Consider the following 72,089-nt stretch of genomic DNA (forward strand, 5'->3'; position numbering starts at 1 on the left):
ATAATAAGTGAATTTAGTAAATTTGCTGGATACAAAACAAATTTAGAAAAATCAACTTTATTTCTACATCCCACCCATAACAATTAGAAAATAAAATTGAAGGAGTGATAACGTTTATAAAACAAATAAAATAAATCCCTAATTTATTAAAATCTCATACAAATATATGATATGTATAAAAATTTAACAAGGCATAATCAATGAAAATTTAAACCAAATATGTCCATGGAATAGAAGATTTACTATTGTAACAACATCCAATATCTTTAGATTGATCTATAGTTTCAATATAATTCCAAAATACCTTATTTTCCTCCTCCTTCTTTCCCTTCCTGATTTCTTCCTTCTTCTGTAGAATTCTGCAACGATACAATTTTTTAAACCATTTATTCTTTTACTTTAGCCTGCCATCCTCAGTTTATTCTGATGTTTTTAATTAGTAGTTTATTAGGGATATTTATATATATTTTTATTTCATTATACTTATGCTTGTGCATGTTATAGGCTAGTCTCATAGTATGTAGTTCTTTGTGGCCTTAATGTGAAGAAAAACTTAAAATATCATTCCAGAATCTATAAACCTGTATCTATATATACATCTATCTATCTATAAGCTTGTCTGCATCATTTACCTTGACAGTAGTCTGTTGAATAATATAGTAAGCATAAGACACATTTTTTTCTTTAAAAAAAATTATCCCTTTATCCAAAGGGAATTTTTATAAAATTTTATTATATAAAACCAATTCCAGTAACCTCGCTTTCTCCCAGTTTGCTCAATCTCCTCATATTTTTCCTAGATTCCTACAATCAATATATGTCTGATGTGTTACAAACAACTTGGTGTATGTCAGTTGTAATGAAAACGCACGTGGGGGGGAGGAAATGTTTTGGTTTTAGGTAAATTTTTATTACATATTGTATGTAAAGTAGAAACAACTTATCCAAAAGAACAGCACAGTGATGGTCCAATCTTAGTCATGGAGTTGGGATGTGACAGGGTGAGGGGACTGGGGACAATTAGCTGGATAACATACTACTTGACTTGATAACAAACTATTCATCATCATAACCCTGAACAGAAGTTAAGCTGCACAAAAATAATTTATATGTGCATGTTTAGAGATAATCTGTTTCAGACAACATACTATCGCCTCTGAAAAAAAAAACACGCGAAAAACCCCACTATGTATATGATATTTGAAAGCATTTCCAGGTACCATAAACACATTGAACCAATTCTCATTTCATTTGTCTTTCCCAGCAGTCTTGCAAAAAAAAAAAAATGATTTTGCTGATATGGAAACAGGGAATAAGATAATTTATATCATTTGCTCAAAGTATTCCTTTGCATAGACCACCATTTTAAGTATAGCAGAGACCCCATCTACTTATGTATATTTCTTGGGATAATTCTCTAAATAAAGTCAAATAATCTCTACTATGATTTGTTAAAGTTTCCTACTTACATACTTCTGTCATACGTCAGTCAAGTGTATTAATTGTTTCATCCTGTACCACATGTAGGCGTAACGGGTCTAACAGAACTATGCTTTACAACAGTGGTTTTAGATGTTTCCATGGATCATTGGCACTGAGGTTTTAAATTTTTTGTACATAACTAATATATTATATCATGTGAATGTAATTTGGTAAATGTAATTATGTAATCATCATTGTATAAACAACAAACAGAAAAATTTGATAACCACCTATACACCTATGGTTTTTACCATTTTTTAAAATGTTTGATGCCTTTATCTATCTATCTATCTATCTTTCTATCCACTTAATCATCTATCTACCTATCATCTATCCATCTATCTATCTGTCTATGCAGTTTTTCAGCCTTGGCCCCATTGGCATTTTGAGTTGTTTAATTCTTTGTCAGGTAGGAGACAGCCCTAATATAGTAGGATTATTAGCAGCATCACTGCACGCTGCCCATAATATGCCAGTAGCATTCCTCCTCAAGTTATGACAACCAAAACACTTCAAAACAGTGTCAACTGTTCTTTGGAAGACAAATATCCCAGTGTAATACTGCTGAAATACTGATCTATCTCTATCTCTGGCCCAATCTTCCATTCTTCCTTACTTTCTTCCTCTCTCTCTCTCTCTCTCTCTCTCTGTGTCTTTATAACAATATAAATTATTATATATGTTTTGTTGTGGGTTGGGGGTTTATTTTAAGATATCCTGAATTTGAAATTTGGATTTATCTTATTTATATTAGTTTTTCTATGCTACAACACTAACACACGGATGATATAACAAGGAAGCTGTTTATTATGCAGATTATCTATTCGGAATAGGTTTTCCAATAAACCTAGATTAAAAAAACATTGGGGTGCCCGGGTGGCTCAGTCGGTTAAGCGTCTGACTCTCGATTTTGGCTCAGGTCACGATCTCCCCATCTGCGAGTTCGAGCCCCAGGTCGGGCTCTGTGCTGACAGCTCAGAGCCTGGAGCCTGCTTAGGATTCTGTGTCTCCTTCTCTCTCTGCATCTCCCCCACTCAAATTTTGTTTCTCTCTGTCTCTCAAAATTAATAAGTAATAAAAACATTTAAAAAAACACAAACAGTGCTGAACAAATTCATTCTCATGGGAATCACAAACCATCCTGAGCTGCAGCCTCCATTGTTTGGGCTCTTCCTCATCTACCCAGTCTCAGTGATGGGCAATTGGGTATGATCATCCTCACAAAGATGGACTCTAGGCTGTAAACACTCATGTACTTCTTCCTCAAACACTTGGCTCTCATTGATCTGAGTTATTCAACAATTTTAGGACCAAAAGTGTTAGTAAGTTTTATCATGGAAGCAAACACAATCTCTGATTATTTGTGCACCACACCGGTAGCTTTCTACATTATCCTCATTGTTAGTGAACTTTTCATTCTATTGGCTACGCCCTATGGTAGCTACATGGCCATGTGGCCATCTGTAACCCTCTGCCCTATCCAGTCCTCATGTCACAAAGGGTGTGTCAGGTCCTGGTGGCCATCCCCTATCTCTACAGCACATTTGTTTCTCTTCTATTTACTATAAACATTTTTAGTTTATCCTTTTGCGACTATAGTATCATCAATCATTTCTACTGTGACAGTCCTTTCTTGTTATCTTTCCTCGCTCAAATAGGCATGATTGAGTTGATGATTTTGATTTTGTCAGTTCTTATTTATTTTTATTTTTTTAAATGTCTACTTAATTATTTTCAGAGAAAGAGCAAGCAAGGGAGGGGCGGAGAGACGGAGAGAGAGAATCCCAAGCAGGCTCTGTGTGAACAACCTGATGCAGGGCTTGATCCCATGAACTGTGAGATCATGACGGCGAGATACCTTGGACCGTGAAATCAAGAGTTGATGCCTAAGCGACTGAGCCACCCCGGCACCTTGATTTTCTCCATTTTTAATTTGATTTTAGTCCTTTTGATAGTTCTCGCATCTTACCTGTTGAGTCTGCTACACATGGTCAGGACGGACTCAGCTGAGGGCAGGCACAAGACTTTTTGCACCGGTGGGTCCCACCTGACAGTGGGCACGGAGTCTTATGGGACTTTAATATTTATGTATGTGGAACCTAAGCCCAGTCATTCCTTTGACACTGATAAAGTGGCGCCTATATTTTACACCTTCGTTATCCCCATGCTGAATCCCTTGATCTATAGCTTGAGGAACAAAGATGTAAACTATGCAGGACAAAGGATGTGGAAAAAAACTATGCATACCTTCCCTTAATTTATTGCACTGTGTGGTTCCTATGAATAAGATTATAAACATTAAACATTGTTATGTGTTCCTTCAGAGGGAAAAGCAAGGATAAATGAGTCAACGTATATTTAGAGATTGACCTCTATGTATAAGTCATACTTCTAAGTGCACTTGCAGAAAAAGACATTCAGTATACAATATAAATTAAATACCTTCAAAATTCTAGTGTTTTGTTAATAAGTACATAAGTATATAGTTAACCAATAACAAGCTACGTATGAATGACCAAGTGCAGATAAGATTTACCTGTGGCAAAGCAGATAACGTGATATGATCAGGGCCAAGATTAATAGAAAAATGAAGGGGTATCAAAGAAGATTCAATTTTATAAGAAAAGGCATTTTTGTGATAAAAGTAAATAAAATGACTGTGACTATGTAAAGTCAACTGTATTCCTATTTAATATTTATTATGAACAGCAAATATGTTTTAATTTAGGAAAACACATAGTTACATTGTTAATATTTTCAGAGCATTTTAAAATTACTCCCCAGAATTAATTAATTTTATTCAAGTTAGGTAATTTGCAAACACAGCTAATGTGACTGCACCAAATTTAAAATGGTATAAAAGATGTCATAAAGAAATTGAAAAGGTATTATTTTATTTCATGTAATAGACAAAATTTATTATCAATAATACATACAAATTAAATTACACGTGTATGTACCAATCACGAGGGAAACATCTTGAATTCACTTCCGTAAATTGTAAAACCACATAGCTGGCGATACTATGTATACTTTATGTATTCAAAACTATAACAGAAAATACATTCTTTATTTTGAAAAAGACAATATAGATGAATCTTGAAGACATTATACTAAGTGAAATAAGCTAGTCACAGTACTGCATGAGGCCATCTATGTGAAGTATAGAAATAATTAAATACATAGAATCAGAGAGTGGAATGGTGGCCGTCAGGGACTGGAGGAAGGGAGAAATAGTTGATAAGCAACAGGTATCAAGTTTCAGTTATGCAAGATGATTAAGTTCTAGAGATTTGTTATAAAACATTGCACCTATGATCACCATGACTGTGTTCTGCACTTAAATATTGGTCAAGAGTGTAGAGCTCCTATGAAGTTTTAAGTTTTCTGATCACAATAAAATATAAATAAAAAGATTTGGAAAAAAGAGAAAAAGGTTGTGTATAGTTACTAACTTTGTCTGTAGATGGGGCGGAGGGAATGTGAATGGGGATAATGGATTAGTGCATATTCAGCTTATATGTAATTAAAGCATTACCTTAAAATAATGAATCATAGAAACGCATGCGTGGATCAGGGTTAAGCGTCTCTGACTTTTGATTTTGGCTCAGGTCACGATTTCCTGGTTTGTGGGATTAAGCCCGGTGCCAGGCTCTGCGCTGACTGTAGGAGTCTGCCTGGGATTCTCTCCCTCTTTCTCTGCCCCTCTCCTGCTTATGCTCTCTCTCTCAAAATAAATAAACTTAATAAAATAAATAATGAATCGTGTATGAGAAAACTATTCTTTAAGGTGAGGGATAGAAGTATGGTGCCTGTACTATAATTTCCTGAACATATAGGTATGTGTATGTATATGTAGATGTGTGCAATGTTTCTTATAAATATGTTGAAAGGTGAAATTTTGTGATTCACAATGGTCCTGTCTTATCCTAGAACTTTATTTGCTTGACCAAAGTAAGTTTATATATGGTACTCACAACTTAGGAAAGGGACAACACCTCCTATGCAACAAACATTTTAAATAAGAGATCAAAGTGTAAAACAAAGCATCAATAACAATGAAAAATGCAAAAGTAACTTTTTTTTTTAATTTTACAACGTTGTGGGAATGCTAATTAGATGGGGGGGGTGTTGGCAGAGCTGATGAGGGAGTGAAAGTACGGTTAATTGAGCGGGGTACCGACTCTCTGTGGTCACATGACAGACAATCGGCAAATGTCATCGGAGAGGAAGCAACAACACAACCCTCTTGTGGGTACTTGGACTCTGGAAAGAACCTCAAGGGTTTAAATTCATTGTCATGAGTAACTTGAGATTTGTAAAAATCTTTATTTCCTCTTTATGGTCTGCAAGTTGTCTGTTACTTCAGTGGTTATGGAGCCTAGAATGGGCCAAGATGAAGAAGAAACAGTGTATCCTGACAGAAGTAGTGAATATTTTAGAGAATGATATGCAAGTTGTCACTGTTTCTTCACCAAAGTGAAAAACATATTAAAGATAGAGTATAAGCACTTAAAAAGCCTTCCTATTTTATTTCAGAATTCTAAGATGGTTATTATATTCACTCATTCACTTTTTATCATTTATCAGTCAGTAGTCAGTAAAAATCTTTTGAACACCTACTCTTTCCTGGGCACTATTTTAGAAGCTATTAATACAAAGGCATTTAGATGTACTATTTTCATTTATAAAGCATACAGACTAGAAAGCCCCAAACAGGAAAGTAAAAATGTTATCAATATTTACTTGTAACATTTTAAATGCTTGATAAGAGATCACAAGGTTTTCAATGCAATTTCCATCGAATAATTTTAATAAAACACCGGCAACAGGATCAGGTATATGATGGGTGCTTTCTGAATTTGAATAGAACAATTCATATTTAGTCTTCTTAGAGTGATGCGCATTTCAAACTCATGCTGTATATCATCTGATTTTTATGGCAAATATATCAGGCTTGTTCCTCACCCCCGAATGGAAGCTTTGCATTCAGTTTTGTCCCCAGTGTTCAGAGTAAAATGGAGCATTGGGGCCAGAATCCTGGGCTTTCCAACTGTTGGATTTGCTTCACCCCAGGACCAGCAGCCACACTGCCCAACCAATACAAGGGACGAATCAAAACAAACACACACACAAAGGGTGAACTCAATGCACGTGATGGTTACTCAGTATGATCGCCCGCCTGTGTCCCTAGGTTAACCCCACATCTTCACTCTGGGGTGCAGTTGTTGTGTGGAGACTTAAGTAACTGGTCTTCCCATCCCCGGGGAATCAGAACTTTACCTGGGAATTCCTGGGTGCACATGTGGGAACTGGAGCCATAAACCAGCTTAGTTCAGTGTGTGGGTCTACAGGGACTTCAGACACTTGTAACACTCTTCAAAAGACCTCCTGCGGAACCTTAGAAGTGGGTCTCAGCAGACCTCTGTGCACAGGTAGGTTCAACCCAATGATTTACGAAGCGCTCATTCTGGGTGTGACGACCGAAGTACTCGGGGAAGTTTACCAATTCAAATCAGACTCAGGACTGAAATATCTGCTCTGTTCTCTTCTCCTGAGGACTCAAATCTCTGCCCCCTGATGGCCAGGTGGAAGGAACAGGGAAACGACTCAAACAAAGGTGTCCAGGCCCCCCACTGATAAATTCAAAAGTGTGAACACTTCTACAGAATAACCAATAGACATTGCAAGGAGTCCATTTCAACTTAGGATGAGGAGGAATTCTTTCTGCCTCAGAGCCAGCAGAAGAGATGTTTTAGAAGGCATTTACACCAGATAGGAAGCTTCCTAAGTGTATTTAAAATATAAGATTTCTTCTCCAAGAAAGACCTACTAGATTGCCTAACATAAAACAAAACAAAAACAAACAAACAAGCAAAAAACCTAGTTTTTCCTCTCCCTGTTTTCCACGTTGACCAGCGTGATAGACCTTATGATGGAAAGACGTGGACCCAATAGTCTATACGTTGCTGGTGGACGCTGAGAATTCAGCAGAAGATGCACTTTGCCCTTAACACAGCCCATGTATAAGTCACTTTCAGACAAATTGGGGAAGAATGGACTGTGCTCTTGAAATCATTTTGGAAGCTATTTAAAAACTAATATCCAATGTTATTTCTCAGCCACATTGTACCATCAAATGATTAACATTAAGTATATTTTCAAAGGGTTTTTGTTTGTTTTTTTTACTGAGAATTCAATATTTTGGTAGAGCTATAAAATATTTCTTTTCAGAAACACACTTGAGAAACACGGCATGTACAAGTCAAAATATCTTTTATTTTGAGATATACTTACCGAAATAAAAAAACAACTTGCCATTAGTAATACTTCATTAAAAATGAATTCAAAAGAGCTAAGAGTATATGCAAATATGTTATTTTCAAAAGATAATCGCATGAATTCATTGTAACCAGTCCACAATTACTGTTGTTGGTGCCTTTTTTTGTTGTTGTTAAATTAAGGATACACTTATTGAATATATGATAACCCAGAGTGAAACATGCACTGAGTTGTTTTTGTTCAGGAAACGCTTTGCCTAAAGTGTTGCCACAGTGACTTTCATCATAAACTTACCTGTGCATTTCTTTTCAGACGCAGTGGTAGGACAAGAGACATGGGATGTTTAGTGCAACACAGTTGTATAAGCTCATCACACATATATTTGATTTATGGAATGAAGTATCTTTTTTTTGTAAAGATCTTATTTTTATGTAATCTCTATACCCAGCATGACGTAGAATTCACAACCCTGACATCAAGGGTCCCATGCTCTACTGACTGAGCAAGCCTGGTGTCCCTAAAGTATCTTTGACTAAACAAACACACACCACACTTTTAATAGACAAGCAAGTTGTGAGAGAACACAAGTAGTGAAACAACACAACTGATTTGTTTGTTAAATGTGTGGCTAGATATCACGTGCCCCAGTTGCTTGGATATGCAAAATTATAATCCACTTCTATTCCTATTTCTTTTAAGTTTATTTTTATTTATTTGGAGAGAGAAATGGAGAGTCAGCGGGGGAGGGGCAGAAAGCGAGGGAGACAGAATCCCAAGCAGTCTCCCTGCTGTCAGCACCAAGCCCAAGCGGGTCTCGAACTCACTAAACATGAGATCTTGACCTGAGCCAAAACCAAGAGTTGGACGCTTAACCGACTGAGCCACTGAGGCATCCGTTGCTATTCCTATTTTAACTAAAAAACTCCTCAGTGAGGTGGAATGGATTACAGGGACACAAGCAGGAAATCACATTAGAAAATCATTCAAAATACGCTAATAACAATAACTGCTGGTACTATTTTTTTTTTTTTGCCTTCATTGTTATCAGGCTCTGTACTAACTTGCATATGTGTATTACCTCATGGCATTCACACAACGCAGGTATGAATACTTGGCAAAAACCACACAGCTAGAAATTGGTGGACTAACATCCAATCAACCAAACACGTAAAACAAAACCACAAAACCAAGCGTTAATCAGTACTCAACACAGTCTCTCTGCGTGACTTAAGCTCATTGAGCCTCAACCGTCTCATCGGACATGGAAATAATTTCATCCACCTCCTAGGACAGTCCTGCCGAATAACGAGAGCATTATTTTGAAATGGCTAGCATAGCTCTGGGCCCATACTACACTACATACTGAATAATGTTAGCATGCTTCTCCAATCATTTCTCTGTACAAGTAAAACAAAGTTATCAAACTTGAGCAAACCAAGCCTACAAATGATACTTTTTCCAAACATCAAAACAGGCTTTGAACGATGTGAAGGAAAGAGGTATGAGCTAGAGAACAAGAAAGGGCTTCCAGAAGACAATAATACAGAAGTGTCATCACAGGTAGAGGTCGGGGTGATACAAAGGACTAGTTTATTTGGCAGAAGAAAGGAAATGTGATTAAACTTAAAAAATTCAGTTTCTGAATGACACGAAGAAAGAACACTACTGAGGTGTAGTCTGTTGGTGGATAACTGAAGCAGTGTGGTAAGATAGAAACTGATAAGGAAAAACCAACGCAGTCAAAATATTTCCTGCAGAAATATTGAAATCCCAAAGATGATGACACATTATGAGCTGAAGAGAAAGACAGTGGCAGGTAAGGAAAAAATAACTGAAAATCACTCTGGGTCATCAACTTCTTATAGGTAGTTATCTTCTATCGTTGGAAACATACACGTATACAGAGGCATATGCGTGTATATGTAAATATATATTTATGCAATGTTATAATTAATATTTTTAAATATGCCTATGAATATTAAGACATGTAATATAGTAGATTAATGTATATTCATCTAATATAAATTATATACAACACAGAACTGAAAAATTAATAGCTTGGTACAACAGTTCTAACAACTTGAAATTGGTCTTTAGAGAGTTTAAATATCTGAATTTTGTTAAAACATTAGGAGAAATAAAATTAAACTCTGACACCTTTCACTGTAAACAAAAAAGAAATTCAACTTAAATGAAACAGTTTACAATCTAGCATCTACCAGAAAACCTGATTTTACCATCTACTAATCTCCTTCCATTTTCTCCTTTAGAAGATGAAAGCCACTGGATACATGGCCCCAGAGAATCTCACCTTGGTGACTGAGTTCATTCTCACGGGAGTCTCAGACCGCCCAGAGCTCCAAATTCCACTCTTCTTTGTTTTCCTGGTGATCTATGGGTTGACCGTGGCAGGGAACCTGGGCATCATCACCCTCACCAGTGTTGACTCTCAGCTTCAAACCCCCATGTACTTCTTCCTCAGGCACTTGGCTATCATCAATCTTGGCGATTCTACTGTCATTGCCCCGAAAATGCTGGTTAACTTCTTGGCTTCAAAGAAGACCATATCCTACTATGGATGTGCAGCCCAACTGGGTGGGTTCTTAGTCTTTATTGTGGCTGAGATTTTCATGCTAGCTGTAATGGCCTACGACCGCTACGTGGCTATTTGCAATCCCCTGCTCTACATGGTTGTGGTATCTCCACAGATCTGTCTGCTGCTGGTATCCCTCACATACCTCTACAGTCTGACCACAGCACTGACCGTCACCTCCTGTGTGTTCTCTGTGTCATACTGCTCTTCTAACATAATCAACCATTTTTACTGTGATAATGTCCCCTTGTTGGCATTGTCCTGTTCCAATACCCATATTCCAGAAACAGTAGTGTTTACCTCTGCAGGGATCAATTTGCTTTTCTCTATGATTATTGTTCTAATATCCTACTTCAACATCATCTTTGCCATTTTGAGGATACGTTCCTCAGAGGGTCGACAAAAAGCCTTTTCCACCTGTGCCTCCCACATGATGGCTGTCACCGTGTTCTACGGGACCCTTCTCTTCATGTATTTGCAACCAAGGGGCAACCACTCATTGGATACTGATAAAATGGCCTCTGTCTTCTACACCCTGGTGATACCCATGCTGAATCCCCTCATTTACAGCCTAAGGAACAAGGATGTGAAGGATGCATTGAAGAGTTTCCTAAATAAGGCATGTCAGTCTTTCAAATTCATGTAAATTTAAAATTACAGGTGTCTTCTTTTAAGGGTTTTTATTTGCTCCTGAAAAGCTAATCTCTGCTAAGTGCAGAGGCAATAAATAGTTAAAAATCCCATGGCTTTCCATGGGACAATCTTAAGCTTTTCTTTTTTTTTTTTTTTTTATTTTTATTTTTATTTTTTTTAATTTTTTTTTTCAACGTTTATTTATTTTTGGGACAGAGAGAGACAGAGCATGAACGGGGGAGGGGCAGAGAGAGAGGGAGACACAGAATGGGAAACAGGCTCCAGGCTCTGAGCCATCAGCCCAGAGCCCGACGCGGGGCTCGAACTCCCGGACCGCGAGATCGTGACCTGGCTGAAGTCGGACGCTTAACCGACTGCGCCACCCAGGCGCCCCAATCTTAAGCTTTTCTATTCCCAACCTCAAATACTGAGCTTTCCCTAATACAAAGATGTGTTAGTTACCACAAAAAAGTACACGTATTTAAGTAGTAAACAGTGATTTAAATATAAACACATTTTACAGTGTAACATAAGTTGACTACTGGGTTTTTGTAATTTCTAATCAAAGAAGAGAAATTCTGGGAGCTGGAGAAGATGTGTGAGAACCATTTCTTAGAATATGGTAAAGAGTCGGGTCCTCTTCGTTGCTATATGTATGCTTTGTTCAACAATTAAAGTTTTATTTTTACTTTTTGCAGTTTTTTGTCTTTCCACTTCTGAAAATTTTTGAATCCATTTGTATCTTGCACTTATGTAAATTTATATCACAGGAAAAAAACCTTTAGGATAAAATAAAAACTAAACAAAAAATGCTTAGATATACGTGGAAATAGGACATGTGGCAAAGCAAAAGAAAATGTATGAAAGGTGATTCCATTTTTTTATCCCTCTCATTTGGTGCATGTACATGAAACAAAATGTTGGTATTTATCTTGGTATGATATAAAATTAATAAAATTAAGGTTCTGCATATCATATTATCTTAGCAAAAACTTGTGTAGAATTACTCATCAGTGTTACAAAATCATAACAACAGGTAGCATTTCTTTGAGGATTATTGTTTAGTGTTTGGGGATAAAATGTTAGTACACCACCAAAAAAAAAAAAAAAAGAAAAAAAGAAAAAGTCACTGTCATTTTTTTGTTGTTTTTTTTTTTAATTTTTAAGGTTTATTTATTTTTGAGAGAGACAGAAAGACAGAGTGCGAGCTGGGGAGGGGCAGAAAGAGAGAGGGGGGAAACACAAAATCTGAAGCAGCATCCAGGCTCTGAGCTGTCAGCACAGAGCCCCATGTGGGGCTCAAACTCACAAACCATGAGATCATGACCTGAGCTGAAGTCGGACACTTAACCAACTGAGCCATCCAGGCCCTCCCAAAAAATCATTGGCCTTAAGTGACACCAAGCCTCAAGGGCACCATGGCCAATAAAGAAAAATAATAATAATAATAATAATAATAATAATTAATAAATAAATAAATACACATTAATAGTCATTCTGTGCCCTATCTCTGCCTTTGCATGCAAAATCTGCTAACAATGTCCTGAGGAAGCAGGGGCATGGGTTGTGAGGTAAGGCAATGCCTGGAAATAAAGTAGATTGATGACATTTTCCAAGAAGTCAGAAATAAGTCAAATACAGGAACTGTGACACTCAGTTTCATAGGCTAATTCCTTACTTTTATTTTAAGTAAGAATAGCTAGCTGAAAACAGAAAAGTCACACCGGTTGGTAGATATTCCTAGTCATTACAGACAAAATTGGCAAGAGCTTGATAGCATTAGGCTTTCAGACTTTAGGCTTTCTTCTTTATAAATATATAAAACTATATAATATACAGAATTGATTTTGTGTTTTTCTGTGCATGTGTGTATATGCGTGTGTGTTTTCCTATGGCCGGATTTGCTGCACCAAGCTACGTACGTACAATGGAGCAGTACCTTTCCCAGCAGAAAGCCATTCTCTTTGAGTCTAGTTAAGTGAACAGAATTGGAACAGAAGGGCTAACCTCAGACTTGCACTTCTACCAATCCTATGCATTTTATTGAGAAATCAAAGTCAAGAATGAAAACTGTAGCGTTTTCTACCCTTTGACTTGGCTTACATACATTTATTTTCTAAAAATAATTGTGCTGTCAGTGGTATTAGTTTCCCAGCGCTACGGTGACAAATCACCACTGACTCCCTGGCTTGAAACAACACATTCACACATACACAGGCACTCACATATCACTTGGACGCAGTTATCAGGAATGGTGAGCCGACGTAATCAACCAACCAGGCAGGCACATCAGCCCAGCACCGGTTTTTCACGGAGTAAGATCGAGAAAATAATTTATGTCAGCTTTGATCTCTAGTCGATCAAGGCTCACTCTGTGAGATGTTAAGTCACCTGTGCTTCCAGCCTCTCCCTACCTAACTGCTCTGGAGTCTCCATGGCCCCTGTGTCCAGAGACAATAAAATCCCCCTAGCGGTGAGGGGGGAGAGAAGATGCAAGACAGTCATAAGACAAGGTCTGACCACCTGTAAACTTAGGACAGACTTCAAATGACACCACAGGGCTCCGCATTCTGCAGCTGCCGCAGAGGCAGTCGACTGACCTGACGCCATAAGTAGGGATGCTCTAGGCAGAGAGCATCTCAAGTGCGTAAATCTTGGGTGGCCCACCCTGAATCTTCTCAAGACCATGAAAATAAGAAAAACCATCAAACTCTCCCAAATTCAGCAGAGCAGGTGCCATTTCAGAGATTCAAACCCAAAAACTTCCTGAAGGACGATTTTCACAGCAGTTCATTTTCTTTTGAAGTACGCGAATCACACACTTTGATGTTTTACTTATGTCCCGAGACATATGTCCAGTGATAAATATTTTCTACTGTATCAAAAATCTAAGATGATTCTGAATTTTTTTAATTCAAAAGTTAAATTGAGGAATTCTAAGTCTTCTCGTGGGGAATTCTTGTCACTTACATCCTAGATAATTTTGGTTTGAGCTGCTAATACCATCTCCCCGGAAGTGCATAAACCTTCATCAAATGTCTACATAAACGTACTTTTGTAAACAACAGCCATTATCCAGGTTGGGGAAATTCTGTTGACAAAACATCTTGGAACACAAACTTATCTCGTCTCACAAAATGTACATGATTTGGGGTTACCTAAAATGTAAATATTATCAAAAACCTACTTCTTAAAAAATCGAGCCACATAACCAATGTGAGCTATAGTTGACAGAAGAGGTAAGTAATGATTTTAGAAAACACTAAAATTAATATTTTAAAGAACTGAAAGACTACTGAATGATAATGATTAGTTTTTATTTTTTATATTTTTTTAATGCTTGTTTATTTTTGTGAGAGAGAGAGAGAGAGAGAGAGAGAGCAGGGGGAGGGGCAGAGAGAGAGAAACACAGAATCTGAAGCAGGATCCAGGCTCTGAGCTGTCAGCACAGAGCCCAAGGTGGGGCTCAAACTCACAAACCACAAGGTCATGACCTGAGCCAAAGCTGGACGCTTAACCAGCTGAGCTATCACCTAGGCACCCCGAATGATAATGATTATTAATGTCAACATCGTTAATTTAAGACATGGACTCAGAAGATTAATATGAATTTAAAACCCTTATGAAATCTATAAGTGAAAACTTCCATATTGGGAGAATTTCCAAGCACTTTTTTTTTTTTTTTTACTTATATGGATGCTTAAAATATTGCCTTTAGATCAATGAATAGTCAATATGAATGCAAACACTTCCTTGATAGCTGCGGCATCTTCTCTTATATTGTAATCACTTTTCTCTTTGTTGGCTTCCTCTCTCACAATTTCCAGGATTTTATCCTCATTTCATGCTCCACCAGAAGGAACTACAATCTCTGAGACAGAAAGGGCTGTGGGAAGCATTCAGGACAAGTGCAATGAGGACAAGTGCACAGTGGTGGAGAGATTGGCTGCAGACGGGGAGATGCTCTGTTACCACAGGTGAGTCAGGCTACAACTCGGCCACTTCTCCACTCCTAACTGCCAGGAGGCTGAGATCCCACCAGCCGGGTGCCCAGGAGGAAAAGCAAGATTTGGAGGTCATCCCCCAACCTCTGCCTCAAGATATGTGTCAAGGATTTGTCACCCCAATAACTACATTATCGGCATTATCACTGTTGTAGACATTCAAATAGTAAGATTAAATTAAAATTAACTTGTCTCTCTCATGGTGATCATTTCTGAATTTCTTTGTTGGTATGGATTATATTTAGTGCACTTTTCTGTCTCAAATCTAGACTACTATCTGGATTTCTTTAAAAAAATAAGGTGTTAAATCAAGGAAAAATAGGCTTAGTTCTAGAAAGTTAAATCTGTTTTAATTGTTTGTTGCAATCTTCATCATTCATACTTCATACACGTGGCCCGTATTGATAAGATGGAGGTCCACAGTCTGAAGTGCAATGTATGATGGCGGAATGTATACAGTAAAAGAAATCTTGAAAAAGATCCATCCTGGTTTAAATAAATTAAACGTGTTCATGTACTCCCCAAAACAGGGCCCAGGAAGATAGTTCAGAATCGTTCATTCTTGGGTCAATGGGGACCACACACACAGCGTTGTTGATTATGGTAATCCATGTAGAAGTCAGAGGTTGGTAACTAACTAAATGACGTCACTATGGGAGCAAACTTCTGGTAAATGAGGGTAGAGACAGATTATAGCAATTTTATTCAACAGAAGCCAGCAAAACATCGGTGTGTATGTAGAAAATGAATGCAATTCAAAAACACACAGTTGAGTGAGAACCTTGAAGTATCAAAAGAAGTTTTATAACATTTTTGTACACTTTAAAACATATGCTATCTTCATTTTATAGAGTTGCATTTCTTTTCCAGAACATACATCAACTTTTGCAGAGGGGATACCTGTGTAGGAAAGGAAACTGACAGAAGGGATGTGGAATTAGGGTATCATTTATTCAATTTAGTCCCTTAGATTAAAAAAATATATATAATAACTTTACCACATATTCATAATTTTTATTCCTTCTGAACTTTTAACACACTTTGGTCATGTGTAAATAGTTTTGCCTTTATCTTCAGGTATTAAACATGGAAGAAGTCTTTGTGGAAAATGCTGAAAGTTTATGTAATCTGTAGATGATTAAAACGTGTATCTAAAAAATAATCTACTTAAATCCAGATATTTGAGCGAACGCAATGAAAATAGCAACTAAAGTAGGCGACTTCTCTATATAAAGAAAAGCCCATTTCTTCAAGAGGGAAATCAAAGTAACTCTGGATAATTAGCAAAGACAGTGGCACCATTTCTCATTTTCAGATGCTTTGGGAATAACCAAGAATGACATTCAAGCTCCCAGGGGATGTCTCAAAGGGAGGGGACACTCATAAATTCTTTTAACAGCAGTTAGATTAGTAATCATATGGGGGAGCAAGAAGTCAGTCCTCATTTAAGAGGAATAGGAGGCACTGATTATAATGATCATGAGATTAGCTGCAGTGATGATTTTTGATGACCGTCTCCGATAAAAATTACCAATAAGAGTCACCAATGCCAAACTCAGTACATTATATGGTGTGTACTCATAATCTTTTTTCATAACTAGGTTCTCCAGAGTAATAGTGTATTTTTACCACTATTATTATTTTCTTTGAACGTGGTAAGGAACCTCATTTATATGTGTCATTATTTCTACATTTATTTTGAGACTATAGATGATAAACATCATGAAGGGGGTGTCAGCATTTTTGCAAGCTCAGTTAGAACTCCCCTCCCTCCTACCTTCCCTCTCTCTTTCCCTCCCCCCTTTACATGGGAGAGCGATGCTCTCAATTTGACCAACCCATTTATTTCAATAGGGGCTATTGGAAAATGTTATAGAATATTGAGTTGAGATGGGGCGCTTACATTTGCATAAGAGGACATCCTGGGACTTCATGCCCGTGCCCCTGGTGCTGGTACAGCTCTGGAGTTTCTGCTTCCATCTGATAAGAGTCAGGTGTAATGCTCAATTTCCTTGTTTCTTTCCAGGCAGTGCTTGGGTAGGGCTGGTGGGAAGGCGGGTCACCTAAATATTCAGGTGATGGGATGAGGAGGTTTGCCAAACTGTACGAACTGCTACGAAATAGTCCTGTCTCTGGGTCCAATTTATGCAGCTTAAGGCTTTAGACTTTGTCATCTGTTTGGTTGCTGCTAATGAGTGATTGTTATTGTTTTGCTGTAAATATTTTGTTAATTTGCATAGATCTTTTAATAGAGCAGATTTTGCAAAGAAATTTTATCTGCCAAATTAAACGTGAATTTCTATTCTATATTTTTGAAATTTCTTTTTAAGGACAAGCAGAGGTTCTAGTTTTTAAGGTCAGAAAATTTTAACATTTTCTTACCACGTTAAGTCCTTGACCAGTCTAGGGTTGATTCTTATAGGATGAACTAAACACCCAGTTTCATCATCTTCTATAAAGATAATCATTTTCCCCAGATCTACGGAGTGGATCATTTATGCATGCTTGTCCTAACATCCTACTGCTATCACACACTTTAGTTCTAGGCATTGGGTCTTTTTCTGAGATCCCTATTCTATCCCATTGTTGTAAGCCATATTGTCTCCGTAACCCTGTTTTATAAGTTTTATTATCTGGTAGCACATGTCTTTTCAAAATGTCTTGATTATTCTTTATACTTTGCATTCTTAAAATATATTTTAAATCCGTGTCAAACGGTACAAATTCCCTTAGAGAGATTTTGATTGTAAAGGCATTGTTCAAATAAGATTAATTTGTACAGAATTGACATTTTTATAACGCTAAGTTGCCCAATCCAGGAATATAGTGTTTATCCGATTTATGTATGATTTCTATACTGTTTCCCAAAGAAGTTTTAACTTTTCACCTTTTAAGGTAGGTTCAGTCTAGTTTTTATAAGATATTCCATCATCATGGAATTTCCCTTTTCTTCTTAATTTTTTTTGCCTTTGTCCATTCTAAATGGTATTAATTCTTCATTTCTTCAAATGCTCAATTTGTTTCTAATTCACTCTGATAATGTGATGAATTCTAATTACAGTTTCCAAAATTAAACCATCCAGCCAAACATGGGATCAGTGCAGTTTGGACAACTGTCCTGTAATTCTTACACATTTTTTATTTTTTTTTTATTTATTTATTTTTTTAAATTTTTTTTTTCAACGTTTATTTATTTTTGGGACAGAGAGAGACAGAGCATGAACGGGGGAGGGGCAGAGAGAGAGGGAGACACAGAATCGGAAGCAGGCTCCAGGCTCTGAGCCAGCAGCCCAGAGCCTGACGCGGGGCTCGAACTCCCGGACCGCGAGATCGTGACCTGGCTGAAGTCGGACGCTTAACCGACTGCGCCACCCAGGCGCCCCCTTACACATTTTTTAAATATATATCAATGACATGTATGTATGTATGTATATATATATATATATATATGAAATTATAATCCTGAATATAATTTTAAATGCTTATTTATTTATTTATTTATTTAGTTATTTTGAGAGAGAGAGAGAGAGAGAGAGAGACCATGAACAGACAGAGGCAGAGAGAGAGAGGAGAGAGAGAATCCCAGGCAGCCTGCACGCTGTCATCACCACAGGGCTCGGGACTTGATCCCACAAACCTTGAGATCATGACTTGAGCTGAGATCAAGAGTCATAAGCTAAACTGATTGAGCCATTCAGGCATCCCATAAGCTTGAATATATTGTGGGTTCCTTTTATTATTATAACTTTATTATTTTTTAATTAAAATTTTTTATATCTTTCTTTTTTTAAATCACAATTTTGTGGGGCTCCTGGGTGGCTCAGTCGGCTAAGCGTTTGACTCCTGGGTTCATCTCAGGTCGTGATCTCACGGTTTGTGGGTTCAAGCCCCTCAATAGGCTCTGCACTGATGGAGCACAGCTTTCTTGGGATTCTCTCTCTTTCCCTCTCTCTCTGCCCCTCCCCTACTTGTGCTCTTTATTCACTCTTTCAAAATAAATGGATGAACTTAAAAAAAAATAACAAAACATAATTTTGTGTCCTAGGATGAATTGCAATGGGGTTCTCATTTTTGCACTTTGGAATTGTAAGAAATACAGATGAGGATTTTTTTTTTCAATAGTTTGGAAACACCTGCCTTAAAAACAATCTGAAGGAGAAAGGAGTTGGAGAAGTAGAGGAAGATGAAGTGTAATCCTTAACTAAAAGGTGTTAACCAAAACCTTCTAGGTATTCTTGTTGGAAGATGACATAAACGTGTAAGAATTGTGTTCAAATTAAAATATAGTAAATGTACTCCATTTCTATTGATATCATGTCCACTTGGCTTTATGTGGATCAAAACACCATTCATCCTGGTTCACGTACATTGAAACAGGTCTCTAAGACATTTGAGATAGCAGCCCCTATTTTGAAGGGGCTTCTCCTTTTTGGGTGGATATTTATAGCAACTTACTGGATGCTTTTAGGTCGTACATTAACAAATACGTTTTAATAATTTTTACTTGTTTTAATATGTGCTAGGAAATACAACTACACCATGAAACCCATCATTTCAGAGATGTTAATGCTAAAGTCAAAGCAAAAGTGGAAATGTTTGCTAATACTTCTTTTTTATATTGAATAACTTATAGATGCAGGCCTTACTTGGTGTGCAACATAGCAAAAATCAGAAACTTAAAAAACCACAGGCAAGTGCTGAATATTCAGACACACTATTCTAGAGAAAATAACATTTATTTATATGCACTACACTGGGTGTGGGGGGGACTTCTGCAAGTTAAATGATTAACTATCATCATAAAAATCATTAAACAATATTTAAAACTCATGAAGTAAAGTGGAATAAGCATACAATTTAAAAAATCAAATGGGTAATGGAACAGGAATATCATTAAATACACAGAATTAAATCAAAGTCTACTAAATGAGTTAATCATGATTTTCCTTGAAAGTTGGGACTAAAGTTGCCAGGTCTGGAAGCAGAGAGCTGTTCCTTTTATTATAATTCCTTCTAAAGTATGATGTGTTTAACAAATTATAAGTATTTTAAGTAAAAAAAAATAGATATTTATTGAAATAAAATTTAAATTAAAAAAAATTGGATTTCAGGGTGCCCGGGTGGCTCAGTTAGTTAAGCGTCTGACTCTTGGTTTCTGCTCCGGTCATGATCTCACAATTCGTGAGTTTGAGCCAGACATTGGGCTTCGCGCTGACAGTGTGGAGCTTGCTTGGGCTTATCTATCCCTCTTTCTCTGCCCGCCCCTGCCCGCTCTGTCTCTCTCTCTCAAAATAAATAAACGTGAAAAAACATTTAAAACTTGGATTTCTCTTAATCACAATGGCTTTGCATACTAAATAAGTTAACAGATGTCATCTTCTGAATGCCAGTGACTCACGTGATGATTCTTCCCACAGCAATTTTTCCTAATGGCCTGGATGAACCAACCAAATCAAACAGTGCTAACAGAATTCATCCTAATGGGAATCACAGACCGGCCGGGGTTGCAGGCTCCCTTCTTTGGACTCTTCCTCATCATCTATGTGATCTCAGTGGTGGGCAACCTGGGCATGATCATCCTCACCAAGGTGGACTCCAGGCTACAAACACCCATGTACTTCTTCCTCAGACACCTGGCTTTCATTGATCTTGGTTATTCAACAGCTGTGGGGCCCAAAATGTTAGTCAATTTCATAGCTAATCAAAACACAATCCCCTTTAACTGGTGCGCCACACAGCTGGCTTTCTTCATCTTGTTCATCATCAGCGAGCTTTTCATTCTGTCACCAATGGCCTATGACCGCTATGTGGCCATCTGTCATCCTCTGCTTTATACGGTTATTATGTCACAAAAGGTGTGCTGGGTGCTGGTGGCTGTCCCCTATGTCTACAGTGCCTTTCTTTCTCTGATAACCACCATAAAGATTTTTATGTCATCCTTTTGTGACCATAACATCATTAAACACTTTTACTGTGACAGTCTTCCCTTGTTAACTTTGCTGTGCTCTAGCACACGTGACATTGAGTTGATAATACTGATCTTTTCAGCATTTAATTTGGTGTCATCTCTTCTGATAGTGCTTGTCTCCTACATCCTGATCCTGATGGCCATCCTCAAGATGAATTCTGCACAGGGCAAGCACAAAGCCTTCTCCACCTGTGGATCCCACCTGGCAGTGGTCGTTGTATTATATGCCACTCTCTTCTTTATGTACATGCAACCCAAATCCAGTCATTCCTTTGATACTGATAAAATTGCGTCTGCATTTTACACGCTGATAATACCTATGTTGAATCCCATGATCTACAGCTTGAGGAACAAAGAGGTAAAAGGTGCCTTGCGTAGGATATGGAAAAATCTGCACAAACTGCCTATGTAGATTATCATGAGTATGCATTATTGCATATATAAAATAATCATAAATATACAATAAATTAGGCTATAGACTACTGTCTTTATATGCCATAGGCCTTAGAAAGGAGTATTGTGTAAAAGTCATGGGAAACTAGAAATGTGTTTCCTGTTTTCAACTTGTAGGTGTTCAAGTAGTGATCATCCTTCTGTTATCAACTTTAATTTGTCCTTAAGTATTACTGTAAAACACTGAGGTCTGATTTCTATTCTCACACTGCCAAGTACTCATGTTTCAACTTAAGAGAAGTCTGTTTTAATACATCTGCCATTAGATAATTTTTAAAAGGCTTTCTTATGTCTTTTATTAAATATTTTGTGTGTGGCCTAGAGCCCACAACATTGGCATATTGACATATAAAAGATGGCCTGTATTGGTTTTTGTTGCTAGGCATATAGATATATCAATGACTAATCAACAATATCTGCCTTAATGACACTTTATTTTCCTGTGGTGGGTGACATTTTAGATTTCTGTTACATAATGATATGTGAACACATATATGCATAGAGAAGCAGAAATAAAAGTTTGACTATTTTCAAGTGACATAATTGTGTATTTTAAAAATCTGTTAGAAACAATAAGTGAATTTTACAAGATCGTTGGATATAGGATCAGCGTATTAAAGAACAATTACTTTGCTATCCACTAACAAAAAAACAGGTAAAATTGAAATTTGAAACTATTGACTACACTAGAAAAAAAATCTAACAATTCAGAAAATCCTAATGAATAATTTGCATAATTTCATTGCTAGACGCTCCAAAAAATATTACAGAGTTATTAAAGGAGAGATAAATGTTAATATATACCACGTCCATTGGTTGGAAGATATAAATGTTTTGATGAAGGCAGTGCTATCTAAATTTTCCTATAGATTTAGAGTGGGAGAGAGCCACAGTATAAGAGACTCTTAAAAACTGAGAACAAACTGAGGGTTGATGGGGGGGTGGGAGGGAGGAAAGGGTAGGTGATGGGCATTGAAGAGGGCATCTTTTGGGATGAGCACTGGGTGTTGCATGGAAACCAATTTGACAATAAATTTCATATATTAAAAAATAAATAAATAAATTTTCCTATAGGTTTAACACAGCTACAATAAAAATTCCAGCCGTAGTTTTTAATGCTTAAGTTGATAAAAAAATTACGTGGAAATACGAAGGATCTAGAATAGCCAGGGCAATATATTAGAAGAAGGAAGAGGTCAAAGGACTTCTAATAACAGATATCAATTCCTTTACTGAAGCTAGATTAGTTTTTTAAATGTGTATTTAGTGCACTTGTTTACAGAGAGATCAATAAAATAAGGTCCAAAAATACTCACATGTAGAGTAGTGTGTTTTCAAACACTTGTTTTAAAACAAAAGCCCTGCTGCAAAATAATGGGGAAAATAGGGCTTCTCAGTAGATTAACCTATTCAATTAGGTTCCTATGTAAAACATGAATTTTGGTCATTTATACACTGCATGTAAAAATTAATTGAGTTCTGTTATGAATGTGAATATGAAAACTGAAACCGAAAAAGGTTCTTAAAGTAAAGTAAAATAATATCTTCATGATGGGATCAGCAAAGATTCCTTAAGCAGGGTACAAAAAAATAATAACACTGATAAATATACTCTATTTAGAATGAAAATTTGTATTAATAAAAATATACCATAAAAAGTGGAAAAAATATCCACAGAGACCTCATTTCAAATATACACACCCTTTTGGGGTGCCTGGGTGGCTCAGTCGTTAAGCATCTGACATGGCTCAGGTCATGATCTCACGGTTCGTGAGTTCAAGCCCCACATCGGGCTCTGTGCTGACAGCTCAGAGCCTGGATAGAGCCTGCTTTGGATTCTGTGTCTCTCTCTCTCTCTCTGCTCCTCCCCCACTCACGTTCTGTCTCTCAAAAATAAATAAACATTAAAAACATCTTTAAAAAAATATACACACCCTTTCAAAGTAACTTGTAAAACAAAACAAAACAAAACAAAACAACAAATTGCCTAACTCCTAGAATGAGGATGATCAACACAGTCAACCTATTGAGAGTGAATAAGACAGGTGGGTTGGCAGGTGCAAGAAACCTGAAGAAACATTTTACAAAAGAGGATATCAAAACAGCCAAAAATATATAAGTGCATTAAAAAAATTCTTCATGGGGCACCTGGGTGGCGCAGTCGGTTAAGCGTCCGACTTCAGCCAGGTCACGATCTCGCGGTCCGTGAGTTCGAGCCCCGCGTCAGGCTCTGGGCTGATGGCTCAGAGCCTGGAGCCTGTTTCTGATTCTGTGTCTCCCTCTTTCTCTGCCCCTCCCCCGTTCATGCTCTGTCTCTCTCTGTCCCAAAAATAAATAAACATTGAAAAAAAATTTTTTTTTAAATTCTTCATTAGATAAATGTAAATAAGGAATATACTCTGTCACTAATTTCAGCTGTGATAGCTAAAATTCAAAAGTTTGTTTGAACAATGTATGTGATATATCACTAAATTCTAATTCATGAAACCATTATTACACTAAATAACGTAATAAAATAAATAAATAATTAAATAAAATTTTTAAAAAAGGAAAAAATATTTCATTCTTTCCATTGCCAAGTAATATTCCATTGTATATATAAGCCACATCTTTTTTTTTTTAATTTTTTTTTCAACGTTTATTTATTTTTGGGACAGAGAGAGACAGAGCATGAAGGGGGGAGGGGCAGAGAGAGAGGGAGACACAGAATCGGAAACAGGCTCCAGGCTCTGAGCCATCAGCCCAGAGCCTGACGCGGGGCTCGAACTCACGGACCGCGAGATCGTGACCTGGCTGAAGTCGGACGCTTAACCGACTGCGCCACCCAGGTGCCCCAAGCCACATCTTCTTTATCCATTCGTCAGTTGATGGACATTTAGCCTCTTTCCATAGTTTGGCTATTGTTGAAAGAGTTGCTATAAACATTGGGGTACATGTGACCCTATGCATCAGCACTCCTGTATCTTTTGTATTCTTTGGGTAGATTCCTAGCAGTGCTATTGCTGGGTCATAGGGTAGTTCTATTTTTAATTTTTTGAGGAACCTCCACACCATTTTCCAGAGTGGCTGCACCAGTTTGCATTCCCACCAACAGTGCAAGAGGGTTCCCGTTTCTCCACATCCTCACCAGCATCTATAGTCTCCTGATTTGTTCATTTTAGCCACTCTGACCGGTGTGGGGTGATATCTCAATGTAGTTTTGATTTGTACTTCCCTGATGAGGAGTGATATGGAGCATCTTTTCATGTTTCTGTGGGACATCTGGATATCTTCTTTGGAAAAGTGTTTATTCATGTCTTCTGCCCATTTCTTCACTGGATTCTTTGTTTTGGGGTGTTGAGTTTGATAAGTTCTCTGTAGATTTTGGATACTAACCCTTTATCTGATACATTATTTGCAAATATCTTCTCCTTTTCTGTCGGTTGCCTTTTAGTTTTGCTGCTTGTTTCCTTCACTGTGCAGAAGCTTTTCATCTTGATGAGATCTCAGTAGTTCATTTTGTATTTTGTTTTCCTTGTCTGCAGAGACAAGTCAAGTCAGAAGTTGCTGCAGCCCAGGTCAAAGAAGTTGTTACCTGTTTTCTCCTCTAGGATTTTGATGGTTTTCTGACTTAGGTTGAGGTCTTTAATCCATTTTATTTTGGTGTATGATACAAGAAAGTGGTCCATGTTCATTCTTCTGCATGCCTCTGTCCAGTTTTCCCAACACCATTTGCTGAACAGACTGATTCAAAAAGGCACATGCATCCAATGTTTACAGCTGCACTATCAACAATAGTCCAACTATAGAAAAAACCCAAATCCCCATCGACTGATAAATGAATAAAGAAGGTGTAGTGTGTGTGTGTGTGTGTATATACATACATATATATATATATACATATATATATATATATGTATGAATATTACTCAGCAATGAAAAGGAATGAAATCTTGCTATTTGCAACAACATGGATAAACTAGAGTGTATTATGTTAAGTGAAATAATGGTCAGTTAGAGAAAGACAAACATCACATAATGTCACTCATATGTGGAAGTTAAGAAACAAAACAGATGAATATAGGGGAAGGGAAGCAAAAATAGGATAAACACAGAGAGGGAGACAAACCATCAGAGACTCTTAAAAACAAAACAAACTGACAGTTGCTGAAGGGGTGTTGGGTAGGGGGATGGCATAAATGGATGATGGGAGTTAAGGAGGGCACTTGCTGGGATGAGCACTGGGTGCTATATGGAAGTGCTGAATCACTAAATTCTTTTCCTGAAATCATTATTACAGTGTAAGTTAACTAATCTGGATTTAAATAATAAGAAGGAAGGAAGGAAGGAAGGAAGGAAGGAAGGAAGGAAGGAAGGAAGGAAAAATAAGAAAGAACAAAAGAACGAAAGAACAAAAGAACAAAAGAAAGAACGAAAGAAAGAAAAGAAAGCACTTAACTAAAAGCAAAAAAATAAATAAATATAAATACATACATACATACATACATACATAAAAATAAAGTGAATTTGCCACTCATTTATTTAGTAGCTCTTTCTAAAACTCCCTTTATTCCCCCTCAAAAGTTATTTTGGTTTTTAAATATATGTATTTAAATGCATATTTTATTTATCTATAATCATAGTATACCTTTATGGTCGTTCTTTTTAATGTTGAATGCTTTACTTGGCAGGGGGATGGGGCAGGGATGGGGTTGGTTTAATTCTCATTTCTATTCATAGAGCAGTTTTATAGTGAAGATTCAATGCTAAATCTCTGCCCATTGTATTGTTTTTACATGTTTGTAGTGTCTTAAGCAGGAAAAAAATAACAATTCCAATGGTCCAAAGTAGATTATTTCCTATAATATAATATAATATAATATAATATAATGTAATATAAATATAAATAAACCACGGGGACAGAGAAGAGTTTAGTGCATTATATAGAAGTATAAAGACAGTGAAAAAAATATCTCATATCTGTCTTCACATATAGGAAGACTCATATTTACTAGCATGGATTCAGAAAAAAAGAACACATTTTTAAAACTCTCATTTATGGGGGACCTGGGTGGCTCGGTCAGTTAAGCGTCCGACTTCGGCTCAGGACATGATCTCAAGGGTCATGGGTTCGAGCCCCGCAACGGGCTCTGTGCTGACAGCTCAGAGCCTGGAGCCTGCTTCGGATTCTGTTGTCTCCCCCTTTCTCTGCCCCTCCCGTGCTCACACTGTGTGTGTGTGTGTGTCTCTCTGTCTCTCAAAAATAAATAAACATTGAAAAACATATTTGCACCTGTTTAAAAAAAATAAAAATAAAACTCTCATTTATTCCAGGAGATGTAGAATGCTTTTTAATACCCACTAAAAATATGTCCCTAAAGGTATTGTGTCTTCAGAACTAATTCTGTGTTCCTGAACAAACAACAACTAATCTGCTGTCTCCATGGATTTACCTATTCTGAATATTTCATGTAATGGAATTGTACAGTATCTACAATATGTGACCTTTTATACTCTTTCACTTAGCATGTTTTAAAGGTTCATACATGCTCTAGCATATATTCATACTTCTTTTCGTTGTACGGCTTACTAATATCCCATTGTATGGATATAGCATATCTGGTATCCATTCACCAGTTGATGGACCCGCTGATGGACATTTAAGATGTTTCTACTTTTTAACTATTGTGAATAAAGCTGCTCTGAGCATTTACCTACACTTTTTGGTATGAGCACCTGTGGTTTTCAAAACCTTGGGATATATATCTAGAAATAGATTTGCTGGGTTATAATGGTAATCCTCTGTTTCACTTATTGAATAACCATCAAATTGTACCATTTCACGTTGCCAAAAACAATGCACAAAGGTCCTAATGTCTCCACACCTTTGTTAGCGTTTGTATTTGTCTTTTTCTTTTTCAATAACCATTCTATGATATCTCATTGTGGTTTTTGTTTGCATTTCTTATGTGTTAAACATTTCTTCATGTGTTTATTGGCCATTTCTATATTTTCCGTGAGAAATGTGTCTTCAAGTCTTTAGCCTGTTTTCTAATTTGGATTATTTGTGTTTTTTTTTCTTGTTGAGTTGAAAAATCCTTTATATATTTTAGATAATAGAGCCTTAGGAGATACATGAATTAAAATTTCCTCCATCATGTGGGTCTTTTCGTTCTTTGATAGTGTCCTTTGATGCACAAAAATTTGCTTTCTAACTTCTGATAAAGTCCATTTATCTGTTTTTACTTTTCTTGTTTGTGTCTTTGGTATTCCATAATAAAAAGCTGTAAAGAGCTCAGCTGAACTGGGAGAAAAAGAATTGAGCTGTTGGGTGTCAGAACAACCAATTAAGGCAACAGGCCATAATGAAAGATTTAGGCCTTTAATCACTTATTACAACAGTCATCTCCATCATATCATGAAAGTTAATGATTATTTTTATATTTATTCCCAGTATAGGTTTCCCGAATGGCCTGCATGGACAAACACAATCTAACACTGTTGAAAGAACTCATTCTAATGGGAATCACAGGACTCCCTGAGCTGCAGGCTCCATTATTTGGACTGTTCCTCACTGTTTACCTGGTCTCAGTCGTGGGTAATCTGGGTTTGATTGTCCTCACCAAGATAGACTCTAGGCTACAAACACCCATGTACTTCTTCCTCAGACACCAGGCTTTCACTGATCTGGATTATTCTACAGCTGCGGGACCCAAAATGTTAGTAAATTCTTCTGTAGCTCAACCTACCATCTTGATTAACTAAGGTGCTACCCAATTCACTTGCTTCAGTATGTTTATTACCGGCGAAGTTTTATTTTGTTGGCAATGGCTTATGACTGCTATGTAGCCATCTGTAACCCTCTGTTCTACATAGTCGTCATGTCACAAAGATTGTCAGTTGCTTGAGACCCTATCTGTACAGCACCATTTTGTCTTTGCTAAATATTATAAGGATTTCCCTTTCATAATTTGGCAGCTGTAATGTCATCAGGCATTTCTGCTATGATAGTCTCCATTGATAACTTTCTTCTGCTCAGGGGCCTACGAAATTAGATTGATAACTCCGATCTTTTCAACTTTTAAATTAGTGTCATCTCTTCTGATAGTCCTTGTGTCCTACATTCTGATCCTTGTTGCCATCCTCAGAATGAACTCTGAAGAAGGCAGGCACAAGGCTTTCTCCACCTGTAGATCCATCTGACGGTGATAGTCATATACTACAGTACTGTATCTTTTATGTATGTGTGGCCCAAATCCAGCCGTTCATTTGACACTGATAAAATAACTTCTTTATTTTACATTACAGTTTACTTATACCCATGCTGAATCCAATGATCCACGCTTGAGGAACAAAGAGGTAAAAACAAAATGCTCTTAATAGGACCTGCAGGATATTTGCAACTGTGGTATTTAAAGTTCATTGTAAGATACACTAACAATAAAGTATGTATTAACCAACGTAAACTATAACTCTGCGGGAGTCTTGTACTGTTGTTTCCAGGAGATGGGCAACAATCAATATGTGATAAGCATGGAAATAAATAAAATTTTTCATTATTTTGAAATTTCAAGTGAGAACAATCCTCTAACAGATTGTTGATTTTTTAAATATTTTTTTTAATTTTTATTTATTTATTTTTGAGACAGAGAGAGAGCAAGAAGGAGAGGGGCAGAGAGAGAGAAAGAGAGAGACATAGAATCCAAAGCAGGTTACGGGTTCTGAGCCGTCAACACAGAGCCCAATGTAGGGCTCAAACCCACGAACTGTGAGATCATGACCTAAGCTGAAGTCAGACGCTCAACTGACTGATCTACCCAGGTACCCCTCTGATTCTTGTTCATACTTCAGATATTAGCCTCAATTAGTCTCAATTCCAGATCAGGTGCCATTCCTACATATTCTTGCACATAGCTTATTTGCCTGTCTCTTCTACTAAACACTTATTTTTATAAACCAGAGACTCTATATATTCCTTTCACAAAATTCAAAAAAAATTTAAAACATGAATAAAAAAAGGCTAAGGGCACACCTTATATACACAATATATTATTACTTGTAACTCACTTAATCATTTTAAACAATACAATAGGACGGTGTTTAAAAATGAGTCCGTGTGTCATCCACCTAAGGACACCATTGTAGAACTGAAGGAATACTGGCAAGCTAGGGGTGTAGATAACATATGTTAATCAATTTCCCTATATGTTTGTTTTGGTAAAAGTACTTCAGAGGAATGAAATCAAAAGAAGGTTTCATACACATATGTACATATACACACATATATGAATATGTCATATTTTATATGTGTAAAATATTTTTATATAACATACAAATACATATATAACTGTATACAATATATGATAATACAGCTTTGAGAGAGAGAGAGAGGAGATTTTGAGAAATTAACACATATGATTGTTGGGATTGGCAAGGCAAAATCTGAGGAGTAGCCCAGCATTGTAAGAGTTGATACTGCAGTCTTGAGTACAAAGAGGGGAAACTGAGGTAGATTTTCTATATTGTTGTCTGGAGTATAATTTCTTTGGGGGACCTCATTTTTTGTTCCTTAAGGCTTTCAACTGATTGGATGAGGTCCACCTACATTCCGGAGGGTACATGACTATATTCAAAGTCTATTAATTTAAATTTTAATCACATGTAAAAACTACCTTTACAATAACATCGAGACTAATATTTGACTAATCAACTGGGCACCACAGCTTAGCCAAGTGGACACATAAAATTAACCATCAAAGCATGGAGGAAAAAGAGCTAATCAGGAGTAAAATGTATGAATGTAATACACAAACTAACAAAAAAAACTAAGTCACTGGTGAATACAAAGTACTCTACACAATTAATAAACATCCCCCCTTGTATTCGGCAAAGCTTTCAAATGCTTCAGGGATGATCAAGAAATTGCTCGGCATATCCTCAGGGAGAGTCTCAGAGGGCGAAAAAGAATCCATAAAACGATCTCACGTATTATGAAGCACATGGGGAAGTCAAGACAGAAGTTAGATCACAGGTAAACAGAATATTTCATGTAATGCTGTATTATACCAATATCCAAATAGTTTTGGTGACATTTGCAAGGTAACAGTTTTATTCCATTGTCAAAGCATAGCAAAACATTAGGATTTCTGGTTCGCTTCTGTGTTCCGCAATTGATAGTGCGTGACAGAATAAGAATGTTCTTCTTTCTCTTCAGATTACTTGTTCAAGTATCTTCACAAAGGCTAATAAGCATTTTTGAAATGTCACTGCCATATTGCTTATGTAAATGTATGTTTCATGTAAATACTTGATCATACAAATAATACAGGTCAAAACTGAGCTACCATAAAGCCCAACTAAAGTGTCAAGAATAAAGAATAGGGGCACCTGGGTGACCCAGTTGGCTAAGCGTTGGACTCTCGGTGTCCGTTTCAGTCATGATCTCACAGTTTGTGAGTTCTAGCTTTGCATCTGTCTCTGTGCTGACAGTGTGCAGACTGCTTGCGATTCCCTCTCTCTCTACACCTTCCGTTTGCTCTCTCTCTTTCTCTCTCTCAAAAATAAATAAATATTTAAAAAATTGTTAAAAAAATAAAGAATAAAATGTATGGCAGAATTATGAAACTGTAGGTGTTCAGGTGTTCACTTGATATCTAAATTATCAGTCATTAGGGACTAGATTCTTCTTATCCCCTTCTCAAAAATATTGTGATAGTTATTTAAATCAATTTATAAATGTGAATTTTTTTCTACTTTTTAATGAGCAATAAGAGAAAGTCCACCATGGGGCGCCTGCGTGGCGCAGGCGGTTAAGCGTCCGACTTCAGCCAGGTCACGATCTCGCAGTCCGTGAGTTCGAGCCCCGCGTCGGGCTCTGGGCTGATGGCTCAGAGCCTGGAGCCTGTTTCCGATTCTGTGTGTCCCTCTCTCTCTGCCCCTCCCCCGTTCATGCTCTGTCTCTCTCTGTCATAAAAATAAAAAACGTTGAAAAAAAATTAAAAAAAAAAAAAAAAGAGAAACTCCACCTCATACTGAGGTGAGAAAACTAATATTTGGAGCCTAGGAGACTTTTAGTATCCAGTTTTTTGGTGATGGTAAATATACAGCATGTTCAGTTACCAGCGGAATCTGACAGAAAGCAAATATAGTTTTCTCAAAGAGTATAACTTCAAAAAACAAGGATCTGATCATCTAAACAGATAGTAAACTGTGAAAAAAAAATTGTATTTTGCTGAACTCAAGAGAGAAAGCCTAGATGTCAAGCTCAAGAGCAAAAGCCCTTCTCCCTTATCTCACAGGAAATCAGCACCAGCAATGTCATTTTTTTCTTTCACCGTTCACCACTGCACCCAAACAACACTATATTGTTTCTCCTTCTGTTCACGTAACAGTTTTTCTTAAAGTAATTCAAATTCAGTATTTCTCACCGAAGAAGGTGTGTACTTGGTAACAAGCAGTTTATCAGAAGCTCACCCATCTTATAAGCAATGTCTTATGTGCTGTAAGTGTGGATTTTCTATGAATGTGTTTATAATATAATATTACAATACTGCATATTTCTGTTGCTTTCTTAGACTCTTGACACTGTTATTTTACTTATATTCAGGATAAAACACAACCAGATGATATAACATGAAAGCTATTTACTGTGCTGATTATCTATTCAGGATAGATTTTCCAGTAAACCTGCATGGAAAAACACAACCTGACAGTGGTGAAAGAATTCATTCTCATGAGAATCACAGACCGTCCTGAGCTGCAGGCTCCATTATTTGGGCTCTTCCTCATCATCTATGTGATCTCAGTGGTGGGCAACCTGGGCCTGATCATCCTCGCCAAGGTGGACTCCAGGCTACAAACACCCATGTACTTCTTCCTCAAACACCTGGCTCTCACTGATCTGGGTTATTCAACAACTGTGGGACCCAAAATGTTAGCAAGTTTTGTTGTGGAAGAAAACACAATTTCCTATCATTTGTGTGCCACGCAGGGAGCATTCTACATTATGTTCATCGTTAGCGAGCTTTTCATTCTGTCGGCTATGTCCTATGACCGCTACGTGGCCATCTGTAATCCTCTGCTCTATCCAGTCATCATGTCACAAAGGGTGTGTCAGGTGCTGATGACAATCCCCTATCTCTACAGTACATTTCTGTCTCTTCTGGTCACCATAAAGATTTTTAGTTCATCCTTCTGTGGCTACAATGTCATCAGCCATTTCTACTGTGACAGTCTTCCCTTGTTGTCCTTGCTCTGCTCAAATACTCATGAAATTGAATTGATAATTTTGATTTTCTCAGTTTTTGATTTGATGTCATCCCTTCTTGTAGTCGTTGTGTCTTACCTGCTGATACTGGCAGCCATCATCAGGATGAACTCAGCTGAGGGTAGGCACAAGGCCTTTTCCACCTGTGGGTCCCACCTGACAGTAGTCACAGTGTTCTATGGGACTCTGATATTTATGTATGTGCAACCCGAGTCCGGTCATTCCTTTGATGCCGATAAAGTGGCATCCATATTTTACACCCTCATCATCCCCATGTTGAATCCCTTGATTTATAGCTTGAGGAACGTAGATGTAAAATATGCTTTCCATAGGATATGGAAAAAGTTATGTAGTACCTTTTCTTAAGTTCGTTGTATACTATGTGGTTCCTGTGAATTAGATTGTCAACATTAAACATTTCTATTTGTTCTTTCAGAGGAAAGGTCAAGGATAAGTGAGTTCAACATATATCTAGAGATTGACTTCTATGCATCAGTCATAGGTTGAAGTGCTCTAAACACACTGTGAATAAATAACGAATATATTTCCATTCTTGAGGGAAAGACAAGAGTTATGAGCATCATAATTAGGCAATGTGTTAGTACAGTAGAATGGTTACTAGTCTGTAGACTCAACACCAAGCAAGGAGTGTGGGAATGCTCTGGGCGAGTGAAGAATACCTGGAACAGAAAGGTACCTGTAGGTATGTTTTTCTGTAAGTACATTCTTTCTGTTTAACCTACATAGGTTTCTATGGGGTGTCTACAACACAGTTGATTGTAGTTTTAAGCAGTTTCAGTGTATTGCCTTAACTTGAAGTCATCAGTCATCTGAATGTGCTCCAATCTCTCCATTCCATGAGGGGTCTTTGTGTCCTGGTCTTTCTTCACGAGCGCCATTATTTTCATTATTTTCATGACTGAAGCCCCAGAGAGTCTATCGACTACACACACTTGGCATTTCAACAATCCAGAAGATCACCACAGCATCTAATTTTGTCTAAATGTGTCCATTTGTCTATAATAGTGGACATAGCAATTGAATTAAATTTCATGGGGTCTGCCATACACATTTTTTGATTTGTAAATTTCTCTTGCCAGCTTGATCTTGATTCCTTTTTAAAAAAATTTTTTAAAGTCTATATTTAGAGAGAGAGAGCATGAGGGAGGGGCAGAGAGAGAGAGGGAGAGAAGGAATCCCAAGCAGGCTCCATACTGTCAGCACAGAGCCCAGTGAGGGGCTTGATCCCAGGACTTCTGAGATCTGAAATCAAGAATTGGACGCTTAACCCACGAAGCCACCCATGTGCCCTAATTTTGAATCTTAAATGCTTATTTTTGTCTAATGAAGTTATGCTTTATCTCTCTAAAGAACAAGGATAATTTTTGTGTAAAAGTCATTTTCCAGTTTTTTTTTGTATGGTTGCATATGAAATCTATTCTATCATAAATAACAGTGTTGACTCTTTCCACAAATTTGTTTCAAATGAGTGTGTACTATATTTTGAACAGGGTAAATTGTTCGACTACATTGATTGGATGACCCTGCCCCTGCCTGGAGAAAACAAAAGAAAATTCTATGGTTTGGACTGTGAATAAATGTGATGTCAAACATATATACTTGGTGTGCTTTTTGGACATACTTCCTACATAACACTTGCCAAATACCCTATTTTTTGTTTACTTTTATTTTTTTAACATTCAAAAACGTATTTGCATCATGGAGAGACTGAACTCTTTTCTGAGTCCACCATCATGGAATAAAATTAACTGTGAAGCCAATAAAATTTGAATAAAAGTAATTAATAAGAATACACACACACACACACACACAGAGGGAGAGAGAGTCATGTGCAAATAATTAATAGGGCCTTTATGGCTTATTTTTTATATTAAAAAATTATACACCTAAGTATGAGCTATGCCTGTACAAATATAAAGAAATACATGTTTCTTAGGTGACGTAGTTAGGACAGCATTACGGTGAAATGTTAATAATACAGGGATTTGAAAAAACAAATGATAAGTAAATATAACACAATATCCCACTCCTAAAATAAATATTGGAGTGCTTTGATTAGCCCTCAGAATACAAGCCAAAAAGAGAAAAATAAAGTATTAAGACTTATAAATTTCAATAATATGTTTCATTCGCTTAAAAATTAGTCTCTATTTGGTGCCTGGGTGGCTCGGTTGGTTAAGAATCTGACTTTGGCTCAGGTCATGATATCACGGTTAGTGAGTGGGTCCCACATCAGGTGAGCTCGAGCCCCTTTGGGTGAACAGGAGCCCCGCTTCGAGTAAAAACGTGAGCTCCACTTTGAGTGAGCCCCGTTTCTCTCTTTTTCTCCTTCTCTCTCTGCCCACCATGGAATTCTCTCTCTCCTCTCTGCCCCCTCACTCACTTGCGCCCTCTCTCCCCCCAAAAAAATCTTTATTTCATTACTAGGTATATATATTACACATATCAGAAAGTATTATATTCTTGGGGTGCTTGGGTGGCTCAGTTGGTTAAGCGTCCAACTTTGGGTCAGGTCGTTATTTCACCTTCTTGAGTTCAAGCCATGCATCGGGCTCCTAATTTTACATCAGGTACTGCTACCAACAGAAAAGGTTGCTCAGCATTACTTTCATTTATGCATTCCAATTTAAACTTCAATGAGACAACACCATAAACCAAGGGTAATATCTAGTTGTTGGTGAGTATATGGAGGAATGAAAACTCATACATTGTTGGTGGAAAATTAAAATGGTATAAATATTTTAAAAACATCTGGTTTAAGATTCACCATCTTAGAAAGTAAAAAGGCAGCTAATATATTTAGGCCTTCCACTGCCAGATGAGAGAGAAAAGGCATCACATTCCATTGCAAATATTCTATGTGAATGTCCACAGAAAGCTTATTTATAATAGTTAGACTGGAAATAATTCAAATGTTCTTCCACTTGAGAATGGATAAACAAATTATGGAATATCCAAGCAAATGAATACCATTCAGCTATAAAAACCAATAAATTATTGGTATGCACAAAAATATGGATGACTCTCAAAATTATTATGCAGAATAAAGGATATCAGACTTAAAAGTGTAAACAATATAACATTAAATTTTTAAAAAAATTTAAAAATCTCAAATGCAGATTCATCTAAAGTTGCACAAAACAGATAATATGACAAATTCCAAACAGTGTAAGGAAATGGCATAAGAGGCATAGAGCTTGGAAAGGAAGAAACGAGACCCTCTGTAGTACAAATGGCATGTTGTCCAATAGAAAACCTCAAGGAATCCCCCCACCAAAATATGAGTTCAGCAAGATCACAGGATTCCATGAAAGCACAAAGATAAAAGATCAACATACAAATATATTGTAGAAACCAAAATTTTAAAATACCATTTATAATCACACAAGTATAATGAAATATACTCACAGTGAAACTCAGAAAACGTGCAGGATCTGTATGCTGAAAAGCATGCTGATTAAGGAAACCACAGAATATCTGAATAAATGGCAGGACGTACTGAGTTCATAGATTAGAAGACTCAACCAAAGATATCTATACTTCCCAGACAGATTTATAGGCAATTCAATGCAAACAAAATCCCAGCAAGATATTTTATAGATACGGTTGAGTTTATACTAAAATGTAACGAACGGTCAGGGACTTGGCATACCTAAAATAGCTGAAAACATGTAGAATAACATGGAAGAAACTCTGGTCCATGTTAAGGTTTACCATATAATATTCAAACCTATATACCATTGGTGTAAAGAAAGACATATAAAGCAATGGAACAGAGTAGAGAACCCAGAAGAGACTTTTATAAAAGGTGTAACAAATTTTTCATGGAAGTACAAAGTTAATTCCGTAGAAGATGGGTAACACTTTAAAAAAAAAATCATTCTGGAATCATTGAATATCTGCAGACAAAAACAAACAAACAAACAAACAATGTTGACCTAAATCTTATACAAAGTATACTCCCAAATGGATAACAACTTTATTGTCAAACTATGATATGCTTAGACAAAAGTGTAGGGATAAATCTCTACAGGACCTAAGAGCAGGCAAAGAATTTAGAGACAGGACATCAAGAGCGTAATATGCACAGGTATACATTGATAAAGTGGAAAATCAGTGATCTTGCTGAACTCATATTTTGGTGGGGGGATTCCTTGAGGTTTTCTATTGGACAACATGCCATTTGTACTACAGAGGGTCTCGTTTCTTCCTTTCCAAGCTCTATGCCTCTTATGCTATTTCCTTGCACTGTTTGGAATTTGTCATATTATCTGTTTTGTGCAACTTTAGATGAATCTGCATTTGAGATTTTTCTTGATAAAGTCAAAATCAAACTTGAAACAACCTACTCATCACGTTCTTAGAAATGATTCCTAAAGAATCAAAATGTATGTTCACACAATCAGCTTAAGAAAATGTTTACAGGGGCGCCTGGGTGGCACAGTCGGTTAAGCGTCCGACTTCAGCCAGGTCACGATCTCGCTGTCCGTGAGTTCGAGCCCCGCGTCGGGCTCTGGGCTGATGGCTCGGAGCCTGGAGCCTGTTTCCGATTCTGTGTCTCCCTCTCTCTCTGCCCCTCCCCCGTTCATGCTCTGTCTCTCTCTGTCCCAAAAATAAATAAAAACGTTGAAAAAAAATTTAAAAAAAATGTTTACAGAATTTGTATTCATAAGTGTTGAAAACTGGGAAGATCCCAAATGTCTTTCAATGACAAAAGAGTTGAACAAGTTGTACCAGAAATACCATGGAATGCCATTCAGCCACCTTAAAGAAAAGGGTATCCACACGCAAAAACGAGGATGGACCTCAAGAGAGTGAAGCTATCCCAAAAGATTACAAATTGTGGACTATTTATAAAACCTTGTTCAAGTGACAAAATTATGCTGATGCAAAAAATATTAGTGGTCACCAATGGTTAGGAACAGTTGCCCAAGAGGTGGGAAGACAGTGTAGCTTTAAAGGGATGGCAAAAGAAAAATTTGGGGGGACAGAATAGTTCTACAATTTGACTATGGTGGTGGTTGAAACAATGCAAAAATGGGATAAAACGCAGAGGAGTAAAGTATACCAATACATGAAAGAATAACCCCAAACTGGTGAAATCTGAACAATGTGTGTTGTACCAATGTCAATTTCCTAGTCATGAAATCATACTACAGTGTAGCAAGACGAACTCTTCGGGGAACTGTGTGTAGATTACACAAGACGGCTCTGCATGCTTTTTTTTTTTTTTACAACTTCCTGTCAATTTATAATTATTTGAACATAAAAATTTTTTGAAAATGGCAAATTGAAGTTGACTTGGTGGATTAAGAGGCAGGAAGAGTAGAACGGGTTTAACATGTGCGAACGCTAAGACTTCTGAAGCAATGGACATGTTTGTTGCCTTGAAAGTTTTTACAGCTCCATCGATATATACATATGCAAAGCTTATCAAATTTTGTGCTGTATATATGTGCACATATATTGTATATGTATATATACACACATATACACATGTATGTGTATGTGTATGTGTATATAAGCTTATTCTATATCCAAAAACAAAGGAAAATTTCAATAGAAAATTGACAATTGACAATAGAAAGTAGTAGACCAGTACTACTTAAATGAAATGTCTGCTATTGGGTAACTTGAAAATAAAAGGCAAGACACAGTCTAATAAATTACATGAAAGATACTTATAATACTATAAATGCATATTTACCAAGAAGGATGTAATTAGGTAACATGAAAGGGAAGAGGATATGTCTTGCATTTATTGAAGAGTATATAGAGATAATATATCTGAAATATTTAGGAAAATTAATGAGTATATTCAACTCCCTCTTATCAAGAACACATTATATATATATAAATATTTTAAGGGGACAAATTCAGGGCTGTTCACTGAGGCTGGATACCGTAATGATGTAATGGTGATAGCTGAGAGTTGGACACACGACATCTGTCAATAAAACAATACATGAAAATTGGTAAATTTGTATCATGGACTCTAATACAGAAAGAAGCACAAAGTGTCATATCATCTGTGCACAACAAGCAATTAAAGTGACAAATGCAGCAATGAAATTTATGGAAATATAACACATAGGGGCGCCTGGGTGGCTCAGTCGGTTAGGCGTCCGACTTCGGCTCAGGTCATGATCTCGCGGTCTGTGAGTTCAAGCCCTGCATCGGGCTCTGGGCTGACAGCTCAGAGCCTGGAGCCTGTTTCGGATTCTGCGTCTCTCTCTCTCTATGACCCTCCCCTGCTCATGCTCTGTCTCTCTCTGTCTCAAAAATAAATAAATGTTAAAAAAAAAAAGAAATATAACACATATACATAGTTACGCGTATGTAAGATACGAGAGTTTTGCAAGGATAACTTGATAATCTAGGTATATATTAAGTACAACAGAGCATGGTTCAAGGTAGGAAAGAAAAATTGAGATGATCTGGGCACAAAAGAATAAAATACCGCACTGTGAAATTAAAAGGAAAAAAAAATCAAAGCAGAAGTGGTAACCAGTCAGTGACGGCAACTCGCTATGCAATGAGAAGGACGCATAGCAAACTTCTGCCTTGGAAAGGGTAACAATAAAAAGAAAACGAAATTCAAGGAAACAACACGCCACATTTGCTTAACGTATGAATTTTATTCCATGCACAATCTTTTTATTAAGTTTTTAATGCTTGTTTATTTTTGAGAGACTGAGTGAGGCAGAGCATGCAGTGGAGGGGCAGAGGGGGAGAGAGAGAGACGCAGAATCCGAAGCAGGTTCCAGGCTCCGAGCTGTCAGCACAGAGGCCCATGTGGGACTCAGATGCAGAAGCTGTGAGATCATGACTTGAGCCGAAGTCGGACGCTTAACCACCTGAGCCATCAGGTGCCCTATTCCATATATAATTTTAAAATAATTTAATAGAACAGAATTTATCAACTCTCCACTGTGTCACCAATTTGAGGAGACCTCTATGGAAATGGAAGCCCTGATGAACCTGCCCTAAATATACGGCATTTTTATCAAAAGTCCTATGCAGTGCTGGGGCACCTGGGTGGCTCAGTCCGTTAAGCATCCGACTTCGGCTCAGGTTGTGATCTTGTGGCTTGTGACTTCGAGCCCCTGTTGGCCTCTGTGCTGACAGCTCAGAGCCTGGAGACTGCTTCCGGTTCTGTGTCTCCCTGTCTCTCTGCCTCTCTCTCGCTTGCACTCTGTCTCTCTCTCGAAAATAAATGAACGTTTAAAAAATTTTTAAAAAGGGTCCCATGTGGTGTAAATGAAAAGTTAAGTAAGGGCGAAAATAGGAGAGAAAGAAAGAAAGAAAGAAAGAAAGCTAAATAGATGATAGATGGATTTATAAATAGGTGATTGAATATAGATAATGATGATGATAGATGATAGATAATGATAGAGATAATAGATGTTTGAATATAGATGTTGATGATAGAGAGATGGGCGATTGAATGTAAATGATGATGATGATAGATGATAGATGATAGATAGATAGATAGATAGAGAGAGAGAGAGATAATAGGTGATAGATCAACCGATAGATAATTTATTCTCTGGTGAATACAAATTGCCCTTGCCTGTTAATGGACAACTTCCAGACATTTTTTTAATGCCCTCATATGCTTGAGCCATCATTAAACAAATTGCTCAGCATCTCCTGAGGGAGAGTCTCAAAAGGTGAAGAGAACCCATAAATTGTTCTCCATATGCCATGTTAAGAAACACATATGGGAGTCAAGACAGAGGGTCCATTACAGGTAAAAATGACAGAAAATTTGTGTGGTATCTCATATTAGCAAATATCCACGATGTTTCGGTGATGTTTGGTAAGTTCCACTTTAACTTCATGGCAAAGCTCTAGCAAAATGTGACCATTTCTGATTTTGTTTGCTTTGCTTTCCCGTAACCATAATGCCTGAGCAGGAGTAGGAATTACCTCGTTTTTTCCTTCTTATTAATTTTTTGAATGATTTCACATGGTGGAGAGGCTAATGCTTCTGTGACTCTTTGAAACTTCATTTTTATATAGTTATGCAATACTTCCATTTAATATGAATAGTTTTACCTCAAACGGAGACCAAAATAAAAGCAAATGGTACACAGCCGAAGAGACATGAAATTTTTTGAGTTAGCAAAATTAAGAAACTTCAGGTAGTATCTGTCATTTTGATGTCTTTCCAAATGTTTATTTAGTGACTCTGGACACTTTTTGTGATTCTCTCAAAAGCAATTTAGTATTTAATGATTGTTTAAATAAACATATCAATACAATTATCCTCTGAGGTCTTGACAAGGAAAAAAAGGGGTTGTCACCTCACAATGAGGTGTGCAAAGCCTTATTTGGACATTTGTAGACCTTTAAGTAGCAAGTTTTATGGAAATGGAATGATGTAGAGTATTCTTCATTTTCCAGTAGGATCTGACAGAAAGCGGGAAGAATTATCTCAAAGGATATAGCTTTAAACAATTACATATCAAACATCCAACAGAGACAGTAAACTATGAAAAAGTAATGTGGTTCTTTTTATAGAACTCCAAAGCTAGTGAGAGGAAATGCTTTTATCTTTCTTCACCTCACAGAAAACTTGGTACTCAAAAAGTACTATTTATTTGTTTAGCTTTCCATGATTGCAAAGGAAAACAAAACAAAGTGGAAAGAAACAAGCAAAACTCAAAATTTATGCTGTTTTTATTGTATTTGCGGAATATTTCTCTAATATTGTCTCCAACTGATACACATTATCATATTTCTGTTATAAGAAAGGTGTGTGCATCAGAGCAGAGGAGCATATCAAGAGGTGACAAACCTAAGACTCAGGTAAGTTAAAGGGAAGTTACACATAATTACCTTTATATGGAATGTTGTGGAGTTGTGTGTTTTTGTCTGCTTAGAGCTCACTCAGCGACTTCTGACTTGACCTGTAATTTCATTGCAGACAGTATTATTTCCCTTTTCCTCTTTTAAATAGAAGCATTGATGCCCACGACTTTTTAAACCAAAAATACTTCTCTTACGTTAACCTGCCATCCACCTCCCACTCTGGAATAATTTTTTATCTGTGAGTGTTTAGGATATTTAGATACATGTCATGTGATTATATACATGTTTGTCTGCATTATGTGCTACATCATAGTTTGAAGGGGTTTTGTGGGCTTAGTGTAGAGAAGGATTTCAAATCCCGTCCAGGGACCCACATATATCTCGTCTTCAGTGTATTGCATTTTGTCTTTAAGCTATTGTGTATCACAGTGACTTTCAACTTTTATTTGTCCTTAAAGTGTGATTTCCGCTAATCCAAAGGGAATTCTTGTGAAACTTCATTATGTCAAACCTCTGCCAGTAACCTATTCTTCCTCCAAATTTACCATGTTCCCTTAGTTTCTTGCTCAAGAAAGTGCATCTGATTTGCTACATTTGAGTTAGTATATCTCTATTTTAGTAAAAATGCCACAAGGGGAAGAATAACGTTTTAAGCAAGTTTATATCAGAATAACTTATCTGAAATGATACTAAAACTGATAAGAAAATTAGAAGATAAGTAACCCAAGGAGTCACAACACGATTATTCAAATGTTGTCATGGAAGAGTGGTGAGGTATGTCTTGCTTAAACAGTTCCTCACCTCTTCCTATGATAGCCTTGACAAAGAACTTCAGTCCCAGGCCAGAGAATGCACAGGTATATAAGTCAGGAAAGTAGAAACATTTCAGGTAAGTTCCTATCACTCTTTCAAAAACACACAAACAAGCAAATAAAAACCCATAATGTACTTAATATTTGAGAACTATTTCCAGGTAACATAGACACATTAAAGTATCGAAACTTCATTTATCCTATCTAAAACTCATCAAGGAAACATCAGCTTTATATACGAGAATGAAGACTTTTAGATAACTCACATTTTTTTGCCCAAATCAAATCTTTGGATATACTATAAACTGAAATACAGCTGAAAGTATATCTCCATACATGTATCTCCTGGTATGTTTCACCATGTCCCCCAAAATAATTCCCATTCTGATGTGTTACACTTTTCTTATTCATACACCTGTCAAATATCTGTTAAGTATGCTAACTTTCCAGTCAGTTTCACATGTAGGCATACCTTTTGTAGGACCATGCTTGAGTAGTGGGCTTTATGCAATTGGGGAACTTCTGGTTTAACATTTTTATTATACGGGCACCTATGCTTCAGGTGGTTAAGTGTCCAACTCCTGATTTCGACTCAGGTCACGATCTCATGGTTTGTGGCATCGAGCCCTGCAGTGAGCTCTGCACTGACAGGGCGGAGCCTGCTTGACATTCTCTCCCGCTCTCTCTGACCCTCTCTCTGTCTCAAAATAAATAAGTAAACATTAAAAAATTATAATATATAATAGACATATGTATTAGGTCATATGATTTACGTATCTTATAAATGTCATTTTGTGATTGTATCATATACGGTAGAAAGAATAATTTAAAGAATAGTAAAATAAACACCCATATATCTAATCCCTGAAGTTTTCATTTTTTTTTGTTTCTGCTTTAGCATCCATATCTACTTACCTTTATGTATTTATTTTCCGTCTATCAATAAATAAGTCTATTATCTATCCACCTAATTATATCACCAGGGTTTTTTAACATTGTTACTGCTGTTATTCCTGACTGAATATTGTCATGGCCTAGATATTAGATATATTAAGGTATTTAGCAGCTTAACTTGTATCTAACAATTGGAAATCAGTAGCATCCCGACTCTTGGATATGACATTCAAACTGTCTCTAGACATTGAAATATATTCTTTATGGAGTAAAATGCCTCCAGTTGAGAACCACCTATTTCGATTTCTTTATGCATATATAGTGGTCTACGTGGGATTTGGGTTTGTTTTCAAATATCCTAAATTGGACAGTTTGGATGTATCTTATTTATACTAGTTGGCCATACCAAGCCCTCTCTCAGGAGACAGTACATAATATATATTGACTATGATGATATATCTATCCATAATAGATTTTCTAGTAAACTTGGATGGAAAAACACAATCTGACAGTGTTTAATGAATTTATTCTCATGGGAATCACACAACGTCCTGAGCTGCAGGCTCCATTATTTGGGCTCTTCCTCATCATCTATGTGATCTCAGTGGTGGGCAACCTGGGCCTGATCATCCTCGCCAAGGTGGACTCCAGGCTACAAACACCCATGTACTTCTTCCTCAAACACCTGGCTCTCACTGATCTGGGTTATTCAACAACTGTGGGACCCAAAATGTTAGCAAGTTTTGTTGTGGAAGAAAACACAATTTCCTATCATTTGTGTGCCACGCAGGGAGCATTCTACATTATGTTCATCGTTAGCGAGCTTTTCATTCTGTCGGCTATGTCCTATGACCGCTACGTGGCCATCTGTAATCCTCTGCTCTATCCAGTCATCATGTCACAAAGGGTGTGTCAGGTGCTGGTGGCAATCCTCTATCTCTACAGCACATTTCTGTCTCTTCTGGTCACCATAAAGATTTTTAGTTCATCCTTCTGTGGTTACAATGTCATCAGCCATTTCTACTGTGACTGTCTTCCCTTGGTATCCTTGCTCTGCTCAAACACGCATGAAATTGAATTGATGATTTTGGCTTTCTCAGTTTTTAATTTGATGTCCTCCCTTCTGATGGTTGTTGTGTCTTACCTGCTGATCCTACTAGCCATAGTCAGGATGAACTCAGCTGAGGGTAGGCACAAAGCCTTTTCTACATGTGGGTCCCACCTGACAGTGGCCACAGTGTTTTATGGGACTATGATATTTATGTATGCACAACCTGAGTCCAGTCATTCCTTTGACACTGATAAAATGGCATCCATATTTTACACCCTTGTTATACCCATGTTGAATCCCATGATCTATAGTCTGAGGAACAAAGACGTAAAATGTGCTTTCCATAGGATATGGAAAAAGTTATGAGGTACCTTTTCTTAAGTTTATTACATACTGTGTGGTTCCTATGAATTAGATTATCAACATTAAACATTTCTTTTCCTTTCTTCAGAGGGAAAATCAAGGATAAATGAGTTCAAGATACGTATCTAGACATTGACTTCTATGTACCAGTCATACTCTGAAGTGTTCTAAATACACTGTGAATAAATAATACATATACATTCCATTCTTGAGGTAAAGACAAGAGTTATAAGCATCATAATTAGGTAATATGTTAGTACAATAGAATGGTTATGGGCCTATAATTCTAACACCAAGCAAGGAGTGTGGGAATGCTGTGTGGGAGTGAAGAAGAATACCTGGAATAGGAAGAGTTAAAATAACTCCTGTGTCATTCTCAACTATCAGAATAAACTTTCCCATTTCCATGTATTGTGTATATAGGTGAGTTTCTCTGTAAGTATGTTCTTTCTATGTAGCCTACACAGGTTTCTATGGGGTGTCTAAAACACAGTTGATTATAGTTTTAGGCAGGTTCAGTGTATTGCCTTAACTTGAAGTCATCAGTCATCTGAATGTGCTCCAATCTCTCCATTCCATGAGGGGGGTCTATGTCCTGGTCTTTCCTCATGAATGCCATTACTTTCACTTAGGAGCCTCAAAAAGTCTATTGACTACACACACTTGGCATTTCAACAGTCCAGAAGATCAGCACAGCACCTAATTATAATTATCATTTGCAATCACACAAGTATAATGAAATATACCTAGAACAAACCCAGGAAATATGTGCAGGATCTGAATGCTGAAAAAAATGCTGATTAAGGAAATCAAATAATATCTGAATAAATTTCAGGACACACTGAGTTCATAGATTAGAAAACTCAACCTACTAAATGTATCAATCCTTCCCAAACAGATCTATAGGTAATACAATCCAAACAAAATCCCACCAAGGTATTTTATAGATACAGTTGTCTTTATACTAAAACGTGTATAAGAGATGAAGGACTTAACCTAGCTAAAATACATGTAAAAATGTAGAATAACATAGAAGAAAACATTCCATTTCATGTTAATTTTGTCATATAACTATACCAATCAAAACAGTGTATCTTTGGGGGAAGAAAAGACATGTAAAGAAAAGGAACAGAATACAGAACACAAAAATAGACTTACAAAAAGTGCAACTAATTTTTCATGAAGGTACAAAATTTAATTCAGTAGAAAAAGGATAACATTTTAAAAATATTCATTTTGGAAGATGGTGGAGTAGTAGGAAGACCTTAGGCTTTTTTTGTCCCTTAAACACAACTAGATGACTATCAAATCTTTCTGAATATCCAAGAGATTGACCTGAGGACTGACAGAACAAATTGCACAGCTAGAGGAAAAAGGAGGCCATATCATGGGAGGTATGCGGTGCTGAGGCATGGTTTGGGGAAGAAACAGATCACATAGGTGCTGCGGAAGGGAGGAATCCCTGGTCCCAGCGAGGGACTGGGCGAGAGCTGAGAACACTATGTATACACACAAGGAGAATATTTCCCCAAAGTCATAGGCTGGGAAAAATGAGAGGGGCCGATTTCCATGAGTTTTTGTAACCAGAAGGGTTCAAAGACTGGAGATATAGAGGTCCAATGGGGAAAAACTGAGATTTCCCTCTAAGGTCAGGAAAAAGACAGGGATGTCCACTCTCACCACTAATATTTAACATAGTACTGAGAGTCTTAGCCTCAGCAATCAGACATCAAAAAAGAAATAAAAGACATCCAAATCAGTGAAGATGAAGTCAAACTTGTAAAGAAAAGGGAAGAAGCAGTATAATAAATTATATAAAAGATGCTTATAATGCTATGTATGTACAATTAAGAAGAAGGTATAATTTATGCACCTGAAATGAAGGGGAAGATCCAAGATATGTCTTACATTTATTAATAAAAGAATATGTTGGGATAATATGTCTGAAATATTTGGGAAAAGCAATGAGTCTATTCTATTCCTTATCAGGAATATATATATATATATATATATACACATATATGTATGTATACACACACACATACACACACACACACACACACACACACACACACAAACAAGGGGAGAAAAGGGGCAGAGGGAGAGAGAGAATCCCAAGCAGGCTCTGCACTGTTAGCGCAGAGGCTGACATGGGCTCGATGTCCTGAATGGTGAGATCATGACCTGAGCTGAGATCGAGTCAGAGTCTTAACCTCCTGAGCCACCTAGGCTTTCCATATATATAACTTTTAAGGGAACAAACTCAGGGCTGTTCTTTGAGGCTGGATACTGTAATGATGTTGTTAATGATCGCTGAGGGTTAGACACACATATATCAATAAAAAAATAAGTGAAATTTGTTTAATTTGTATCATGGATTATAATACAGGAAGAAGAAAAAAGTGTGATATCATCTATGCATAGGAAGTAATTAAAGTGACAAATGCAACAATGACATTTATAGAAATATAACACATATACATAATTGTGCATATGTAAAATATTATATTTTTTTCAAGGATATCTTGATAAGTTAGGCATATATCAAGTACAAAAGAGCATGTTTCAAGGTGGGAAAGAAACACTGAAATGATTTGGACACAAGGAATAAATAAAATACGGCACCGTGAAATTAAAGAGAAAAACAAAATCAAAACAAGTGGTTACTGGTCAGTAACAGCAACTGACTATGCAATGAGAAGGATGGATACATAGCAAATGTCTGCCTTGAAAAGAAGGATAACTGAGAACAAAAATGAAAAGCAAGGAAATAGCATGTCACAGTTGCTTAATGCAGGATACTTATCCATGTACAATTTTAAAATAATGTAATACAACAGAAGTTATCAATTATCTACCATGTCACCAATCTGAGGAGACCTCTGTGGAAATGGGGACTCCCGGTGAGCCAGCCTTAAATATATGACATTTTAATCAAGAGTCCTATGCAGTGAAATGAAAAGTTAAGTATTAGTGAAAAATAAGAGGGAAGTAATAAATAAATAAGTAAATAAATAGTTAGGTGATAGATGGATAAATAAATAGATAGATGATATATTTTAGGTAGATGATAAATAGATGATAGATAGATAGATAGATAGATGATAGTTACATAGACAAATAATGGATATATAGATAATAGATGGATGCATAGATAGATTAGATAGATGATAGATAGATAGATGATAGTTACATAGACAAATAATGGATATATAGATAATAGATGGATGCATAGATAGATTAGATAGATGATAGATAGATAGATAGATGATAGATAGATAAATGATAATTTTATTCAGCGGTGAGTATGAATTGTCCCTGCCTATTAATGGACAAGCTCCAGGAAGTTTTTAATGCCTTCATATGCTTTAGCCATCGTAAACAAATTGCTCATCATCTCCTGAGGGAGAGTCTCAAAAGGTGAAGAGAACCCATAAATTGTTCTCAATATGCTATGGTAAGAAATACATATGAGAGTCAAGACAGAGGCTTCTCTACAGGAAAAAAATGACAGAAAACTGTGTGCCATCTCATACTGCCAAATATCCACAATGTTTCAGTGATGTTTGGTAAGTTCCATTTTAACTCCTTGGCAAAGCCCTAACAAAATGTAACTATGTCTGATTTTGTTTGCTTTGTCTGATTTTGTTTGGGTATAATTATCTCAAATAATATAACTGTAAAAAAATAAATATCAGGCACCCAGATGGTTCAGTTGGTTGGGCATCTAATGCTTGATTTCAGCTCAGGTCAAGATCCTGGGATCATGAGATCCAACCCCATATCATGCTCCCTGCAGAGCCTGTTTAGGATTCTGTCTGTCTCTCTCCTCTCTCCCCAGCTCACGCTCTCTCTCCTTCTCTCTATCTAAAATAAAGATGATAAATAAATAAATAAATAAATAATAAATATTCAGCAGAGATCATAAACTATGAAAGAGCAATTTGATTCTTTTTTGAAAATGTTTATTTTGAGAGACAGTGTGTGTATGTGAATGATAGACGGGGAGAGAGAGAGAGAGAGAGAGAGAGAGAGTCCCAAGCAGGCTCCCTGCTCAGCACAGAACCCAACTCGGAGCTTGATCCTCCACCTGTAGGTCATGACCTGAGGTGATATCGAGAGTGGGGTTCTTAACTGACTGAGCCACACTGCTACTCCTATTTGATTCTTTTTATAGAATTCTAAAGCTGGTGAGAGGAAATGTTTTTAACTTCCGCCACCTCATAGAAAAATTGGTACTTAAAAAGCGCTAATTATTTTTTTTTAGGCTTCCATGATTGTAAAGGAAACAAAAAAAAGCAGAAAAAAACTAACAAGCAAAACCCAAGATGTATACTGCATTTGGACTGCATTTACTGAATATATGTCTAATATGGTCATTTACTGATACCCATTATCATATTCCCGTCAGAAAAAAGGTGTGTGAATCGGTGTAGTGGAGAGTGTCAAGAGGTCACAAAGGTATAAGGAAGACTCAGGTAAGTTAAGGGGAAATTACATATAATTACCTTTGTATTTTAAGTTGTGGAATTGAATGTTTTTGTCTGCTTCTAGGTCACTCACGGACTTCAGCCTTGCAATTTTATTGCAAACAATATAGTTTCCTTTTTTTTTTCCTTCAAACAGGAGCACTGATGCCCACAATTTTTTTAACCAAACCTCATTCTCTTACCTTAACGTGCCATCTGCTTCCCACTCTGGCATAACTTCTTATCTGTGGGTGTTTAGGATATTTAGATACATTTTATGTGATTATATACAGGTGTATCTGCATTGTGTGCTCTATGATAGTTCGAAGGGTTTTCTGTGGACTTAATGTAGAGAAGGATTTCAAATCACCTCCAGGGATCCACGTATATCTCACCTTTAGTGTATTGTATTTTGTTTCTATGGTATTGTGTATCACAGTGACTTTCAACATTTTTTCTTTAAAGCATTCTACCCTTTAATTCAAAGGGATTTTTCATAAAACTTCTTTATGCGAACCTTCTGCCATGAATTTTTTTTCTCCTCCCAATTCCACCATGTTCCCTAACTTTCTTGCTTGGTAAAGTATACATGATTTATTACATACAAGTTAGTATCTTTATATTTTAATGGGAATGCCATAAAGAAAATAGTTGTTTGGTTTTTAGACAGAGAGTGAGAGAGAGACAGCATGAGCTGGGGGTTGGAGGGGGAGAAAGAGGGAGAGAGAGAGACTCCAAACAGGCTCCACACTTAGTGGGGAGCTGGACATGGGGCTTCATTCCAAGACCCTAGGATCATGACCTGAACTGAGATCAAGAGTTGAACACTCAACCGACTGGGCTATCCTGGTGCCCCAGAGGAAGAATAATATTTTAAGCAAATTCATACCCAAATAACTTATATTAAGACACTACTAAAATTGATACAGAAATTAAAAGATAAGTAACCCAAGGAGTCACAACACGATTATTCAAATGTTGTCATGGAAGAGTGGTGAGGTATGTCTTGCTTAAACAGTTCCTCACCTCTTCCTACGATAGCCTTGACAAAGAACTTCAGTCCCAGGCCAGAGAATGCACAGGTATATAAGTCAGGAAAGTAGAAACATTTCAGGTAAGTTGCTATCACTCTTAAAAACACCAGCTGGATAAAAAACGTTGAAAAAAAATTAAAAAAAAAAAAGGGGGTGCCTGGGTGGCACAGTCGGTTAAGCGTCCGACTTCAGCCAGGTCACGATCTCGCGGTCAGTGAGTTCGAGCCCCGCGTCGGGCTCTGGGCTGATGGCTCGGAGCCTGGAGCCTGTTTCCGATTCTGTGTCTCCCTCTCTCTCTGCCCCTCCCCCGTTCATGCTCTGTCTCTCTCTGTCCCAAAAATAAATAAAAAATGTTGAAAAAAAATTAAAAAAAAAAAAACACCAGCTGGGGTACCTGGGTAGCTCAATCGATTAAGTGTCCAACTCTCAGCTTGGCTCATGTCATAATATCCTGGTTTTGAGAGTTCAAGCCCCATCTGGGGCTCTGTGCTGTGACTGCAGAGCTTCCTTGGGATTCTCTGTCTCCCTCTTTCTGCCCCTTCCCTGACATGCTGTGTCTCTCAAAATAAATAAAAATAAACTTAAAAATTTTTTTAAAAACACAAGCAAACAAACAGAAACCCACAGTGTACTTGATATTTGAGAATTATTTCCAACTATTTCCATTGTCTACACAATAGCTCTTCAAGGAAATGTCAATTTTATGTATGAGAGTTTTATTGTCATATAGACTTTTATTCTCATATATCTCCTGGCATGTTTCACCACATAAAAAATAATTCCCACTGTGATCTGTCATACTTTTCTTATTCATACGCTTGTCAAATATCTGTCAAGTGTGTTAACGTTCCAGCCAGTTTCATAATAATACCTTTCATGTTTTAAGTAGTGGGTTTTATGCATTTGGGAAATTTGTGGTTTAAAAATTTTATTATATAATTGACATACGTATTAGGCCATATCATTGATGTATTTTATAAATGTCATCTTGTGATTGTATCCTATAAATCATAGAAATAATGATACTTTAAAGAATAGTAAAATAATCACCTATATCTTTGATCCCTAAATTTTTAACTTGATTTTTATTTTTGCCTTAGTATTCATATCTATGTACTTCTATCTATCTATCTATCAATCTATCTATCTATCCATCTATCTATTATCTATTATCTATCATCTATCATCTACCTATTTATCATTTCTCTCTCTCGTTCTCTCTCTCTCTCTCATCTATCTATTTAATTATATCATCAGAGTTTCTTAATTTTGTTACTGTTGTTATTCCTGGCTGAATATTGTTATGGCCTAGGTATTGGATATATTAAGATATTTAGCAGCTTAACTTGTGTCTAGCCATTAGAAGCTGGTAGAATCCTAACTCCCAGATGTGACAACCAAAATGTCTCTAGACAATGGAAAGTATTCATTGTGGAATAAAATGTGAATGGAATGAGAACCATTCATCTATTTCCATTTCCCTTTCTTTCTCTAAGTATGCATAGTAGTCTTTGTGACAGATGAGTTTATTTTCAAATATCCTAAATTGAATAGTTTGGATGTATCTTATTTATACTCATTTGGGATACTAAAACCTCTCCAAGGAGATAATACATGAAATCTATTGACTCTTATGATGTATCCATCCAGAATAGATTTTCTACTAAACCTGCATGGAAAAACATAATCTAACAGGGCTGAATGAATTCATTCTCATGGGAATCACAGACCGTCCTGAGCTGCAGGCTCCATTATTCGGGCTCTTCCTCATCATCTATGTGATCTCAGTGGTGGGCAACCTGGGCATGATCATCCTCACCAAGATGGACTCCAGGCTACAAACACCCATGTACTTCTTCCTCAAACACCTGGCTCTCACCGATCTGGGTTATTCAACAACTGTAGGACCCAAAATGCTAGTCAATTTTGTTGTGGATCAAAATACAATCTCCTATTATTTTTGTGCTATACAGCTCGCTTTCTTTCTTGTGTTCATCATTAGTGAACTTTTCATTCTGTCAGCAATGTCTTATGATCGCTATGTGGCCATCTGTCACCCTCTGCTCTACCCAGTCGTCATGTCACAAAGTGTGTGTCAGGTGCTGGTGGCAATCCCCTATCTCTACAGTGCATTTGTGTCTCTTCTAGTCACCATGAAGATTTTTAGTTCATCCTTCTGTGGCTACAATGTCATTAGTCATTTCTACTGTGACAGTCTCCCCTTGATATCTTTGCTTTGCTCAAATACACATGAAATTGAACTGATTATTCTGATCTTAGCAGGCTTTAATTTGATTTTTTCCCTTTTGATAGTTTTTGTGTCTTACCTCCTGATCCTTACAGCCATCGTCAGGATGAACTCTGCTGAAGGTAGGCACAAGGCCTTCTCTACCTGCGGGTCCCACCTGACAGTGGCCACAGTGTTCTATGGGACTCTGATATTTATGTATGTGCAACCTGAGTCCAGTCATTCCTTTGACACTGATAAAGTGGCGTCCATATTTTACACCCTTGTTATCCCCATGTTGAATCCTTTGATCTATAGCTTGAGGAACAAAGATGTAAAATGTGCCGTACAAACAATGTGGAAAAAGCTATGTAATCTTTTTTCTTAAAGTTTAGATACAATATTATCCCCGTAAGTTAGGATATGGGCTTCAAACTTTGTTCTGTATGTCACTAGAAGGAATCATAGGAAGCACAAATGTGTTCAACATACATTTGGAAGTTGTGTTCTAAGTGCCAATCACACTTCTATGTGTTGTAAATACGTTAGCATACAAACAGAAAAAATAGTTGCCTTCCTTGAGAGAGAGAGATGCATTATAAATATAATAATTAGGTACAATTTATAGTATAGTGGAATTTGTCAAGATTCCATATACCATAGGATATGGTCTTCCATGCAGGTAAAATAGTGGGTATGCCATGCAGGAGTGAGGAAGAAGAGGAGGCACAAAAAGAGAGTTCAAATGATTCTTGCGTTGTTCTCAACCAATAGAATGAATCTCCCAGTGTGTGTGTTTGTGTTTGTGCTTGTGTGTTTGTGTAAGCAAATTCTTCTCCTTTAGCCTTTATACTCTTCTTATGGCATGTGTTGAAATCAAACTTCAAGGCTTCAAGGAGGCTCAAAGTAGCACTATGATTGGAAGTCATCAGTCATGTGAATTCGCTCAAACGCCCCAGCACCACGTGGGGGATTTCGAGGTCCTGCTCTTCTCATCAGTTGCAGTTGTTTCTATAGATAAGCCCTAGAAAGTCTATTGACTCAACATACTTAGATATGTAGTAACTCACGACATCAGTGCCGCATTTCATCTGTCTTAATCAGTCCATTTCTCTATACCAGTAGATATACAAATTAAGATCAATTTTCTTGATTATAGTTAAAAACACTCCATTATATACTTTAAAGATGCTAAGAGAGTAAATCTTAAATATTATCCATGCAAAAAACAAATGGTACTCATGTGACATGCTGGAGACTTCAGCCAATGTTAAATTTTAGTCATATTTCAACACATAAGTGTATCAACACACTGTACATCTTAAACTTACACAATGTTATATGTCCTTTATACCTCAATAAAGCTGGAGAAAAGAAAGATAAATTTCTTGAGGTCTCCCATAGAAGCTTCCAATTTTTTTATTTTATGGTTTATTGGGGTCTTGATCTCTAAGTGATGTGTTTGTCTAATGAGGTTGTTACACTTTCTTATCTCTGAAAAATAAAAATACTTATAGCTTAAAATTCATTTTCTAATTGGTTTTGTGTCTTTGCATAAGAAGTCTATTCTATGTTGAATTAGGTTTGTTGCCTTTTTCATGGGATAACTTTTTTGGTATTGGTTCTTATAAGCTTGTGATATATTTTTATTGGGATCCACTGTTTCACTGCATTGATTTGATGATCCCTAGCTAAGAAGCACAAAGAGATAATCCCATAATTTGGCCTATACTATATTTCTAGTGAAAGTTTAGTAAGGTATGAAACAACTTATATAGTATAGGTTACACATCCTGGAAAACTTCCTCCTAACCATTCTGAATTTCCACCTTTTGTTTACTTCTAGCATTTTTATCACTCATGGAAATTTACTTACATCACAGAGAGATTGGGCTGTTTTCTCTGTCCTCCATCATGGAATAAAATATTCTATATAGTCAGTCAAATTTGAATCAAAATAACTCTTTGGAACAAAAAACTCCACTATATGTATATCTTTATCTGAGGATACACTAAAGAATTTATGTCATTATTTTTTTTAATTTATTAAGAAGAAATATGCACTGATCATGAATTCTGGAATATAAATACATGGAAATATTTTGTTTCCTAGAGGCAAAAACTCATTATTGGTGGCTGCCAAGATTATGAAAATGCTTACACTGATATTTTTGGTTATATATTTCCCCATATTATCCTTAGTAAATGATTATAACTTTTGAAATAGAAGAAGGTAAAAGTCTCCAATACCTGAATTTGAAAACTATAAGCTAACTCTACATAACCTGCTATCCCACATCTAAAACAAATCTTGTACCTTTCATATTCCCTCAAATGATAAACCAGAAACAGAACAAAATACATTGAGATTTACAAATTTTAATGATATATTTTATTTTAGAAGTTAGTCTATATTTTACTATTAAGTACACCTATAAATAATTTCAGGAAGTATAATATTTTCCATAAAATGGAAAAATTAAAAAATCAATGCTTGGTACATAACTGAAATTTGCATATGATATTATGAAGAATGTTACAAATTTACATATTAATCAAAGATGATTCAGAAAGATTGACAAAATTTAGAATATAAAAGGTAGAAAAAATTTAGAGACACTACGGGTGTCTTTAAAAAATCTGTGTTTTAGGTTAGGATATTAAGAATAGGTGTGTTATATATTTTCATATTTATGGACCCTAAGAAATACTGTATTAAAAAATTCAGGATGAAAGGAATCTCAATATGGAAATATTTATGAAAAATAACTGTCACCAGTCCAAAATCAAGCCCAGGAGTCGACTGGGAAACTCTACTAAATGTTAGGTAAAACGAATAACCAATTACCATACATTTTCTTCTAGAAAACTGAAGTGAAAAGTCAATTTTCTTTGAGGAGTGCTTTCCCTTAATATTAAAAGCAAAAAACATCATAAGGAAAGAAAACAACAGAACAATATAAGTTATGATTGCTTACGCAATGGTTCCAAGAGTTCCAGCAAATGGAATCTAGCAGTAGGTAAAAACAATCATGCGCAGAATTAGGCTTACCCCAGAAATGTACAGATGATTTGACAGTCAAAAATAAAATCACCATATTAAAAATGAGAAGAGGAAAAAAAAGTTGGCATCTCAATAAATGCAGCAAAACATTTTAAAGTTTCAATATCCATTAAAAATACAAACTTTGACCATACTAGTATTAAGTGGGGTTTTAATGTTTGTTAAAAATAAAAACTTTGGCCATGCTAGTGTTAAATGGGACTTCTTAAAACTGATAAGGAGCACTGATGAAAAACCTACATAGACCTACATATACATAAACCAGTATATCGCATATTAAAAGAATGAAATACATTTCCATAAGAACACAAGCAAGACAAGGAGGACTCTTCTTTCTGATTCTGTTCAACATTGTGTCGGACTTCATGTTCAACACAACATGGCAAGGAAAAAATAAATACATAATAGAGAGTCTACAGATTGGAAAGGAGGAAGCAAAACTTCCTTTGTTTATTAGCAAACGACAGGATTGTACAGGTAGAAATCTAATGGAGCCTACAGAAAAAAAGTAATGGAACTGAAAAGTGAATTTATTGTGGTTTCAAAAAAGAGGATCAGTATGCAAAATAATGGTTAATTTCTATAGACTACCCAGGAAAAAGTAGAAATGGAATTTCAAATACCTGCTACGAACATATCAAAACTATAAAATACTTAAAGATAAACATGAAAAAAAATATTTGTACACATAACTAAAAATAATCCTTATAAGCCACTAAAGAATATGTAAGTAAGTGAGAGAGAAGCTATGTTTATTTTCTGGAATATTCAATGTTGTTGAAAAAATTTCTCAAATGTATCTATAGATTCAAGGCAACTCCAACAAAAACCCAAGCAGGCATTATTTTTTGGTAAGCACTGGGAAGCTGAAACTAAAATACAGAAAGAAATGCAAAGACCTAGAATAGCTGAATTGACTTAAAAAAAGAGACAGAGTTGTAATATAAACATTATGAAAAACACTAACTGATTGCAAGCCTCATTCCAAAGCTACAGTTGTCAAAAGGGTTTGGCACTGGTATAAAAATTGATGATTAGATCAATGAAACAAAACTGATAGACCAGAAAAGGACCCATGCATATGTGAACAACAAATTTTCCACAAGGTCAAAGAAAAAGGCCATTTGTTGAAGAAAGAACAGATCTTTCAACAAATGATGATGGACTAATTTTATATATACATATATATACATGTGTATACTTGTATATGTACATATCTACAATATATATATACATATATAAAATATATTTTAAATATATTTTAAAATATATGTATATATATATACATCATATATATACATGCATATATATATAAACTATATATACACAAAATATTGAATGGTGACCCATAATTCATATAAAGATTCACCTAACATGGATCACAGATATAAATATAATACCTAAAATCTAAAAATTTCAGGAGAAAACATAGTGGAAAATATTCATGATTTTGGGTTGCATGAAGACTGCTTAGATACAACACCCAAAGTAAAACCAACAAAATAGAATTTTGATACATTGTACAACATGAAAATGAAATCTTCTACTCTTCAAAAGATACTCTTAAGAGGGTGTAAAACCAATTTATGTTCTGGAAGATAAGAGTTTCAAGTAACGTATTTCGTAAAAGACTCATTCCACAACATACACAGAGATCTCAAAACTCAATGGTAATAATAATTGCCCTCCTGAATGGGCAAAACATTTGGAAAATACTTCACCAAATAGCACCTGGGTGGCTCAGTCGGTTAAGCATCGGCTCAGGTCGTGATCTTGCAGTTTGTGACTTCGAGCCATGCAACAGGCTGTGTGCTGACAGCTCAGAGACTGGAGCCTACTTCAGATTCTGTCTCCCTCTCTCTCTGCCCCTACCCCTCTCAGTCTCTTCTCTCTCCCTCTCAAAAATAAATAAACATCAACAAAAAATTTAAAACCTCAATGAGATAACAGTCTAGATCTATTAGAATACCAGGATGTTGGTGAGTATACAGAAAACTAGAATCTTTCATGCATGTTTGATGGAAAAGTAAAATAGTATCAATATTTGAAAATAGTTTGTTATAAGCATCAGTGTCTTAAAACTTAAACATAAATTTAATACATTATTGAGACTTTCCACTCTCACGCTTTTTCTATAAGAGAAATGGCAACACATCTTATAAGACCTGTATCCAAATGCCCATAGCAACTGGAAGATTCAGAACAAGTCACTTCCAAATGTGTTGCTTTGGCATATTGATTACTTTGAGCTAAAGATGCAGAAAACACAGGTAGCGCAAGACGGGCACTCTGAACTTCCTTTTTCCCTCTGAAAGCAGAAAATGAAATTCCCATGTGAACAATGACCACCTTATACCAGAAGGAAAACCATTCTCATCACCAGAGACCGAGGCTCGAAGCCAGAAGAAACCTGTGCAGAGCCTGATAAAATAATTCTTACCTGTTTTTAGTCCCCCTAAATATTTTAATCTTCTACAATAGCCACTATTTTTCCATTTATTTTATTATCTTTTTAATTTTTGGTATTTATTTACTTTTGAGAGGGCAAGACACACAGAGAGAGACATGAGCAGGGAGAGGCAGAGAGAGGTGGAGACACAGAATCCGAAGCAGGCTCCAGGCTCTGAGCTGTCAGCACAGAGCCTGATGCGGGGCTTGAACTCATGAACCGCGAGATCATGACCTGAGCCGAAGTCAGACACTCAGCCAACTGAGCCACCCAGACTCCTTGCCACTATGTTTTTTAATGTTTATTTATTTGGAGAGAGAGAGAGAGAGAGAGAGAGAGAGAGAAGATCCCAAGCAGATTCGCACTGTCAGTGCGCAGCCTCATGCCGGGCTCAAATCCACAAACAATTGATCATGACCGACCTGAAACCAAGAGTCAGACCAACTGAGCCACCCAGGTACCCGCCCCTACAAATGCCACTCTTTGTTTAACTTAGTAGATAAATACTTGATCCTGCCAGTTCGCTGGGTTTTCATACTTCTTGTGAAGACTCCCACATACATGTAAAAATTTACTAAACAAAATCTGTATGCTTGTGTCCTATTATCTCTTGTGCCAGTTAGATCTCAGGCCAAGGTGGAAACGTTAAGGTGGTAAACGAGAAATTTTTCTTCCCCTTCAGTTTTTAAGTTTTATTTGTAATGGCCTCAAACTAGAAACAAGCCAAATGTCCATGAGAATGGACCGTAGGATATCCAAGCAAGTGAATGCTACTCTCAGTGAAGAGAAGGAGGGAAACAAACCACAAGAGACTCTTAAAAATAGAGAACAAACTAAGAATTGATGGGGGGGGGCGGGGGCTGGAGATGGGCTAGATGAGGGATGGGAATTAAGGAGAGCACTTGTTGTGATGAGTACTGGGTATTGTGTATAAGAGATGAATCACTGAATTCAACTCCTGAAACCAATATTGCACTGCATGCTAACTAACATTTAAATTTTTTAAAAAAGTAATAAATTATTGGTACATCCAAAAATATGGATGATCTCAGAATACTTCTGCTGAGTAAAAGATGGCAAAACAAAAAGGCTAAGTAATTTACAATTACATTTACAAAAAAAATCTAAAAATGCAAAATCACCTATATTTACATAAAGCAGATCAAACAATTCCCAGAAAGTGCAAGAAAAACACATAGAATATTTACAACTTGGAAATCAAAACAACAAAAAAAATGAAATGATCCTTACATGCAAATGATATGTTATCTAATGAAAAAAATCTCCACGAATCTGAAAAACAAAAGTTTAAAACAACTGTGAGTTCAGTAAGGTAACATGATATATGATTAATGAACAAATATTATATAGTATTATATATAATATTATATATTATATAATACTATATATTATATACAATAAGTATTATAATTTACATATATTCCAAACTAAATAAAAAATAAAACATTCAAAATTCATCACGTATACTGAAATATGTAATTAGAAACAAGCAAATCATGTACAAGATCTATATGCAGAAAAGTACAAAGTAGTAAAGAAATCAAAAAAAGATCTGAATAAATTAGAAGGCACATTGAGTTCAGAGATTAGAAGACTCAATACAGTAAAAATATCAATTCTTTACAAACCAATCTATAGATTTAATGTAAACTTAGCAAGATTTTTGTAGTAGCAACTTATACTGAAATGTACATGACAGTTTAAGGACCTAGCAGAGATGAAACACATTTTAAAACGGAGCATAATGAGGGTCTTCTGCGTGGCTTAGTCAGTTAAGAAACTAACCCTTGATTTTGGCTCAGGTCATGATCTCATGGTTTGTGAGATAGAGCCCTGCGATGAGCTTTGCCCTGGCAGCATGGAGCCTGCTTAGGATTCTCTCTCCCTCCTTCCCCCCCTCTTGCTTTTTCTGAAAATAAGTAAACATTTAAAAAATAACAATAAAATAAAATAAAATGTAGCATAGTGAGAAAGAAAACAATCCACTCCATGTAGAGATTTACTACATAGCCACAATAATCAAGTCCGTGGGACTTTGGTGGAGATACCACCACATAAATGAATCTCACATAAATGGACAGAACTAGACCTCTATTCTGTCAACTAAACAGTTCAACTAAAATTTTATAAAGATGCAAAAGTTCAGCTAAAATTTTATAAAGATACAAAGGTTGTTCAAAAGAAGTGAATAGCCTTAAAAAAATAGTGGTGCTGTATTTGGGAATACAGAGGCAAAAAATAAACAAATAATGCTAACTTAAACCTTATACAAAAATTTAACAAAAAAATGAATAGCAAGTTAAATGGAAAATGGCAAACTATAAAACGTTTTGATAAAAACGTAGGGGAAAACCTGTATTTGGGACCTCAGGCCAGTGAAGAGCTTATAGACATGACATCAAAAGCATAAACTATAAAGACAGTAAAGCCTTGGTTTGCAAGCATAATTCTTTCTGGAAACATGCTTGTATTCCAAAGCACTTGTATATCAAAGTGAATTTCCCCATAAGAAATAATGGAAACTCAGATGACTCATTCCAGAACCCAAAAATATTCATATAAAAATGATTACCATACTGTAACATAATACAAAATAATAAAATACAAAATGTAAAGAAAAATAAACAAATTAACCTGTACTTACTTTTGAAAACCTTTGTGGCTGGTGTGAGGGAGACAAGGGAGGGGAAGGTTATTGTGCAGGATGACATTTCCTATCACTGCTGGAATCCCTGCTGTCTATTGGCTCAATGGAATCTTTTTCTTTTTGTGCAACTTTAACAATGAACCTATGCAATGACACTTGCTTTTGCCTCCTTTTGAAGATTTCATGGAAATATGGCATTGCCCTGTCATTAAACAGATCCATCGCTTGCACTGCTACAGCCTTATTCAGGTGGTGCTTTTCTACAAAATTTTGAAGCCTTTCCCACATTTTACACGTCTCCCTAATCTCATCAGAAGCAAGGGATTCCTCCGCCCTTTTCTCCTCCTCCTCTGCAGACGAGATCTCCTCCGTAACCTCTTCTGGTTGCTCCCAATGCAGATCCATCAGTTCGCCGGTGGTCAGCTCCTGGCCATGTTCCTCCACCAGCTCCTGAATATCGTCCTCATTCACCTCCAGTCCCCTGGTCTTCTCCAAGGACACAATGTCACTGACAACAGGTGGCTCTTATTCATGAGCAAGGCCCCTCTAAGACATGTCCGAGAACACAATCAGGCCAGTTTTCTCCACGTAGAACTGAGGGTTCTTGGTGGCCCCATCCCAGGCTTTTTTGATGATCTTGAGGTAGTTTGCAATGTGGAAATGATTTTTCCAAAACTCTCAGAGGGTTAGGTTTGCTCCTTGGGTCGCCTCAAAGCACTGCTGAAATAGTGCTTTGGTATAAGGCTTTTTAAAGTTCAAAATGACCTGCTGATCCATGGGCTGGAGCATTGGAGTGGGGTTGGGAGGAAGGAACTTGACATTAACGAATCGAATTCCTCCAGGAAGACATCATCCAAGTCTGGAGAATGAGCAGGAGCATTATCCATAACCAGCAAGGCTTTGAGCAGCAGATTCATTTCTAAAAGGTATTTCTTCCCTGAAGGACTGAAGACCTCATTGATCCACTCAGCAAACAAGATGGCAATGACCCAAGCCTTGCTGTTGGACCTCCACATCACGTTTAACTGGCTCTTCTGCACCTTGCATTTCTTGAAGCTTCATGGATTCTCAGAATGATACATGAGTCGGGGGTTGACTTTGAAATCCCTGCTTGCCTTAGCACAGAGCAAGAGGGTGAGATGGTCTTCCACGGGCTTGTGACCAGGCACTGTATTTTCTTCTTCTGTAAGGTCAGTCCTCTTTGGCATCTTTTTCCAAAAAAGCCCCATCTCATTTCAGTTAAAAACTTTCCCCGGCAGGTAACACTCAGAAACTATGAACCTGTGGAATTCAGTAGCAAACACCTCAGCTTCCTCAGCATCTGAACTGACAGCCTGTCCATGCTTCACAACAATATGGATGCCACCTCTCTAAAATTACCAAACCATCCCCTGCTTGCCTTGAAGTCTTCTTTGTTTTCTGTTGATGTGCGTGGCAGTTTACTCACGAGGTTGGTGTACGAGGCCTTTGCCTTCCTGCAGATAAAGTTCTCAGTCATAGTATCACTTGCCAGTTACTTCTTGTTCATCCAAACCAGGAGCGACTTTTCTACATCTTCCAGAACACATCGACATTGCTTTAATATTCTCATGACTCCTTTTGTGGCATCTAGCCCCCTTGTTTCTTCTTTCTTCTTTAATATTGTGCAAGTGGTCAACATAGACTTCTTATAAAATCTTGTAATTTCGGCCACTCACATACCTCATTTGTACTTCTCCATGATTTTCTTCTTAACTTCCACCTTGATCTTCTCCTTCTTCTCACCACCTTTCTTTTCAACTTTTTCTGCATGGGGACTATTGTATACTCTTGCACAATTATTGACTACAGTATGGTATTTATAAACTCTTGTCATATACTGTATCTAATATAACTGTCAGTAAGGCAGCAAAGGAAAGGGTCTGCAGTCAGCCTGACCTAGAAGGAGGCAAAGCATTCCTAAGCTTACCCTTGTATGGAAAAGCAAAGAATTTCCCATAGGTTCTTTGAAGTGAGAATAAATGCACTAGAGCCAGTTGTGGGCACCTTCCAATGTTCTGAAAAATCACCAATGTTCTGCCAAACACCACGGCCTGGGAAAAGGGAGAAAACACCCTTTTCTCTTCCTACTTCCATCCAAGCATGGAAGATGATCACCCACAATCCTACAGCAAGAGATAAAGATAGAGATAGAGAGAGAGAGAGAGAGAGGAACCATTGGCTCAATTGTGATCATGTGATGTTTGGCATCATGTACTACTTGTTATGCAAGACATCACTCATTTATCAAGTTAAAATTTATTTAAAATGTTTGCTCTTCTTGGAGAACACTCGCAGAACAGGTTACTTGAAATCCAAGGTTTTACTGTACTGGTAAACTGGACTTGATCCAAATTAAAACAACCTATAAATCTCACTCTTGGATACCCATCCCAAGGGAATGAAAATCTGTGTTCACATAATCATGTTTAAGTGAACATTTACAGATGTTTTACTCTTAATAGTTGAAAACTGGAAAGAACTCAAATGCCTTTCAGTGAATGAATGATTAAATTAATCAATACTGTGCAATACTGCTCAGTAACAAGAAAGGAACAAATGATTTATATACACAAAATACAAGTGAATCTCAAGAGAATTCTGGTGAGTTAAAAAATTCAATCTAAAAAGATTAAAAATGGTAGGGGCACCTGGGGGTCTGTTTGTTGAGCATCCAACTTTGGCTCAGGTCATGATCTCACGGTTGGTGGGTTCGAGCACTGCCTCCAGCTTGCTGCTGTCAGCTCAGAGCCTGCCTTGGATCCTCTGCCCCCTCTTTTTCTGCCCCCCCTCACATATTCTCTCTCTCTCTCTCTCTCTCTCTCTCTCTAAAAAATGAATGAACATTTTTTTACAAAATTACAAATGGATTTTTTTTTATTTTAGAGAAGGAGCATGAGAGTGTGCATGAGTGGGAGAGGGGCAGAGGGAGAGAGAGAATCTTAAAGCAGACTTCATGCCCAGGGCAGAGCCCCACGCAGGGCTCCCTCCCATGACCCAAAGATCATGACCTGAGCCAGAATCAAGAATGGAACCCTTAACAGATTGAGACCCTCAGGCACCCCACAAATGGTATATTATTTATAAAACATATTTATAAAAGATAAAAATATAATGATGGAAAAGAGATCATTGGTTGCCAGGAATTAGTAACAGTGGCAGAAGTGGAGGTGGGAGGTGTCGCTATAAGGAGACAGCTGAATGGAATTTTGTGGCAAGGGAATAGATCTATTTAAGGTTGAGGGTTAACAGAATGGAATCACTGAAATGGTGCAATATGCAGTAAAAGGAAAAAAAGCAAAAATACAAGAGAACGATGAACAGACAGTTGGAAATTTGCAATAAAGTGAGGAATAACAGTAACTAATTTCTGTCCCTTCAGGAAAAGTAAAAACAATAAGAGCCACCAATCAAAGAAGCAGCATCTCATATTTGCATAATGTATTCTTTCGATACCCTAAAAACTTAAAAATAAGGTCATAGGACAGTGTGTAAACACTTCTCCGCTGCGCTATTCATTTCAAGAGACCATTGTGAAAATGCAGATTCCTTTTGGGATGCCCTATAGATATGATATTTTAATCAAGAGTCCCATGCATACAAATGGAAAGGTAACCAAGAGTAAAAAAATGGAAGGAAGGAAGGAAGGAAGGAAGGAAGGAAGGAAGGAAGGAAGGAGAGAGGAAGGAAGGAATTCAGAAAGGAAGTCAAAAAGAAAGAAAAGAAAGACAGAGAGAAAAGACAATAAATACACATTTTCTCTGATAATTAAAGGACAACCTCCAGACATTTTGTTATGCTCACAAATACTTTTGGGATAATCTCCTCAGGGAGAGTCTCAAAAGCTGAAAAAAAAAGCCATAAATTGCTCTCAATATGCCATGTAAGAAACGCAGAGGGAGTCAAGACAGAGGCTTCATTCCAGGTAAAATGATAGAAGATTTCATGGGGTATCTTATGTTACCAACACCAACAATGATCAAGTGACGTAGGAAAAGTTCGGCTTGAATTCAATAGCAAAGCTGTAGCAACAAGTTGCCATTTATGTTTTAGTATTTTTTGTTTGGTTGGGGGGATTTTGTTCTGTTCTGTTTTCATTTTTGCTTTTATTACTCCATAATGCCTAAGCAGGAATAGGATGCCTACCCTTTTCTCTTCCTACTGTGCGAGTATTTTTACCTGGATCGACAAACTATTCATGGAAACATCACGCTATTGCTTACAAAATATTCATTTTACAGAATTAATTGTATCTCCAATGCAGACAGAAACAGAGATCAAGTGAAGCGTAAATAAAGAGATACTCGTTTTTAAAACTTGGCGAAATTAAGAGGCCGCAGGTGCTCCGTCTTTCATTTTGAGGTCCTTCCAAACTCTTAGTTATTTAGTGACCCCAGGCTCTTTTTTGTGACCCTTTCCATATAACTTAAGATTTAGTGATTATTTAAATAAAAATATAAATATGATTCTTTCCAGATCTCTTGATGAGACAGGAAAGGGAGAGAGGGTATTCTACCTCACACTGACATGTGAAAAGCATTATTTGGAGACTTGCAGACTTTCAGGTACCCCGTTTTATGGCAATGATACGGTGTTCAGCATGTGCTACAATGTGAGTGGAATTTAATGGGAAGCAGATATAATTATTTCAAAGAATACAGTTTAAAAAAAATAACAATTGGTATTCAACAAAAATGTTACACTGTGAACAATTTGGTCCTTTCCCTAGAACTCTAAAACTTAGAGAAAAATAAAACAAAACGTGTTGATCTTTCCTTACCTTAGAGAAAACTTGGAACATACCAAGTATGCTTTTTCTTAGTCTTTCATATTTTTAAAATGAAACAAAACAAACAAAAGTTAAGATTGATACCACTCCTTATTGAATTTGCAGAAGATATTTTTCTAAAATTACTATCGACTGATACATGCTTCCGTCTTTATGATGGAAGAAAGGTGTGTGCATCAAGGCAAGGCAGGTTATCAGGATGTCACAATATTGGCAGCAATATTTTAAATGAGTTAAGCGCAAATTTTATGTACCCATTTTTTATTTAATGTTTTATTTACACTTGTATGTTTTTATTTTCTTATAGATCAGAGACTGCTGTAAGTATGTAATGTAACTACATTATAATGTATCGATTATGTCACAATGTATGTTTCATTATATCTAGTATCATTTCTATTTTTTTTTCTTAAGGAAGTATTCATACTGGCAATATTTTAAATTTAATACTTCTCTTGCCTTAATCTGCCATCCCCTTCTTACTGTTATATTCCTAATCTGTATATTGTTAGGGATATTTAGTTACATTTTTATTTGGTTAAAACGTATATCTGTGTTTTGTGTTATATTATAGTTTGGAGAAGTTCCTGTGGCCTTAAGGTCTAGAAGAACTTAAAGGAATATCAAAGAATCCATGTATATCTCATCTTTAGTGCATTTAATTCACCTCCATGGGAACTTTAAACAGTTTTTTAAAGTACAATGTCTCTTTATCCAAAGGGAGTTTTTTTTATGAATCTTTATTATATGAAAACAATGCCCACGGCTGCTCATTCTCCCAATGGGCCCAGATTTCCTCATTCTCTTTGGGTTCTCGCATGATGAAGTGTATTTGATTTGTCATGTGCATGTTAGTACATGACTATAATTGACATGAAAATGTTCCTTGGGGAAGATTACTTTTTTTAAGAAAATTTATATCAAAAGAAACTTATTTTTATATTTTGTCAAAACAGTTAAGGAAATTAGAAGGCAAGTAATTAAAAGAATATCACCTTGACTGTCCAATGTAGTTATGGAGAAGGGGCTCAGGGTAGGGCCTGCATTAAGCTGCATTTGATCGTACTTGACGTATTCTGCACCTGTTCATCCTCATAGCATGGACAAAGAAGATATTTCATAGTCCAGAAGAGTTTACCTACAAATATGTGATGAGACCTGCTTTGAGCTAAGTTAGTGCTACCATTAAAAAAAAAAAAAGAAGAAGAAGAAAAAACTGGGGCATCTGGGTGGCTCAGTCGGTTAAGTGTCCAACTGTTGATCTTGGCTCAGGTCATGATCTCATAGTTCATGAGTTTGAGCCCCACACAGAGTTCTAGTCCAATGGCATGAAACTTCCTTGGCATTCTGTCTCTTCTTCTCCCTGTCCCTCCTCTATCTCTTCCTGTCTCAAAATAAATAAATAAACTTAAAAAAATAATACAAGCAAACAAACACTACGTACATGATTTTCAAGTAGCACCGGCACATTGCATCATTCAATTTTCATTTATCCCTCTCAAGAGCCCTACGCAAGGAAGTATTGTTTTGTATATGAGAATGAAGAGTTTTAGCTAAGTTAGATTACTGGCCCAGAGTAGCCCTCATATATGCCATAAGTGGAGGTATAACAGACCTTATCTATATAAATCTACCTCATATATTTATGCCACAAAGACAAATCATTCTCAGCTGTAATCCATTATAGTTTTTTTTTTAATTTATACACATGCCCACACACACAGTGCCAATTGTGACAACTGTGTCACCCTGTATCACCTGTAGGTGTAAAGGATTTTATGGGAATATGTATCGAAGTAGTGGGTTCTGTATATTTTTGAGAATTGGGGATTTTAAATTTTTATTGTATTTATTATATAATTGTATAATTGATTATATATTGACGTGTATATTAAGTTATAGTATTAACTACAATTTATAAATGCCGCTGTGTAATTGCAATTATATCAACGACTAATTGAAAACTTTAAAACATTGTACTGTATGGTTTCTATGTGTTACAGTCAAATTTTTAACATAGTTTTGATTTAAAAAAATTTTCCTGTGTGTACCTATGTCTATATCTATATCTATATTTATATACATATATGTTTTTGTATCTACCTAGTATCTATTTCTCTCTCTCTTATTTATCTACTTATCTATCTATACCATTCTGGTCTCTCAAACTTGGCATTATTGCTATTTCTAACTGAATATTGGGTATTGCAGGCTGTTTAGAAACAAAACTGACCTCTAATCATCACAAGCCCACAGAGCCCCACCTTCCAGTTGTGACAACCAAAATGTCTTCTAGATATCGATAAAACGACATTCAGTTACAATAAAATTGCCTCCAGTTGAGGACCACTGACTGTCTATGTTTATGTTATACTAGCCTTGGGGGAGATGGCTGCATTTTCAAATATCTGAAATTGGAAAGTTTGGATGTATTTTATTTACATGAGTTTTGCATACTAAATTTCACCCAGGTGATAGCACATGAAATCTACTGACCATGCTGATATCTCTATCCAGAATAGGTTTCCTGATAAGTCTGCATGGAAACACATAATCTAACAATGCTCAATGAATTCATTCTCATGGGAATCACAGACCGTCCTGAGCTGCAGGCTCCATTATTTGGGCTCTTCCTCATCATCTATATGATCTCAGTGGTGGGCAACCTGGGCATGATCATCCTCACCCAGATGGACTCCAGGCTACAAACACCCATGTACTTCTTCCTCAAACACCTGGCTCTCACCGATCTGGGTTATTCAACAACTGTAGGACCCAAAATGCTAGTCAACTTTGTTGTGGATCAAAATACAATCTCCTATTATTTTTGTGCTATACAGCTCGCTTTCTTTCTTGTGTTCATTGTTAGTGAACTTTTTATTCTAACAGCAATGTCCTACGACCGCTATGTGGCCATCTGTCACCCTCTGCTCTATCCAGTCATCATGTCACAAAGGGTGTGTCAGGTGCTGGTGGCCATCCTCTATCTCTACAGCACATTTGTGTCTCTTATAGTCACCATAAAGATTTTTAGTTCGTCCTTCTGTGGCTACAATGTCATTAGTCATTTCTACTGTGACAGTCTCCCCTTGATATCTTTGCTTTGCTCAAATACACATGAAACTGAAATGATTATTCTGATTTTAGCCGGTTTTGATTTGATTTCATCCCTTTTGATAGTTATTGTGTCTTACCTCCTGATCCTCGTAGCCATCGTCAGGATGAACTCAGCTGAGGGTAGGCACAAGGCCTTCTCCACCTGCGGGTCCCACCTGACAGTGGCCACCGTGTTCTATGGGACTCTGATATTTATGTATGTGCAACCTGAGTCCAGTCATTCCTTTGACACTGATAAAGTGGCGTCCATATTTTACACCCTTGTTATCCCCATGTTGAATCCCTTGATCTATAGCTTGAGGAACAAGGATGTAAAATATGCAGGACAAAGGATGTGGAAAAAAATATGTAATTTTTTTTTTCTTAAAATGCACCGTCTAACATGATTCCTATAAACTAGCTTATGGACTTTAAATTTTTCTCTCTGTGCCTCCGAAGAAAAGAGGAAACACAAATGCATTCAACATATTTGAAGACAGTTTATAGATTGTCTTATGTATGCTAGGCACGTCTAACTGTTGTAAATTGACTTGTGAACAAAATAGTAAAAAATATCGCCTTCCTTCCAAGAGAAAGGTGGATTGTGTATGTAAATCAAGTAAATATTATAGTACAGTAGAATGTGTTAGATGGATATACACAAAGAGAGACACATAAACACAAAACTGTCAAGTATTTCTGTGTCTTTCTCACCTATATATTGTAAAAATGCAGTGCCTATGTATATGTGTGTGTGTGTGTGTGTGTATGTGTGTAAGTCTTTTCCTTCTGTGTTAGCCTTCAAACTCTTCCCTGGTATGTTTTGGAATTATTTTAATACTGGTTGTTTCTGTGATATCTGATGATTTGAAGTATTGGGTCACAGTAGTGCGCTCAAACACCTTTATTACAAGCATTGAGATTCCCCTTTCTTCTCCTCAATTTATGAGTCTATTGGCTGAACATACTTGGTAATCCAGCAATCTGAGTGGCCCGTGGTTTGTCTCACAAAGCCCCTTTGGTTGATATCTGAGGATATTCAAATTAAGATAAAGTTTTGAGGGCTCCCTGGTTTGTGCTTTTTCCCTCAACTGGTTGTTCTTAGTAATCTGGCTTGTTGGTTTAGTATATTATAATATTGCCTTATCTTTTTTAAGAAAAGTAATTATCCACGTTTAAAAAATATGTTCCACTTGTTTTTGTATCCTTGAGTAAGAGGACTATTCTACAATGAATTAATTGTATTGCTTCTCTTTTCTTGGATTGATGTTCCCCAAAATTTATCAATACTTTTTATGCACCATATGTTAATGGACTATCACCATTTACCTGCATTGATTGATTCTCTTACATGTGGGAAGCAAAGGGAAACGAACAATCCTGTTTTTGCACTCTGTCGTACTTCTTTTTTTTTTTAATGTTTATTTATTTTTGACAGATGAGAGAGAGAGACAGAGCATGAGCAGGGGAGGGTCAGAGAGAGAGGGAGACACAGAATCGGAAGCAGGCTCCAGGCTCTGACTGTCAGCACAGAGCCCGACGCAGGGCTCGAACTCACAGACTGTGAGATCATGACCTGAGCCGAAGTCGGCTGCTTAACCGACTGAGCCACCCAGGCGCCCCAAACTCTGTCATACTTCTAAGGTGAATGAGGATGGATACATGGCAAGGACACACAGATCTTGCCTCTCATGCGTAGGTAATCTACGTCACTCCACACTTTCCCATGTGCTTATTTTTAATTTCCCCTTTGCTTACTTTTATTCTTCTTAGTATTTCTGGGATTTTACTGAAGTTAGGAGTTAATGATAGTTGCTTTGGTCACCATGATACAATAAAGTCTCTGTTTAGCCAATGGACATTGAATAAAATAATTCATTGGAATAAAATTTAAGAAGTGCATGATCATGGCACTTGCTGTGATAAGCGTTGGGTGTTATATGTAAGTGATGAATCACTAAATTCTACTCCTGCAACCAATATTACCCTATATATTAAGTAGCTAGGATTTTAATAAAACCTTGAACCAAAATTTTTAAAAAGTAAAAAAAAAAAAGAAAAAGTACATAATGCAAAGCAATCAAGATGCCCTTCCGTAAGTATATGGGTAAGTAAACCATGACACATTCAGACAATGGAATATTATTCAGCACTAAAAAGAAATGATCTATCAAGTCACAGAAAGATATGGTGCAACCATAAATGACTGTTGCTAAGTAAAAGAAGCCAATCTGAAAACACTACTCACAGTATGATTCCAGCTCTACGACACTCTGAAAAAAGGCATAACTATGGAGACAGTGCAAAGATCAGTGGTTGCCAGGAGTTAGGGAAGAAGAAGGGATGAATAGAGAAAGAGAGAAAAAATTTAGGGCAGTAAAACTATTTTGTATGAAAGTATAATGGCGGATACGAGATGTTATATATTTGTCCGAAGCAATAGAAAAGTACAACCCCAAGGATGATTTGTAATATAAATGATAGAGTTTCAGTGAAAACGACGTATCAGTGTAGGTTCATCAAATGTAACAACTGTACCTCTCTACGGGGGAATGTGGATAATGGGACATGGGGAGGCTATGCATTTGTTGGGACAGGGAATATATGAGAAATCTCTGTACCCTCTTAAGTTTACACTAAACCTAAAACTTCTCATAAAAAATAAAGTCTCAAAATAGAAAAAAACTGTATTGCATAATACAGTATCATGTGAGGATCAATTTTATCAAACTGTTGATGTCCTTAAAAGGAATCTTTGTGATGGTCATAAACACTAGTAGGTATTATCTCATCTTTGGGTACTGTATGACAGGCATTCTTCGCGTCTTGGATTTTGTCCTCATAACAGCTCTGTGAGATAGATTGTATTAGAATTTTTATTTTTTAATTTATAAAATGGTGATTCAGAGGGGTTAAGTAAGCTGTCAGAGTACACAACTCATTAGGTGTTAGAACCAGGCTTCAAAGCTGGGTGGTCTAGTTCATTACTAAGGCTTCATGCCCTTAAGACATACCCTTTATTGTCTCTTAATGTCATTTTTATGCTTCACTGATGTCATCCCAGAGATGAAAGAGAGTAAAATTTCCCGTAAGCTGATGTCAGATTAGAAAAGGAGAAATAGCAGAGAGATTCATAAAATAATGGAAGCCACGTCTGCACAGAAAAAGAATTCAAGAACGATAAAATCAGTTAATTACAAATAAATGAACTGACTCACAGTAATTAATTAATTAATCAGGCATTTGGGTTTTTTTAAATGTTTATTCATTTTGAGAGAGAGAGAGTGAGAGAGAGACAGAGGGGGGAGGGGCAGAGAGAGGGGAAGTAAAGGAATCCCAATAGGCTTCACTGTCAGGCCCAGACCCCAATGCAGGAGTCAATGTCACAAAACCATGAGATTATGACCTGAGCCAAAATCAAGAGTTGGATGTTTAACTGATTGAGCCACCCAGTTGCTCCTAATCAGGCATCTCGTAAGGGTGATTTTGCTCAGACAGCCATAACAAAGTGAATGCAGGACAAAGCCTGAGCAAATCTCTAATAAATTGAAAGAGGGCAAGAATTAGCATTAAGTTATCAGAAACTTCCTGAAAAGAAATAAACAAGGAGGTTTATATTTTTATATTTATGTTCAAAGTTTGACTCCTTTTGAGAAA

At 36.7% G+C, this 72,089-nt stretch overlaps 6 protein-coding genes and 2 pseudogenes across 7 annotated transcripts; all 8 read left to right on the top strand.

Annotated features, from left to right (window-relative positions):
• LOC124506057 (olfactory receptor 8K3-like) overlaps positions 1–3,739 on the top strand; it is a 4,939-nt pseudogene extending 1,200 nt beyond the window's left edge.
• A 3,678-nt stretch (positions 3,740–7,417) lies between these two features.
• On the top strand, positions 7,418–11,003 carry LOC124505457 (olfactory receptor 8J2-like). Of its 2 annotated transcripts, XM_047071411.1 has the most exons (2): positions 7,418–7,427; positions 10,066–11,003. In XM_047071411.1, the coding sequence occupies exons 1-2, from the start codon at positions 7,418–7,420 to the stop codon at positions 11,001–11,003; spliced, it is 948 nt and encodes a 315-aa protein (XP_046927367.1). The 2 variants fall into 2 exon arrangements, with proteins under 2 accessions (XP_046927367.1, XP_046927366.1); XM_047071410.1 differs by lacking the exon at positions 7,418–7,427 and having other exon boundaries at positions 10,056–11,003.
• A 9,420-nt stretch (positions 11,004–20,423) lies between these two features.
• Positions 20,424–21,374, top strand: LOC124505626 (olfactory receptor 8K3-like). The gene has a single exon (XM_047071619.1). The coding sequence runs from the start codon at positions 20,424–20,426 to the stop codon at positions 21,372–21,374; it is 951 nt and encodes a 316-aa protein (XP_046927575.1).
• A 6,497-nt stretch (positions 21,375–27,871) lies between these two features.
• Positions 27,872–28,742, top strand: LOC124504620 (olfactory receptor 8K3-like; annotated as a pseudogene).
• A 3,342-nt stretch (positions 28,743–32,084) lies between these two features.
• LOC124505683 (olfactory receptor 8K3-like) lies at positions 32,085–33,026 on the top strand. Its single transcript, XM_047071697.1, has one exon. It carries the CDS (start codon positions 32,085–32,087, stop codon positions 33,024–33,026), a length of 942 nt encoding a protein of 313 aa, XP_046927653.1.
• A 10,668-nt stretch (positions 33,027–43,694) lies between these two features.
• On the top strand, positions 43,695–44,621 carry LOC124505617 (olfactory receptor 8K3-like). Its single transcript, XM_047071608.1, has one exon. The coding sequence runs from the start codon at positions 43,695–43,697 to the stop codon at positions 44,619–44,621; it is 927 nt and encodes a 308-aa protein (XP_046927564.1).
• A 7,173-nt stretch (positions 44,622–51,794) lies between these two features.
• On the top strand, positions 51,795–52,736 carry LOC124505452 (olfactory receptor 8K3-like). The gene has a single exon (XM_047071406.1). The coding sequence runs from the start codon at positions 51,795–51,797 to the stop codon at positions 52,734–52,736; it is 942 nt and encodes a 313-aa protein (XP_046927362.1).
• A 15,140-nt stretch (positions 52,737–67,876) lies between these two features.
• LOC124506058 (olfactory receptor 8K3-like) lies at positions 67,877–68,839 on the top strand. Its single transcript, XM_047072063.1, has one exon. It carries the CDS (start codon positions 67,877–67,879, stop codon positions 68,837–68,839), a length of 963 nt encoding a protein of 320 aa, XP_046928019.1.
• The last annotated feature ends 3,250 nt before the right edge of the window (positions 68,840–72,089 follow it).

Source organism: Lynx rufus, unplaced genomic scaffold (assembly GCF_022079265.1).
Source record: "Lynx rufus isolate CCGP_SWC_20201006 ecotype Redwood Valley unplaced genomic scaffold, mLynRuf1.p SCAF_9, whole genome shotgun sequence".
Lineage (NCBI taxonomy): Eukaryota > Metazoa > Chordata > Mammalia > Carnivora > Felidae > Lynx > Lynx rufus.

Excerpts from the sequence above, each read along its gene's own strand:
- LOC124505626 (XM_047071619.1), top strand. The coding sequence starts at position 20,424 with ATGGCCTGGATGAACCAACCAAATCAAACAGTGCTAACAGAATTCATC.
- LOC124505683 (XM_047071697.1), top strand. The coding sequence starts at position 32,085 with ATGGAAAAACACAACCTGACAGTGGTGAAAGAATTCATTCTCATGAGA.
- LOC124505617 (XM_047071608.1), top strand. The coding sequence starts at position 43,695 with ATGGAAAAACACAATCTGACAGTGTTTAATGAATTTATTCTCATGGGA.
- LOC124505452 (XM_047071406.1), top strand. The coding sequence starts at position 51,795 with ATGGAAAAACATAATCTAACAGGGCTGAATGAATTCATTCTCATGGGA.
- LOC124506058 (XM_047072063.1), top strand. The coding sequence starts at position 67,877 with ATGGAAACACATAATCTAACAATGCTCAATGAATTCATTCTCATGGGA.